The sequence below is a fragment of the Macaca fascicularis genome, chromosome 12 (assembly GCF_037993035.2).
Source record: "Macaca fascicularis isolate 582-1 chromosome 12, T2T-MFA8v1.1".
NCBI lineage: Eukaryota > Metazoa > Chordata > Mammalia > Primates > Cercopithecidae > Macaca > Macaca fascicularis.
This window is the reverse complement of record NC_088386.1, coordinates 100,135,203-100,207,291: the sequence shown is the minus strand read 5'-3', so window position 1 is coordinate 100,207,291 and position 72,089 is coordinate 100,135,203. Positions and strand designations below refer to the sequence as shown.

Genomic DNA, 72,089 nt, shown 5'->3' with positions numbered 1-72,089 from the left:
CAATATTATTTCAATTTTTAGATTACAATGATTTTATGTTAAGTTGGCAGCTTCCTGATGACATGTGTGGAAAGCTGTGTTCTCATAAACAAGTTAGGCTTGAACCCCATGGTAGGAAAAGTTGCTTCTGGGCAGTTTTCTTGTAGGCAGCTATCTGCAGAGGTGTGCGTTCTTAAGGGGTTTCTCATTGAGAAAGGAACTTCCTGACAATGTCCCTGGATCATTTAACTTTGAATCTGAAATACTTCCTCTCATGCCCTCAAGTCACCACACTTTGAGGAAGGTAATTTCTGGGACAGTGGACAGAGCAAGAGTTGTCAGCAACTCAGACATGATGCAACATTTATGTCTGAACGTTTAAAGAGCATTCTGTAAATATTTGAAAAGTGCATTATCAAAAGCAAAAGCCAATGGTTTTGTTTTTGTTTGTCTGTTATGTTTCACAAGTGGAATTGGGAGAATTCCTTTGTAAAGATGGATAATTTCTTGTAGCAAATTCATCTCAGTTAGGGGTGCAAAGCTCTTTTGTGGTGTCTCTGTTAGGTGTGAAATCTCTATATCACACACAGACCTGAGTCCTCTAGGAAGGATGCTTATTTCACCAATCCGCTGCTCTGCTTTGAAATCCCATACTGAGTGTGTTTGTTTTTCATGATTGTCATAACAAATATCACAAATTTGGTCACTTAAAAAACACCAATATATGATCTCATAGTTTCCACAGGACAGTTTCTCTGGTTTCTCTGCCGTTGGTCTCACAGGACCAAAATCAATGTCTTGGTTAACTTGGTCCTTATCTTGGTCCTTGGTTAACTTATCTGGAGGCTTTGGGGGAAAATTCACTTTCAAGTCCATTCAAGTTGTTGGCAGAATTAAGATACATACAACTGTAGGACTTTGGTCCCTCTGTCCTTGCTGGCTGTTGGCCAGGAGGTTGTTCTAGAAGCTGCCTGCATTCCCTGTCTCATGGCCCGCTTCTTCATCTCCAAAGGCAGCAATGGAGTTGAGTCTTTAACTCAGAATTTCTCTTGTGTTCCTTTCTGCCACTTCCCTCAGTTTTCTTCTTAGGTCCTATGATAACTATTTTTTGTTGTAAAGCTTATGTGTTTATTTTTATGTGTGATGTTACAAATGGTATAGTTTAAGAATATGCTAAGGATGGATTTCCCTGAAAGTCACAGCTAAGGGAGTTCACTTGGAAAGGTATCCCAGGAAGGAGAAGTGATGGTCTTGGACATTAAAATAGGACTGTTTCCCTCAGCCTTCTTCTTCTGCTTGAGGGTGAGTGTGATTACACCAGGCCCACGCTGGTAGCTCTGGGATCATTGCCCTATCTTGAGGTCAGCTGATTAGTAACCTACTTCCATCTGCAAAGTCCCCTCACAGTTCCTAAATTAGTGTTTGATTATGCAACCCAGTCATGGGAAACCTGGGGGGACATCTTTAGATTTTCATCTACCACACTGAGCTCATGGGCCACAGTTTCAGCTACCTGAGAGAATCCTTCCAAAAAACAACAGCTGTAACCAGATTATTGTAAAAGGCCAAACCACAATGTGTCCAGATTATACAAAGCCAAATAGAACAAAATGCTTACAGAGAAGCCCCTTGTCACTGCACGTGTACAAAACACACAAAAGCAAAGTAAACCCAGGAGCCCTGGGTTCCATTAGTTATTTCTGGTCTCACTGAACACTTTAACTCAATGGTGTAACTGATTTTATTTTAAATATGGCCACTGAAAAAGACAGTAGTGTCAGAACAAAATTACTTCAACAGCTTTTGTTACAGTATTGCCTAAAATGAGGTATAAACGCCAGATGATATGTAAGTTGATTTTAGGTCTTATGATAAGTAAATTTTTTTTTTTTTTGGAGACAGAGTCTCACTCTGTCACCAGGCTGGAGTGCAGTGGCGCGATCTTGGCTCACTGTCACTGCCTCCCGGGTTCAAGTGATTCTCCTGCCTCAGCCTCCCGAGTAGCTGGGACTACAGGTGCATGCCCCCAGGCTCACCTAATTTTTGTATTTTTAGCAGAGACAGGGTTTCACCATGTTGACCAGATGGTCTTGATCCTCCTGCCTCGGCCTCCCAAATTGCTGGGATTACAGGAGTGAGCCACTGTGCCCTGCCACTATTTTTTGTTTTAATGCTGGTGTATTTATTTTTAAGTGTGACTTTACAAATATTGTTTAAGAAGATGCTAAGTATGGGTTTCCCCGAAAGTCACAGCAAAGAGGGTTCATTTGGAAAGGTATCCCAGGCAGCAGAAGTGAGGGTCTGGGAGATTAAAACAGGGATCAAGGGAAAGAAATACATGGATGCATGATTGAGTTGACCATTGCTACAGTCAAGCAGCATTTGATCCACAGGACCTTCTAAGGCACCTTGTGACATGGGTCTCAGGGCTGTCTCAGGAGATGGAAGGGGAAAGGATTTATCCAGCAACTCCTAGCCTCCACTAATCAAAGATGGCCCCACTCTTCTGGGTTCCATGAGCATGAGTGGCCAGCAGTCCTGGCAAGTGGTCTGAGGTGCTAAACAAGTAACTGTGCAAAGCTGGCTGGCTGAGACCTACATGCAACTGGTTACTGCAGCAGTGACTAGAGTAAGAGGTGAGCCCTCGATTAGCTAAATAATGAACTGGAGGTGTCCAATATGCCACTGTAAGTTTACTTTAAGTGTATGTGTTATATACGTAATTGTATGTGATTATATATAAATATATAGTCGTGTATAATTATATACATAATGCAGATACTAGTACATATGTTAATCTAGGTTATCCAAGTAGCAGAGGAAAAGATGGGATTAAATGTACAAGAAACGTGTTAAGAGTCACATCTATAAGACAGGAGTGTCGAATCTTGTGGCTTCTCTGGGCCACATTGGAAGAAGAATTGTCTTGGGCCATACATAAAATATACTAACACTGATGAGAGCTGATAAGTAAACAAACAAACAACAACAAAAAAAACCCTCATGTTTTAAGAAAGTTCACAAATTTGTGCTGGGCCACATTCAAAGCCCTCCTGGGCTGCATGTGGCCCACGGGCCATGGGTTGGACAAGCTTGCTATCAGAGATAATAGGGAGGGAGCCAGGAGAGACTGAGAGAGCCATCAGGCTATGCAGCAGGTCTGACCCTGAGTGAAGGAGAGAGGGAAGGAAGGAAGATTATTCCTCATGCCCAAGTCTCAGAGTCTAGCGCAGGGCTCGAGAGAGTCTGACAAGGCTGCCTTTGAGAGCCCTCAAGCCCAGTCGCAGCAGTTGTCAACTCAATCATGCATCCACCTATTGGTTTCCCTCCCTTCCTGTTTTACATTCCCAGGCCCCCACTTCTGCTTCCTGCAACACCTTTCCAAGTGAACTTCCTGCCAAAGCCTTTGCCTGAGCTTTCTGCAAAACCCATATTTAGCCTCTTCCTAAACAACATCATCTTTGAAATCACACATATTAAAAAATGCACAAGTAGCAAGACAGAACATATTCAGCACAGTGCCCAAAATCAACTCCCATAACAATGGTATTGGTGCCCACTGGAGGCACAGCGCCTGGGGATGGGTCCCCCTGCAGTGTCCCTGCTGCATGCAGCAGTTGGCTGGGAGCAGCCGGGGGGAAGCAAGGTTCATTGCAAATGGAACTATGGATTTCCCTAGGCAGAGCTAGACCCCTGCGCCAGCAAACTCCCTGAAATCGGAGGTCTGACAGGCACATTCTCAAGGCTACCACTTCACATATATAATAGAAATTATGAAGATTAGATAAACATGTGACTGCAGTTTTAAAAACCTGACCCATGGCCAGGTGCAGTGGCTCACACCTTTAATCCCAGCCCTTCGGGAGGCTGAGGTGGGTAGATCACCTGAGGTAGGGAGTTCAAGAGCAGCCTGACCAACATGGTGAAATCTTATCTCTACTAAAAATACAAAAATGATCTGGGCATGGTGGTACACATCTGTAATCCCAGCTGTTTGGGAGGCTGAAGCAGGAGAATTGTCTGAACCCAGGAGACAGAGGTTATAATGAGCTGAGACCGCGCCATTGCACTCCATTCTGGGTGACAGAGCAAGACTCTGCCAAAAAAAAAAAAAAAACAAAAAAACCCTGGCCCTTTCATAATTGCTGAGAATCAGATTCACTGTTTACTTGGCTCAAAGACTAGTACTAGTCCTTAAAATTCTAGCTACAAACAAGGGAGCTCCTCTTGTTCCTAAGGTAGAGGAACGAACGAGTTTGGGGCAGATTTCTGTACAAGGCTGTCGTAGATTTAGTGAGTGGATGTTTCTTTTCCTTTTACTGCCTAACTTCTAACCTTCTAACATTTCCCCGATCTCAAATCCTTAAGTGTTTCTGTCTTTGGCTTTTTTGTTTTGTTCTTCCATAGTCGGCAGAGGAGCTCTTTTGAAGCAAGCATGCATGAATTAAAAAATAAAGCCTGTGGTCTGAATTGCAAGAGCCTCCTTCAGGAGATAAGTGTTCTGAAGTCCCTGTTTGCCTGGGGTGGGGCTGAGGTAGTTGTAGCAGGCTTACTGAATAGCTGTTTAGTTATTTCTCTGTTGAGACAGGTAAGTCGGTATTCATTCAGCATGGATAAATCTACTTTCCTCATTCTCTTTCCTTTTACAGTTAGTAAAGTAGCTTCTCATATCTGCCCTTAGAATCCTTAATCCCAGTTAAAATAAAAACTATTAATGCGAAATAAGTCACAGGAATTGTTCTAAAGCGAAGGCATCTGGGTGCTTTCGCGTTTTCCTTCCAGCAGATGTTGAATTAGGAAAAATTTAAAGTGATCTAGGAATTCCCTGAATGCTTTTGGTGATATGAACATATTGTGAAAAACAAGCCTCTATTAACACATCAGCTGGACAAATATTGAGGACAGAAAATGGGTTTCAGCAGCCCGAAACTTTGAATAAGAGTAAAGGAGAGTTCAATTTAACTTGTTTTTGGATACTGTCCCAGAGCTCACGCTCTTCCTCCTTCTCGTGTGTCGTGTGGACATGCAGAAGACAAGGATATGATTTTTGTAACATGGAGCATTTTTAATCCCTTTCCTGTCACACTAAGTAAATAACTCACTGTGAAATACTCAGGAGATGACTCTAAACTGCAGTAGGATATGGAGCAATGTACAAAATGTTAGATGTGGACATTAATAAACCTAGCCAGCGAGTATGGTTTAGTAGGTTGTCATGGTACCAGAAACATGGGCGCCATTTAATGGAAGTTTTATCCTCATGCTTGGTTGTCTCTTAAATTGTGAACCTGTGAATCCTCTGGAAGCAGCTGCCTGGGAGCTACACTACAATAAAACTCACCTTTCCTCAGCCTCAAAGGACTGCTGCCTTTCAGCAAAGCCCAGGCTAGGGAGGTGGGTCTCTTCCAGCCCATATCTCTTTGTGATAACAGGACTCTGTTTTGTATTTTAGAGCAGCGGAATGTGAGTCTTAGGAAGGTAAAGATGTCTGTCCAAGGTTACCCTGCAGGGCTAGTCAAGAATTACAGACCAGGAGTAGGACTAAAGCCTCCTGCCATTTATTTCAATATTTCAGTGTTTCGACCTCCTCCTTGGACATTACTTATGTATGGAACTCACATACACAGAGAGATTTCTCAAAGACCTATATTTAAGGGTGCTTAGCACAGCCCGGCTGTTCACAGGTCCCCGCTAGAGCTATGGCAGCAAGGAATGAAAACAAAGGGAGAATTTAATGCCTATTGAAAGCTGACTCAGAGCATGTAAAGGTGAAAGTGTGAGGTCGGAAGGCTTAGCTGCCTGTTGAGTTCTGTTATTCAATAACTCAAGGAGCCTGTTGTGAGCTGCTTTGGCTCTATTAACACATCTGGAGCTAGTGGCCATACGTTGGGGACTTTTTAGAATGTAAAAGTAGCTTTGTAGGCAAACTTGTGTTAGAATGAAATACTTCTGAAGAACAAAGGCTAACTTTATAGAGTGCACCTCTCTCTCCCTGACTCAGTTCTGGGGGGCTTTTGATGGAGCGTATGCTAAACCTATATACTTCTTTGGAGGAGTAAAAATTGTCCTCCTGTCCTGGGTTGTGTTTACTTTCAACATAACCCTTTGGATCTGTGAACACATCCAAAAATCAAACTAACAAAACAGTCAACAGAGTGGAGACTCTCCTGATATTCTCCATCTGCACCTAGTCCTATTCCCCCACTTGCTCCAGGCCCCATGAGGCTGACCTGTGGAGACTGCATTTGTGGGCTCCCTTTACCGCTGGGTGTTTGGTTGGGTTTGGCCAGTGGAGGTCACTGTCAGGAGTTGAGAGAGTAAGAAGAGAGGGAAAATAGTTATTTATTCTCTATGTCATGACCAGTTTCATCATTATCATCTCCTTTCATCCTTTCCCTCTCCAGATTTCTGGAAATAAATTCCAGAATAAGAGTTCATCCTGCCACTCCGGAGCCACAGTTTGGAGATGCTGCATTCCTAGATTGAAGGCCTGGCTCCTGGTGGACAGCCCTCTCTCTAAAGCTACTCTCTCCAGGTTCTGGCAACCGCAGCCAAAGGGCCAAAGGTAACTCATGAAGGAAGCCTAAGGCGAAAGTAAGGCAGCATAGAAATGAACCAGAAGTAATTAAGTGAAATAATAAAGTGACAAGTGTCTTCACTTGCCTTATCGTTTGTCCAAACATGGTACCTTCGTGGACCATTCTGAGATAAAGTTGGGATACAGTGTCTTGGAATCACAATCCACCATTTCTTCCCTTCCATCTGGCCTCTTCTTCCTCATTCCCCTCCAGGAATGCATGGGCATCAAGGGTAAGGCTATTTACTAACCAAAATGCCAGTGCATGCCATTTTCCCCAACAGGAACAAAAGGGATTACAAGTCAGTCCAGAAAGGATAGACTCTTACCCTGGAACTTATTTCCAGAAACCTGCAGAGGTAACAGATGAAAGGAGATGATGAAGCCAGCCTTGTAGAAGGTCTCAGGACATGGAGGTGCAGTGAACTTACCATGAGAGGGTAAGTTCTGGGGAAACTGGCCAATGCTTCCCATGGCTGGGGCAGATGCTCACTTTTGCTCTTTCTTCTCAGTGATGGTCTTGTTTTCCCCCAGATTACCTTTGCACTGACATCCCAGTGTTTGGACATGGAGGCCAAGACATACACATCGTTTGCTGCTAGATCTGCCTCTAGCCAAGCAGAAGGGGATCAACAGTCACTCAGGTTCCCTGCTGAGGTTAGGGCAAAAGCCACAGCTGTCTGTAGTAAAGGATTCTTTTTCTGAAGAGGAGGTAGCTCTGGTAGGTGGACACGGCAGTAATAATATCATAATAGCATAACCAGTTAATGAGATCTGCAATTGCCACAGTCAGTCTCAGCATGTTTCTGTCACCATCCAAGTGATCAAAACCTGCCATAGAGCTCTAAGCCCTCCTATTTTCAACCATTTCCTCCGCCAGGAGTGCGGATTTGTTTGCCAAAGGCAATATCCTAAATACTGAATCTTGATGATCATTTCTACCCTCCCAACATCTGAGAAGGCTGGAATTTCTCTCAGTTGACTACAGGTTGTGTATGACTTTGTGAAGGAAGCTTTGTCTCCAGGGATTTCTTAATTGGGGTAAGAGAAACTGAAACACCTTCATTTATGTCATACCAACCTTTCCGAGAGCTCAAAGCATGTTAGGATTGTCGCCTTATTAATGTGCCTTACCGCAAAGCCCACAGAGCAGCACACACTTGCCTGGAAGGTGTAAGGCTTCAACTGAATGGTACATGCCACCAATACAGAGTCATTCACTGACACCCCCAGCCTGACCCCGCTTAGTTGCTGAGATCTGATGGGATCAGAGCAGAAGGTGACAAGGCTGTGAGCTTAATTAAGGGAATGGTTTTGTTCAATTCATGCTCATCCTTTCCCCCTTCACCCAGTAATTCTCACACATGCCAAGAAAATCACAATGAGGAGGAGATTATGACCTAGTGATCTCATTCAGGATGTGACATTATCTCATTTCAACAGCCTGGGAAGAGCAATGCCATTTTCAACTCTGGGAGAAATTTGACCAGTGACAGAACAAAATTTAGCCCAGACTTTTCACTTTCCTGTTTATCTCCAAGGTAAGGGGTCCCCAGCCAGCTGTGTCAGGGAATACAAACACCCTCCCAATCTCTAATAAACAGCTTGCTGACAATGAAGCCTCCCCAAGCCCTTCTCTCCACAGGTAAGTGGAATCCACGTGTCCTAGAAGTGCGACACATACACTCAAGGAAGGAGTAAAATATATAAAGTCTTCTCACTCCAGCATCTTTGCTTTTAAATTTCTTTCCAAAGAAGGAAAGGATTTCTGCCATCTTCACAAAACGGTAGAGATTTCAACCTCTTAAACATATTACTCAATATTAAAAGGACTTGGTGACTGAATAGCCTCAAGAGTACTTTGCTCTCAGCTTTCTGTCCTGACCTGCTTTTGGTCACTTTCATTCATTTGCTCATAGCTGGCTGCCTGGATTAATTTTCTGGACTGAATACATTTCCTTGCACTACCCACATATGTGACAAATAACTAATCTGACTCATCAAAATGCATTAGAATGCAATGTTCCAGTTACCGAAGGACATTTGAAATTCAGCAACTTGTCTTCTTACTCTTACCACCAGAGATAGTAAAAAATTACAAAGAGGTAGAGACAGCGATAGAGCCCATTTCGTGCCTAGAATTTGTACCAGCATCCTTGTTATTGCTGCTCCAGCAATCTAAGAAAAGTTGGACCCGCCTCTGTTTGTTTTGTACTTCTTAAAATATTTTTCAAATTAAACTTTGAAATATAACTGAAATAATTTCTGAGAAACATAGCATAGCCCAGAGTATAAATCATCCAAAACAGCATTAAGTGGATATACTAAATATACCTAACACTGTTGAAAGTACCCTAAATATATCATTCCTCTTCTAGGATTTCCATATTCTACATTTCAACACAGGCCTTCTAAATCAGACGATAGTCGGGTTGTACGAGTAATAAGTCTAAATGAGATGCAAAAGAATATGTTGCGAAGAATGTGGTATAAGTACCAGTGTCTAACTTGGTGTAATGGACAATATATTTCAAAAATCTCCCAATATATGCAAGAAGTCACTAGAAAACAGATTTACAACGTGTCTCTTTGAAAGAGAAAAAAAGGTGATTTTTACAACTTTATTTATTTATTAAGAGACAGGGTTTCGTTATGTTGCTGGCTTCAAACTCCTGGACTCAGGCAATCCTCTTGCCTCAGCCTCCCAACCATTAACGGCTGGGATTATAGACACATATCACTGTGCCCAGCTCCACAACTCTATTTTGAATTATCTATTAGAAACTAAATTAACACAAGGAGTGATCATGGAATCAGCACCCCAAGAATAGTAAACATAATTGCTATACATAGATAAATGCATTAAAACATTTTTACTGATATACTAGTGAATGACTCATAATTTCCTCAACATAGCTTTATCTTGTTATATTTTTTTCTCATGGCATTATCTTGCTCCTTTAGGGAGGGTCTCATACACCTATGTTTTCACCATTACATGCCTGGAGGTCTTTTTTGAGGGTGGAGGGGAAGTCTGAATTGAGACTGCTGAGAACCCAAGAGCTGAGGAGTCAAACCTTGGTTTCCCATTGACTTCCTTCCTGAACTTTGGTGACCTACTCTTTTTTCTATGCCCTTTCTTTATCTATAAAAGGAATATTATGAGTGATTTGCCTTCTTGAATGATTGTGAAGGACAAAAGTAAATCTCATAAAGATACTGTAGAGCCTTTTCCCAATAGAACATGTGGAGCTGATTTAGGCAGACATTCGGTGGCTTGCACAGAGAGGTTGCAGATGTTGATTATAACATCATAGAAGCTCATTGCTGATGTCTCTCAAATGTTCCTGGGGAGAAGTGTTCAGACACAAGCATCATACACCTGTGGCATTTGACTAGCTTAGTTGAGAGAGCAGCAAAGGAGTGTAGGCAGCATGGTGTTTCAACATGTGGGTACTGGGTTCTGGGCTCTGACTTCCTAGGTTCAAAACCTCCAACTGCCACTTCTTAGCTTTGTGCTTTGATACAACTTATATAACCTTTCTAAGCCTCAGTTTCCATATCTTCAAAGGTGTTTGGTAGGAATAAAAGCAGTAATGCCTGTAAACCGCTCAGCACAGTGCCTAGCAAATATTAAATTTAACATGCATTAAATACTCATGCATGTTATTATTACTAAGAAATATATGCTAAGAGTTTGGGAATGTTCAGGAAGATGGGAGCAAACAAAGGAATATAAAGATGTAATTCTCCTTTTCAAATACCTGCAATCTAATTGGAGAAAAACCATATACATTCAATATGTAGTGATATAGTTTGGCTGTGTCCCCATCCCAATCTCATCTTGAATTGTAGCTCTCATAATTCCCATATGTTTTGGGAGGGACCCAGTAGGAGAGAACTGAATCATGGGTGCAGTTTCCCCCATACTGTTCTCGTGGTAGTGAATAAGTCTCACAAGAGCTGATGGTTTTATAAGGGGTTTCCCCTATTTCTTGTGTCTCATTCTCTCTTGCCTGCCGCCATGTAAGACATGCCTTTTGCCTTCTGCCATGACTGTGAGGCCTCCTCAGTCACGTGGGACTGTGAGTCCATTAAACTTCTTTTTCTTTATAAATTGCCCAGTCTCAGGTATGCCTTTATCAGCAACATGAAAACAGACTAATACATGTAGAAATCACTACAGACTTTGTGGGGACTGAGACCAATTTTTGCTTATTAAACTTCTAGAGTTTGTCTTATTCAAGAAGTTAAGAGGATGGAAGATTTGGCTGCAACTTGGATAGACCAAAATTGGTTTCGGATTATCTAGGACTAATGATTGGTTATGTCAAAATTCCTATTGTACGGGGTCAGGTTTCAGAGTTTCTTAAAAGAAGAAAGTCCCTTTAGAGAAAATTCATAAGACTGCCAATTTGTGTGCTTTTCATAAGCAAACTATCTTTAATACATACTGTGTTAGAATCTTGAAAAAAAATTCTTCACAATTCAACATATGGCTTTTAGAAGAGGAAGGAAAATCTCCCACTGGGAATAGCTTTCAATTCACTTGCAAATCCCTTGAGGGCTGAGTCATGTCTTACTTTCCCTGAATGTCTAATTGGGCCTAGGACAGTTTGAGTTGGAACTCAACAAATTTTAATACAATTTAATCCAATTGAATTTTATAATGTGAAGATTTTTATTGTTGTTTTGAAAGTGCCTTGACAAAGGCAAAATGGGCTTGGAAGATGGCTGTGAGCTCTTTAGTCTCTCTTTGTCATCTTTGTACTGGGGATAGGGTCTCTTGAGCAAACAAAGTGACTAATTGGATACTAAAACACGCTCTGGTAACCCAGAGCTGCCCAAGCAAACCTTAGCTTTCCACAGACTTAATCCTTGGTATTTCATTCATCTATAAAGGGTTTTCCACATAAGAAGGGGTATATGGGAATTGAGGTGTATTTAAATCTTTGAGGGCCATGGAGAGTTTGCAAAAGCTTTCCCAGGTGATTCTTCACCAGCTTTCCACCCACAGCTCCCAGTGCACATGCCAGTTGGAAACAACCACTGCAAAATAACATCTTTATCATGGAAGTCCAAGAGTTGACTTGTCATAAACCCTGCCCTGTGTGACTAGGAACGGTAAGATCATCTTTACTTTTATCAAGGAAACACATCACTATCCAAAATCTTTATTGTGCCCAAAACACAGGGGGAAAAAAAATGTAAACTATGTTCTGACCCATGGGGGTGAAATACAAAATATGTAGATTACAGCTAATATGTCCCTTTGCCTGTTAAACTGAGGCATGTTCCAGAAATGGTTTGGGATTATGAAATACAAAAATACACAGGTATATACCATAGAGAACTCCACATGCAGGATTTTATCAGTGAGATCGTGAGAATGCTCTTAGCAACCGATTACTTCTCTCACAATTCTCCTCTTTGCATTCTAGATATAGGGACACTCTATGTTTTAACAAGAACATAGTTGAAACACACCAATCCTCTCTGGCCCAGTGTCCTGGAGAAAGGGACTCTTGAGAAACAAATAAAAAGTCTCAACTACCTTTCCCTCCTCCCCTGGCAGAGTTTTTACCCCTATGACATAAGTTGACTTAGGTAAGATTTAGGCTGGGCATGCTTTCTTCTAAGAAGGCTCTCAGCTTGAAAGGGTAAAGCAGGTCCTTTGAAAGAAAACATGGTGGCTGCTCATGGTTAAGGAACAAGGTCAATAGAGGCCAAAAAACTTTGCTTTCCAAGTAAAAGAACAGACAGGAAGTTAGGCAGAAGCCAATGCAGGAGCAACCAGGGAGCCTGAGGTTGGTATCCATGTGCCCTGCAGAGCCACTGAGCATGGCTGAGCCATGTCCAACCTATATAACCATACATAGCAAGTGGCCCTGCTCACATCCCCAAGAAGCTTAAGCCAAAGCAGTAGATGGCGGCTTCAGCAGAAGTGAGGGAACCCCAAAGCCTGTTTGATAAAGGCAGGCACCCTCCATTGGAGTCAGAGAATCCAGATTGACAGAGTAGTTTTTATCTGAAGAGAAAGGATAAAACTGAAACCTACAGCAAGAAGAATGTTCAACAATGGGGGAGGAGAGAGAAAAGAAAAAGTTAAATTTGGGACAAGGGATGTGTGATATTGTGATACAATAAAGGTATATTTGGTATCTGTCCCTGGGTGTTGGCACACAGCTCCTAAAACCCATGAAATCTCTTATGTAATGTGTCTTTTTGTATTTCTGATCAGCTTCTGAGTTGGGGGTAAGTAGTCTTGTGGGACTGAGTCCTTAACCTGTGGGATCTGATACTATCACCAGGTAGATAGTACCAGAAATGAATTAAACTATAGGACACCCAGTTGGTGTTTGCTGCAGAATTGCTGGGTGTGTGTGAAAAAATTCATGCACACACGATTTGGTGACCAGAGGTGAAATATTCAGTATTATATTGAGTGTATTGAGGATGAGGGTAGGAAAAACACTTTGATTTTTCCTGTTTCAAAAGGATGAAATTAGGGAAACAGAGAATAAAGGACAAAGACTCAGGATGCAAGAGGAGGCTGATAATAGTAGTATTAGCAGTTAATATAGAGCATTTACCACGTGCCATCTCTGCTCAGTCCTCACAACAAGGGGCAGCAAAGTTTTCCAGTAAAGGGTCAGCCTTGCAGACCACATAGTCTCTAGCACAGCTGCATGGCTCTGACTCTGTAGTACAAAGCAGCCATGGACGACATGTAAATAAGCTGGCATGGCTGGATTTGTCCCATGGTGGACAAGATTTGGCCCAAGGGCTGTAGTTTGCCAACCTTTCCTCTTTAAGAGATGGGTAGTATGATTATCTCCATTGTAGACATGAAGAATGAGGCTTCGTGTGTGGAGAGGGAGTGCTTTGGTTTTCTCTTGGCAGAAACACCAATAAAAGGAAAGCATGAGTATCATCCAGAAGAGACTTGCCCAGCAAACTGGGCAATGTAACATCGTGTACAAGTAACCAACATGTACCTGGAACCCTTCAGATATCCCTCACATTATGGCTGAAAAGATCCTCAAAGCCAAAAAATCAAAACTGTCATTAAACAGACCTTATAAGTGCTGGCTTTTAGGAGCATGCCGGGGCTGAGGATGTTAGGAAAAAAAAAAGGAATGAAGGCTGTTAAATTCCCTATGTTGCATTCTCGAGAGGAACATTCTATTGATTTTTTGCCCCTCCCAATGCTGGCAGTACAAAGTCATGCAGGAGAAGACATGACAGGCAGGAAGCAGGCTGTCTTCAGAGCCAGACAGCCTTACCTTCAGGCTCCTGCTGGACCTACTGACCAGGGTACCATCTTTTGCAGTGAACAGATGGATCCTTGTCTTTTAAGAGCCTGAAATCTAGAACAGAAGGCACATAACAGATTTCACATTATCATGGATCTTCTTGAAGTGGCTTTGCTCTGGCATCTTTGAGACTAACATATTGGATCATATAGTTACTGTTGAAGTCTTGTGTCCGACAGTCCTTGCAGGCTAAGGTCTTCTGCTGCATCACTTAGGGTACTTACAACCCTGACACTGATGAAATAAATATCACAGTGACAGTAATAGAGTCTGTATTTTAATTGCCAAAAGACTGGAAACCTTTACTAACAGAAAAAGAAACTGTGGAAAAAAGCAGAGTCATGGACATTACACTTACATATTTCTGTTTCAGCAAAAATTCTAAGATCACAACTTACTATTATTAGCTATTTTTTTTCAGCTGTGGGAATTCATAGACATAGTCTATGATCCAGACAGGCTCCATCTTACCTTCCTTGGGTAAGGAATAAAACAGGAAATAACTTGCAAATCAAGATAGTGCTTAAAAGCCCGCTGATTTTTCTAAGAATTCTGCCCTGTATCAGAGAAAGGCAAGCACTTATGACTGGCATAAGGTACACAGGGAGACCAATACTTTGGCCTGCACCAGAATAAAGGGTTTTGCTTGAGGACGAGAAGGGGCCTCAGCTAAAGCTTATTCAAGTGTCTTTTAATTGGACTTATTTGACCTAATCCTCCCATAATGCTTCTCTTATCCCTAGAAGGGTCTGGTTGATGTGTATTCATCTTTTAGCTGTGACTTCTGCTCATGTAATTTGTTGTATAGATCCTGCATGGTACAATATGACAGCCATTCGCCCCATGTGTCTACTTAAGTTAAAATTAATTTAAATAAAATTAAAAATTTATTTCTTGAGTGGCGCTAGCCACTTTTTAAGTGCTTAATAGCCACACGTGGCTTGTGGCTATCATATTGGAAGCAAAAGCATCGAACATTTCCATCATTGCAGAAAGTTCTCTTGGATGGTACTGTCACTGTAGAATGACAGCTGTGGAGAGTCTAAGCACGCATTGCAAAGATGCCCTCCTGGGCACCTTCCTGCAAGGACAGTGAGTGATATGTCAGTACACTGGTTACTTATTGTGATGAAACTGATGAAAATGTACTCATGTCTTCATCGGCCCTTCTAGGGTGCAATACCGGGCTTGATTTAAAATTTACATTTGAACAAGGTAAAAAGTTCATAAAAGAGAGACTGAGAGAAAATACACCAAAACATCAAGTCTGATTGTTTTGAGTAATAGGAATATTGGCCATCATTTTGTTTCTGGCTATTCGTAGTGAGGTGTAGACATTTTTTGTCTGCCCCTCCCACAATGTATGACTCAGGAGTGTTACTTGAATTCCTGGAACCAGCTATGCCTGAAGTCAATCCATTCCAGTTGGACTTTCTTCATTCTGTGAGCCACTTAAGCTGATTTGAGTTGGGTTTTTATTACTACCAAGTGAATACTAATTTTGCTATTTTTTGAATTTCTGTATCTTCTATAATGTTCATTTATTTCTCCTAAAAGTAGAAAAAAAAAACTTTGGAAATTGCATGTGATAAACAGTGTGTTCTATTATATTTTGTACATCATCCATGTGCTGATATTCACGAGCTCTAACAAAGCAGTTTTTCTAAATAAGCTAGAAGTGATTTCCAAAAATCCACAAGGAACACAGCGTAACATGCCAAAATAACTTTGTTTATTAAAAGGAAATTTGAGGCAACTGTTATTGCTGAATTGTTTGGAGTCCTGGCAGAAATTCTCCCCAAAAATATGATTTGAACTTCTTCAGTAACTCTTGTTGTCAGACTTGGGTTGTAAAATACAGAGTAACATCTCACTTGATCAACAAAACCCATATTAGCATAATTTATCATTAGAAAGCATTCTCATTTGCTAATCTGGCGAGGTCCAGGGATACTAAATCACAATTTTCCATTTTAACAAATGAGCCTATTTGCAATTCTTCTAACACCCATAGTTTTGGCTGATCAAATGCATCTACCAGACTTGGCTTCAAGCACAGGCTAGAGGGAGTTTGCCCTGGGATATTTTGGTTGGCGATGCTACTGAAAAGATTTCAAATTACCCCATTTTACAAATCCTTCTTCCCTCTTAATTGACTAGCCAGCAATAGAGTCACATAGATATTTATATTTCTCACCTTGTTTACAACTCTGTTAAGCATCAAATATCAGTGTCCCCTTGTCTATAATTGTTGAGACACCTAGTGAAAAGCAGAAAGAAAATAGCACATTGCCAAGGCCGCCCATAGTGGATCCTCCTTGAGTTATTCCTCAGGGATTTCTAGGCTCTTTCACAGATCTTTTGGCAGTGGGCTTGACTGGGCCTTTAAACACATTAATCCTTCCCTTGAAGTCACACATTCCACAGCTTGTTTAGAGGTGGCTCCAATGGCAGGATAATGTTGGTTGGAATGTGCTGCCTGCTGGCCCCTCAGACTCCCCCCTAGAGATTTGTCACTTGTTTGCTACAGCAACTACCACTGTGATATTGTGCTCCCTCTTCAAGGGGGAGACTGACTTGCCCTACAGGGTCATCTAAGGGCAGGACCATTTGCAGCTGTGCAGAAGGAAGTGCATGACATGAACTCATGAGATGCTCTTAGTACCTGTAGCCTGTCTTCCTGCTATTGTTACTCCATGGATTTTCCCTTTGGGTCTCCAAAAAACATGACTTCTCATCTTTCCTCCCCCAAACTGGTTCCTTTTTTCTCAGAAGCCTCTCACTTGGTGTCCAAGACCCTACCGAGAGTGTGGGTTGTATAAACCTGGTATTTCTCTGGACCATCATCTCATGTGAACAATACTGTTGTCATAAGGGTGTATATTTGTCAAAGGGTCTTTATATTTGCTATCTCATTTGAGCTTCACACCCTCTCTGAGAACTAGAGAAGGTGGAATTACAGTCCCTATTTTAGAGATGAAGAGGCTATTACATTTTTTTCTACTTAAAACCTAATAGGACTTCCTTATTCTTTTTCACTTGACTTTTTGACTCTGAGACTCACCATGAACAAACACTCCAAAGGAAAGAAATGGTTGTGAGGCTTCATAACCCTAAGAAGAGTCACAGATAATAGAGCTAGTTTATCAATATTTCCCACCATCAAAAAAACAAAAAAGGTTTTATTAACTATCTGTAACTGGGTACTCTTGTATAACTGCTTTAAGGAAAATAAAAATGTGTTCTTCTCATTCTGTTTCCCACTGGGAAAAATAGTTGTACAGTCTGAATATTTTTACAATTAATAATAATTGTCACTCATATTTATTGTGATATTTTCCTGCATGCTAGGCACTGTGCTAAATTTCTCACATAGATTATATCATGTAATCCTCATGACAATCTTTTGAAGCATTTATTAAGGAAAATAAAGACTAAAATGACATTATTAAAGACTGTATGAGAGGAAATTTCACATCTGATTAAAAACTTGGAATTTGGAACTAGACTGGCTAGGTTCAATCCCTGTCCTCTCATTTGTTAACTTGCTGTGCTACAGTTTTCTCATGTTAAAGTGGGATAGTAATAGTACCTACCTTGAGGATTATTTTGAGAATGAATGGGTTAACATGTTTACACACATTAAGTATTACACTGTAAAGCTCTTAGAACAGTGGCTGGCCCAAAGAAAATGGTACATAAATTTTGCTGTGGTTATTACACAACTGTGTGACACTTAGCAAGTTAGATAATCTCTCTGTGCCTTCCTTTCTCAGTTTTCTTTCATTTGCAAAATAGAGATAATAACATTGCCTGTCTAATAGGGCAGTTACGAGTTTGAGGGAGGTAATTCTAAACTACTACTGTCTGGCACATTGTAAATGCTCAATTAATGTTAGCTATTACTGTCAGGCCTCTGAGCCCAAGCTAAGCCATCATATCCCCTGTGACGTGCACGTATACATCCAGACGGCCTGAAGCAACTGAAGAACCACAAAAGAAGTGAAAATAGTCAATTCCTGCCTTAACTGATGACATTCTGCCATTGTGATTTGTTCCTGCCCCACCCTAACTGATCAGTTGAACTTGTGACATTCCTTCTCCTGGACAAGGAATCTCAGGAGCTCTTCACCAAGCACCTTGTGATCCCTGCCCCAGCCCACAAGATAACAACCCCCTTTAACTGTAATTTTCCACTACCTACCCAAATCCTATAAAACTGCCCCACCCCTATCTCCCTTTGCTGACTCCTATTTTGGACTCAGCCCAACTGCACCCAGGTGATTAAAAAGCTTTATTGCTCACACAAAGCCTGTTTAGTGGTCTCTTCACACGGAGTCACTTAACGATTACTGCCTTAGGTCCTAACTTGATATATTTAGGAACTTAAGTCGGCACAAAGAATCCATACCCTACAAGTAAAGCTCTGAACGCCAGACCACTGTTAACCATATTTAAGTTGCTGGATTCATCAGATTTTTGAGATAGTTGCACACAAACTCAATTTTAGAAAAGGTAAACAAAACTACTTACAAAATTACTTACGAATGAAAATAACACAGAATCTGACCACTGTCAGTGAAGTCAGTCCTATTGCTTCTCCTTCACCAGGCAGCTTGACCAGTTTAGCTTATCTTCTTGGTTAAAAACTACTTCTTGTAAGGAAGGTGGTCCTCAAAGTTGCTGCCACCTAATTGAAGCATTTGGTTTTTTAAAAGGTCACGGCCTTTGGCAGAAGGGATTGAGCAGCATAGTGAGCCTCTCAGGGATTTTGAAAACTTAGGTACCAAACAAAAGCACAGACAGACTTGCCCAATTCAACCTCCTATCGGAAGAACATATGGAATATGGGCGTTGAGAGCGAAGGGGAATCAGAACACATGCAGAGCTCGAAACTGCTCCTGGGTTTGGAGGATCAATGTGTATCAAGAAAGGGCTGTGTATGGGCTACCAACCAGCAGAAGCACGTCTCAGAGCCCAGGGAGCAGGTGTCTGGCACCTCTCGGATCTGGAGCCAGTTTCCACCTCAGCTGACATTTAGAAGGCATAATGGCAGTGAGTGTCTCTGCCAAGGATTGCGAGTATGGGATTTATACCGCCTGTGCCCACCTACTTGCTCCATGTGGAAATTTGCTTTCCCGCCCACCCAATTAAGAAAATGAGATGTAGAAGACCAGAGGGAGGGATGGTTATTCTATCATGGTTAGTTTCAGTCACAAAGTTTGTTTTCTAGCAGAATTCTGGGTTGCCACCTTCCTGGGAAACAGAACGAAAACACAAATGACCTCAATGTGAATTGTCACCCCTTTTCCTCTCCAAAACTTCACAAAATTAAGAATCTTCACGAATCACCACCTGCAAGTCCCCAGAGTGACCTCTGGCTGGTCAGAAATCCAATACGGTGACAGCATCAACAAAGGAGATTAGTCTGTACTGGTTTTGTGAGATCTGGTGTTGAATGAATAAAAGTCAGGGGCAGAAGCTTGCTCTTCTTTGTTTAAAGCCATGTCAGAGCATGCTTTGAAAGTGCTTGACTTCATGCTTGATGGGGTTTGCTCTGAGCCAGGCGCTAGAATGGATTGGTACTCACAGGCCTTTCGAGTCTCCTGCATGGAATTTCATTACTGAAATTCTTCAGGTCATTTCCCATGAAAGTCATTACCCTCATGACGCGCACTCTGGAGGGCTGACTCAGAGAGCTGCCATTGTCCCCTCCCGGGGTTGTGAGCAGCACCTTCCAAACTCCAGGGGTGACAGATCTGTTGCAAGAGAAGAGGTGCTATTTTTCTTGGAACAGAATTTGTCCCCCTGGAGATATGAGTGCCAGCAGCCTGGGAGGGGCTGATGACTGGAACAAAATTCCTATTAACAAAGACTCTGTGGGTCATGATGGAGAGACCCAAGTGTGCCCCCTAAGCCAAGGTGTAGATGAGTCCTCAGTGCTTTTGCTTAACAAGTTCTATGGGCCTTTTACTGCTGTGAGGAAAATACATAGAAAACACACTAGCAGAACCACTTCTGTAACAGATCATTGAATCACAGTGTGACAACATATCTAAATATGTGGCAAAATTCTTCCAAAGTTTAGACTTAACACAGACGCAGAAGTCACCTTTGTCCAAAAGCTTTTCAACTTCAAGCACCATGGCGCCACACTGCTTCCTAGTGGTCATGACCCAGGCTGTGGTTTTTGGTACTCGCCTGCCAGAGATATAATTTGTTTAACATCAGTTTTTATTGATACAGTGAAATCTATAGCTTTTGCGTTAGCAGAACCATTAGTAAGTTGGGCTCTGTAGGTCTGAGCAAATGAAGCCAAGGCTTCTGTCCAAGACGTGCTGAGTGAGCTGGGCTTCTGACCCTCCCACCTGGCAGGGCCTCTCCCATTTGTTTTCTCACCCACTTGGAAAGAGGGACTTGGGATCTGGTGCTGGTGGTTGAATTTTTCAAACCCATTTAACATTCAGGAGTAACTGTGGCTTTTTAGAGGCAGAAATGCATCCTGCCAGAGCTGGCATTTGGACTTGAGCTGTAACTTCAAAGTTTCTTTGATCCAAGCCCTCACCAGTACCTGCCATCCCCGATTGGAGTGCTGAGTGATCAGTGTGGCCCTGCTTGTCCACTGAAGACACTGAGTCATTGAAAAGGCGCCGGGATGGGTTCCCACTGTGATTTTAAAAAATGCTCCATGCTCTACGAGTTTGTATTAGTTAATGTGGTTGCAATTAAGAAATCACTTTGTGATTTTGTGATTTTTGCCAGTCTTAATGGAGAAAAATTAAAAGAATCAAAGGAAGCTTCAAATGCATCTAAAACTGAAGTATGTTTTAAAGCCCCCAGTAAGTAATTTTTGTGACACTTATTATAAAATTATTCAGGAGACTGCGAGTTCCTTGAGAATAAGAGTGATAGCACCATTCTCTCTGGTCTTGATGGCATGATCATGCCAGCTGCCTCATCTGTGTTCATGACATGTTGGCTATATGAGGAATTCATGCTTTAAAAATATAATACTTTGAAATCCTAAGCACTGGGATCTTTAACACACAATATTTAGGACCTCTGGATGTCTTGTCTTGTTGACAACCTGTTCAACTTACTGAATAAAGCTGAACATACTAAAACAGCATTTTGTTAATGTAGACCCCTGACCTCTTTTCTGAGCCCCTTGAGGCCATGTGGGTTGAAATTCAGGATTTCTTAGATTTTAGAAAAAAGAATGATTCTGGCAAATATGTCATTTATTTCCTAACACACCAAGGGATATCTGGAGCTCTCTACAATCAAACATTCATACATTTGCAGAGGTGCATATGAATAGCTGCCCTTGGTGAAGCTGAGCCTCCATGTGAAGGTGACAAATATATATAAATATAAACAAAGGCTCTAAATAGTCTTGTGTCAGTTCCAGTCAGGTTTCCTGCCAAATGAGTTAAGAAAAACTTTTGTTTATCAGAGCTTTTTAGATTCTGGAATTATGAAGAAGGAATTGTGGGCCCATATTCCATGTGGAATCTGTCCCCCACAAGATTGTCAAAATTAGGAACACTTTACTGTGCCATTTTTGCTAATTTCTCCCTGTTGATATATCTTAAAGTACAAGTTGAATCAAAGTCTCCTATATAATGAGTTCCTCTAAGGAGTTAGCCGGCACCTTAGGAAGTTATGTTTTAAGATTCTTTCTTTCATCTGCAAATAGGTTAAACCAAACTACTATTTTCCAATGTAGAACATTCTTTCAATTCATTCATTCATTCATTCATTCATTCATATCAAACATTTATTTAACACTTGATAAGTGCAAGAAATCATGCTAGGTTCTGACATAATCCATAAATGCTGTGCAAGTAGTAGGAGTAAAAACACCAGAATGCAGGAATTTAAACCATTCAGCATAACATTCATGAAAAAGTCAAACTTAGGAGATAGCCACTTTGAATCAAGGCAGTCAATATTATTGAAACAAGAGACCTGGCCTCTTGAGTTTCCCCAGACATGACACGACAGAAGATGCTTTTACCCCCAGCCACGGTCAGGAGGCAGTCATATTACTGAGGGGTAACCTTTGCATTCTAAAGAAGCAAGCAGGAAAGAAGGAGACACTTAGACAGGTGTCACCTTCACATGGAGGCTCAGAGCTGAAGAAGGTCACGCCAGAACACTCCAGAAGCTGTTATTTGGGAACAGAAAGGGATAAAACACAGCAGACAATATTGCTAATCTCTAATGCCTGGGAAGCTTTATGAGGGACAATCAGATTAGTCGGGGACCTTGGGTTACTGTTTTCAGGAGGATAAAATCCTCACAGTCCCCCATTCTTACCTAATCTTTGCCTATGGTATGTTGTAATTAATATCCATGAGTTCTTCAGAATTCATTGATAGAGAGAGAAGGGAAAATTACTTCTCTGAGGTTTAAAAAATCAAGGAATGAAATAAAGATTTCAGAGATATTATGTGGGGCAAAAAGGGCACTAGAATGTATGGGGGCATGGTGGGGGCGGGGGCGGAAACAAGAAGAGGTTACTGGGTAAGAAGAAATAAGACATTGACCTGAAGTGGACACGTGCACCAAACTATAAATTAAACACATCCTTCTCTGTGTTGCAGAAATCTTCCTGGTTCGTTCAGGGATGCCTGGGTTGTGAACGGTGCTACAGGATGGGTAATGACAAAGTGACTTATTCCCAGGCCCTGGATGTCGCATGGGAGTGAGCAGATGAGGCCAGCGGCAGCCTCCCTCGGCTGCCATGTGGTGGGCTGGGCTCATGAAGAAACCCTTTGTTCTTCCTCTCAGTTGCCACTACAGTTGCTCTGTGTTTTATTTTCAATTAAATTTCTACTAATCCCAAACTACAGAAAAACATAGCTGTTGGCATTCCTCTTTCCCTTCTGAAAGCAATACAGTCTGCAGAGAAACTTTTCATTGTACAAGCCCCGCCTTGTACACACCATAAAAGACGCATATGCCACCAGTTTGCCGACAAGTGCTTTCAAAAAGGTGCTTAATGGGCCCCTGGACCCTGGGCTTCCAAGGCAGCCTGTGAATAGTGCCTCTTGTTAGGGCAGTTGCTATAGCAAGCCCTTGTTTTTAATTCAATTGCACAGTAAATAATACTTTATACATGGTGGGAAACAAATGGTCACTTTAAATTGCCCGCTCTTCATGTGGTCAAAAAGGGGCATTTATGCTTTGAGTAATGGAGCAGAGCACCTGCTTTTTCAACACATTTGGGTTTCAACTTTTTCCCACCTTACAAGGTATTGAGGCATAATGTGTTCTAAACACTTGTATCAATGTGAAATGGAATTTTATTAACATTTTTAAAAATCAAGTTTTACAGGAACACTTCCTAGTTTGTTTGGACTGAGGTCTAGATGGGAAGTCGTATTTCTTTCTCCTCCACAGACGCTCTAAGCTCTACATTCCTTGACATTGAAGAGATGTTTGTTCCCATTTAAGGGACTTCAGGGAGAAAACTGTAGCACCAAGAAACAGAAAATGTGGTTTGGTAAGCATCTGTATCACATGATAAATAGTCGACAGCTTTGGGAATATCTGATTGTTCTGGAAACCTAGAAAAATGGGAAAGGGCTGAAAGAAATCAGAAGGAGACAGAAAGGGGGCACCCCTCCTGGTAACTCACAGCTGGGATGGGGGTCAGGAATTATACACTTCTGGGGAATAAAAATAAAAGGAACATAGAGGTTAATAAAATGGGGACATACTCCTCTCTCTAGACACAGTGAGGTGAAAATTACTTATCACCTGCTAGAGTGGATGTGAGAACAGGCCCGTGACCAAGTGTGTGGCAGGGACTATTTCGTAACGGGTAAGCAATCTGAAAGAAGGCCTGCAACAGGCTTCCCCGGGCTTCCTCGCAGAGCAGCATCTTGTGGCTGCTGACTCCTCATTAGAGGACAACAGCTGTTTCTCACTATAATTAGCTCACAGTTCAATAGTTAGCTCCAGTCTCTTACACCTGTACCACACGCAACATGGAAATCACGGAAGCACATGTTGTTTTTTTCTTAAATCACCTCCACTTACACACATTGTTAAGCATCTAATAGAAAACAACCATCCCTTCCCTAGTTCTTTTCCTCTTTGGATTGCTTTTTAAGAGCAAGTTGGGAAAGTCTTTGTTTTTATGGGCCCCAGTTCCCATTTCCAATCTCACCTCCATGCTCCACAGACCCCCTGAATTAAAGAAGGTCTCCAGCGTTGTCAACCAACCCACCATGCACCAGGCCATAAAATCTGATTTTCAGCCACCTGCAGGATGATGGAGGGAAGAGGAAACTGAACTGAGGAAGGGGCGGGAGCAGATCCGCAGCCGGCCGCTGAAGATGGTTTCAACAGAATTCTTTGGCGGGTGGAAGGGTGCAGAGTCTCGGGTCATTTCCTATGAGGTCTGCGCTGTATAGGGGGAATCTGTAATCACACTGCCTCACAGTTCCCTTAGTGTCAGAACTCATTAGGAGCCCAATCCACTCGACAGCGGTGGGCACACAAAAGAAAGAACCAGCCAAAGTCTGCAGACTGCGGAGTAGTTGTTAGAATTGGGGGGCAGGCGGGAAGGAGGGATTGTAAAATTCCCCACTGGGTAATTAGAGTCAGCAGGGGAGCAGATAGGCGATAGCAGGCCTTTCATTTCTCTCCTGGCTGTTTTAAAGGATTGGCAGGGGTTGCTTTCTTCCAGGGGTGAGGCGATGTGTCATAATTCACAAAGAAAAATGATTGTCAATTTGTGCCCTGTTCCTGGGTTAATGCGAGGAGGCGGACTGTGGTAACTATTGTTATTAGTATCCGGTTAGGGCAAGGAGTAGAAGGTGACATGAGGCAGCTGCCTTGGGTGTGGTTAACCAAAGAAACTTACAGAGTTGATTAGCTGACATCTAATCAGTTAATATCACAGGTTCACGTTCCTCACGCATTGGGTAAGAAAACGTGTGAAGGCTGTGGAGGCGTGACAAAATATGGCAGCACTATTATCTATACCAACTTGCTTTGGCATTACAGTATGATTTTCTTCAAATTCAACTGCAGCAGCAAAGTTAATAGGTGATATAGCTGAAACAGACACTAAATGGTTCACTCTGGCTCTTGTGTTTGCATTTGATGACAGTTTCATAAAATATAAAAACTCATCCACCCAAAAAGGATTTTAAAATTTTTTTGTAACTGAGGCATAATCTAGGTGCAATAAAATTCATCTATGGTGGTGGGTGCCTGTAATCCCAGCTACACAGGAGGATGAGGTAGGGAGGTAGGGAGGTAGGTAGGGAGATTGCTTGAGCCCAGGAGTTCAAGTCTAGCCTGGGTCACATAGTGAGACCCTGTGTCTACAAAAAAAAAAAAAAACCATCTGTTTGAAGTGTGCAATTTCATGAGTTTTGACAAACATGCGCCTTTGTGTAATTATCACTACAGCCACATTCAGAACATTTCCGCCTACCCCAAAAGAGTTTTCTCCTGCCCTTTGCAGCTAATTCTCTTCCCCAACCCCAAGTCCCAGCCCCAGACAACCACTGATTTGATTTCAGTCATTATGATTTTGCCTTCTCTAGAATTCTATATAAATGGAATTACACAGGATGCAGCCTTTTGACTCTGGCCCCTTTCAGTTGGTGCTTTCAATATTCTTCTGTGTTGTTGCATTTTCAGTGATCGGTTCCTATTGCCTGCTGCGTTGTGTTCCCTTGTATGAATGTACCACAGATTGTTTACCTGCTTGCCAGCTGAGGACATTTGGGCTGCTTCCAGTTTGGGGTTATCGTGAATAAAGCTGGTATGAACATTTAGGTACAAGTCTTTATAGGGACATGTTTTCATTTCCCTTGTCAATCTTCCCTTCTGTTATCAAATAGGAAAATAAATAAAATCAGTCTCCTTGACTGATCATCCCGCTGGTGACAGAGTGTCTGTTGACCTAGCTGAGTTTTGGGAACCAGTATAATGCTATACGTTTCTGAATGTGGCAATGGGGAAAGACAAGTGGTGAAGGAATGAGAGTTGTAGGTGCCATCTCTCAAGGAGGCATTCAACAGAGACCCTGGAGTTCCAGGTAGACTTCCTGTGTTCGTACTGTGTATGATGTGGTCAAATTTGAAATCAGTGTGTAAAGCTTATGTAATTTCCCAAACAATAGAACTCCATTAAGCACAAAACTCAAAACTTTATTTGAATAGCTTATAATCTAAAAGTCTAGTGATTATAAAGCTACGCACATATCAAATGGAAGTACAAAAAGTAAGAAGATGGCCGGGCGCAGTGGCTCAAGCCCATAATCCGAGCAGTTTGGGAGGCAGAGACTGGCGGACACCTGAGGTCAGGAGTTCGAGATCAGCCAGGCCAACCTGGTGAAACCCCGTCTCTACTAAAAATACAAAAATTAGTTGAGCATGGTAGTGGGTGCCAGTATTCCCAGCTACTCAGGAGGCTGAGGTAGGAGAATCACTTGATCCCGGGAAGCAGAGGCTGCAGTGAGCTGAGATCACACCACTGCACTCCAGCCTGGGTGACAGAGTGAGACTCCGTCTCAAAAAAAAAAAACAAAAAAAAAGTGAGAAGAAATAAAGCTGAAGCACTTCGTTGGAGCTTCATTAAAATAACATTTCTGAAGACCTTGGGGAATGGACTACTAGACACTGACTGGAAAGTAATGAGATGCTTTCCAAAAAAAAAAAAAAAGCCTATAGAAGTTAAAGGACAGAATGGTCCATTTTTGTATTCTGAAGCTACCATTCAAATAACAAATTGGCTCCGTTTGTGTGTCAAAACACATGGCAAACTGCCTTGCTTTGCTGAATTGACTCTTAAAAAGCCAAGCCATGTTCTTTCGGCTTCATACAGCAGCAACGTGAAAAGCTGTGAAGCTGCGGCAGCGCCTGGGTGGATGCCCTGTGGAGGAGACCGGGAGGCAGCTGATTCTCCTATTGCTCTTTGTGGCCCACTAGCTGGCCTTCATAAAAATGACCTTTTTGCCAACAGCAATCATGTCTTTCAGTCCTCCCAAAACTAGAAAGGCACAGAAACAAGAAACCTTTCTAAGCATCCATTTTTAAGCCAAAGCTTCATTTTCAGGAACACCTGAAACCCAAATGATTCTGCTTGCATTCTGTCTCCTTAGCTCGTTTGTCAGGGTCCTGACCTTAACTTTGCTATTATACATTTTGGAATTTCTGGAGCCCAGGTTTACCCTGAGGGAAAATAAGAAAACAAATAAGCTTTAAAAAAATTGTTTTGACCTTATCCTACATCCTAAGGTCACCACTGAAATACATCAGATTCAAAATCTGCAAGGTCTTAAGGTCAAGCTCACAGGAAAGTCAAGAAAACTAGAAGCTGTGAAGGACATAGATCTGCTGAATATATTAAGCTCGCATATGTGTGTGTGTGTCTGTGTTTTCCAATCCTCTAAGGTAAATTTATACCAAACCATACAGATGTACTCTTTTCTGTTTATTATTCCCAGGTGTGTAATGGAGGTTAATGTCGTACAAAGGGAAAAAAAAAAATCTGGAGTTTGACAGCACTTCCCTTATTTTGTTTTAAGGCAAAACAAAGAAAATGAAAGCTTGTTCTTTGAGCCAGGCTTTCTCACTCCCTAATTCTACCCAGACTGGATCGTCTTAAATCTGATTTGGGATTTGAGCATTATTTGGATTAGCTCATTAGTGGGGCACCGTTCTGACAAGTCACTAATCTGGGGCACTGGTGCACAGCACCATGACAGTATTATGCTGAAAATGAGAAATCTAATGAGATTAGACAGATCCTAGTGCAAATGCTCTAAAGGTACTTTGCATGGAGATCCATGAGCTGGGGAATGCAGGAGACGGGCAGATGGAGGCATCAGACTCAGCTGAGCTAGAACACAGCAGCTGCAACACCCAGAGTGATTTTCTTCTGAAAGGCAGCAATGTCACACCTTTTCTAAGCAGGTTCTGTGGAATATCAAGCAATCGTTGAGATTAAAAAATAATAATAATAATAATTAATTAGTTGGTGGACAGGGGGCACAGTGGGAGGAGCTATGAACAGAGAGGAAATTTTATTGTAAGACTCGGATGCAGTTTCGTGTCCCTGTGATGGGAGCAGAAACAAGTTACAGGGTAAGAACTAACTGGCAGCTGGGACCAGCAACCTGTTATGTTCTAAAGTTACTTGCCCAGTACTGGTTGTAGAGAAAAGCTCCACTGTTGCTTTTTCCTCTGGTACAGTTATTTTCTTTCCTCTCGTTAACTTGTGATTTTAGTTGTTTTTAAGCTAAACCAAACATGCTGGTTCCCTTTTGCTTAGAATGGAGCTGTTGCTAAGATCAGAAAATGCTGAACTCCGACAATGCGTGATTTATAATGTCCAGATGTGGCTATGGGGCAGCAGACAACACACAGTGGAAGGGGACTTTGTGTCTCCCCCATCCCTTTCCCTCCTCGTTCACTCAAAGAGGAAACAAAAGTTTCCATGGTATTTTCTTGCTTGTAAGTGGAAAATCAAGCCATTAGCAGAGCCCAGGAGTTGGCCCCCTGGGATGTAATTCCTTCTTCATATTGTGCTTGTCTGCCACCTTGTGGTGACTTTTAGGGCTCCATGAAAGACCCACTTGTTAATATAGCTCCCCCCATTGAGTGCCCTTCCTTAAGCCTAGAAAATTCAGTCTCAATCCATTGTGCAAATCATCTTTAAAATGAGCATGTGCAAGACAAAAGCAAATGCATTTCAGTACATGTTAATTACATACAAAATCAAGCACATGGCTTCTTTTGTATTCTTCCTTGCCAGGCAATGAATGAGCATTTTGACTTAAAAGTCAAGAATTATCATCTAAGTATTTAGAACTGAATTCAAGACAGAATTCTACTTTCTTATTTTATCTTTTCACATGTGTTTAGGGATTTAGAGGAGAAATTCAGCCAGAAACCAATGGATGATACATTTTAATGGAGTGCCTCTGTTTGTTTTAAATATCTTAATCAAGTGTGGATGAAGACCTTAAGGGGTATTGGAATAATTCAAGAACACTTGTCCCAACATAAGAGGGTAAAGCAAAGTCATCACAGACATATTCCTAGTGTCACAGAATCATTAGAACTGTCTAAAGCTGAGAAAAGGATTCCAACGAAGAGAGAGTAAAAAAAAAAAATTCCCCGAGAAATGTATCTTCCTAAACACATGTTAACCCTCCCTGCCAGAAACGAAAGGCAAGTCCAAAATAGTTGTCAGAGTCCAGAGTCTGAAAAAACAGAGTTCTAAGAATCGCTGGGAGATGATTTTGGATACTATGCTACATGTTACTCCTGTAAACCAAGCATGAATTATCTGTAAGGTTTCATGTATCCTAAGCCAAAAAGAAAGCTGAAAAAGGTGGACTACCCCACATTTTCGGTGATATAGAGGGGAATGTTCATGCTTCAAAAGATTATTCTCAACATAATTGCTTACAAGAACTTAGGCAGCAAGGGAAAGAGAGGCTTTTAAGCTTTCCATTTGGACAAAATCCATTGTAGATTTTTGCTTTCTGCTTTTTCTTCTTGAGATTCATGAAAACCCTTCGTCATTCAACTGTAGCTGAGCAGTAATCTATTGTTTCACTTAAAAACACACCAAAAGAGATGACGTTGATTAATCAAAGTAGAAGAAGTGGACATGCTTTGGAAACAAAAACTCTGTTAGTGCTTCCAAAGGAGTGTCCATTGGCCATCAGGAACTCTGTTGCTAGGGAGATGGTTCCTAGGCATAGGTGCTTTTTTGGCTGCTGCATTTAACTGAAGGCATAGTCCCCTGACAGCTTGTTCGATAACCTTTGGACTGAAGTCATGAATGAAAGGTTTTCAAATATTTAAGTTTTCCTGTGTGTCTTGGCACTAGGGGATTGTGCTGCTGTGACTACTTTTCAAAGGCAAAATTAGGAAAGGAGAAAAGAAAAAGTGGGGATACAGGAGAACATGATCAGATAGCCATGTTGAAAATGGGAAATGGGTGGTGTCAGGGAGGCATGGACAATAATGTGAGCTCGGAGACAACCCACCCTGCTGGTCATTGAACCAAGCCTTGAGTTGGGAGCAAGGCTGTCCCACGGGAACAGAGAAGTCAACACGATGTGACTTGTATTAATCGTATTTTATTAAGGAATCATCACGTGCCAGCCACTCTGCCAACTTCTTATGCACTTCATCTCATTCATCTCCACTCTCTCCCAACCCAGTGTGAGGCCTTATTGTCAACATTTAACATGCAAGAACACCAAAGCTGAGCATCAGAATATTGAAGGGTCTTGCCAAATGCTAATGTATTGATTATTATTATTATTATTATCATTATTGTTTTGGTCTGATCTCAAACTCTTATCTAACTCCAATTATCTTCTTCCAGGGGCTTTCATAGGACTTGAGATTTCTGGGATTTAGTAGCAAGCATTTACCAACCAATACCACCCCTGTGCAATGAAATATTTCTGGATGAAATGTGTATGGGTGTGTATGCACACTCAATATAACTGCAGACACGTCTTACTGTTAGTGGAACTCAGAACCTGATGATGCAAAAATAGTAAAACTTTTTTTGTCTGAAAAGTTGAAGAGTAAAGAATATTGAGGGCAGGTGCTGAGGAGGAAACTTTCTAAAACTAGAACACTGGACATAGAATCTGGATGAATTTCAGATAGTTGAGATAGAATCTTTTCTGGTCTGAAAGTTGGAAAGCAACTATAACCAGAGATGATCGAGTTCACTTTTGACAGATGCAAGGAATCAAGTAAGATCTCGTTACACGTGTTGTCCTAGGAAGGCAAACAGACCTCAGTGAGGCAATTAAAAAGGGATCGTTTTAGGAAAATGGCAGTCAATTGGAGGAGAACTGGGTGTTTTCAAGAGGGAAGTGTGTTTGTGTATGCACGCAGTGGGGAGCATGGGCCCGGGGTAAGAATGGAAGGTGACGAAAACAGAGGGGGAAAGCAGCTGAGAGTCAATGAAGCTTTCTTTACTACTTTGTGGGAATCCATTCACGCTAATATGTACTACACATATTCTCTCACGGACATCCTGGCCCTTAACTGAGAAAGAAAAACAAAGTTGTAGCATATTTGCATTTTGTGATTACTTTGTGAGAAAAAAGTGCCACGTAAGTATGTCGGGGCAGCACAAATGGGAAGAAATATATGTATTTTTCAAAGTCAGTAGAAGGCAAATGCCATTCAGAGGAGCTCAAGCCCTTTATTCCAGCCTAAATGCAGGAGAGGAGCGGACATTCCCACCAGGCCTGGGGCTCTGTGGGACTTTGTAGAGGCTGGGGGCTGCAGCTGCAGCAGGCAGGGCAGGCACGAATATACCAGGCCGTGAGGCTCATTAGGAAAAGGTGAGGCCTTGAATTATGGTTATAGCCTGGGAATGACACATCTCATTTGTTCAGTGAGTTACTTACCCTCTGGATTCAGTTCATGCGCCTATGAGTCATACGAACACGTGTTTCTTGATCTTGGAGGACAGGAGGAGGGTAGAAGGTTGTGCCACATGAAGAGAGAGAGGGGAAGGGTGGGGACAGGCTGCCTAATGTTTCCAGGCCTCGTTACACAGATCTGCTTCACGGGAGGGCTTTCTCCTCCTCCAGGGAGTCTTATCCCCACACGAGGAAGTCAGGTCTGCTTTGTCTGGTATAAAAACCTGTCAATTGCCAAAATCTCTGGATGAGGCTGGCAGGGGTGAGGTACATACCAGAAGGGAAAACAACTTCCTCTTCAGCAATTTGACCATTCTTCCATTTGGGGAAGATATGTGTGTGTGTGTGTGTGTGTGTGTGTGTGTGTGTGTGTGTGTGTGTGTGTGACAGAGAGAGAGAGAGAGGAAAAAGGAAGTAGGGGTGTGGGGGTGGGCAGAGGCTATTTGCTGGCAATGAAATTACTTTTGTACTTTTATCCAAATCACACCAAAATTGGACAAGTAATGTACTGACCATCATGTGATGCCTGCTTCCCTAATAATGATCTACTAGGGCATCTTGCTTTATAGGGGGAAAAGGTAACAGCTTATAGGCAGATGCTTCCCTGCTGTTTTGGTATCTCAGTAAAAAATCAAACCTCTCTGCCTTCAGCCCCATTTAAAGAAAAACATCACTTGCCTCCAACAAGTAGAATACATTTTCCCAGCTGATTGATGCTTTTCCATTTATTTTATAATGTATTTTTTTCCTCAGCACGGGATTGTTCTCCAGAATGTCAAAGAGGAAATATTTCCCAAATCACGTTCTGTAATTGGCTGATTTGGACCTAATCAGCTAGCACAGACAGTGAGGTGGGGAGATGGGGAGGTGGGAACAGAGGGAAGCAGTGATTTGTCACACTGGTACTCCAGTTCTGGGTAAGGAGGTGCTTTGCTATGCCAGCCTGCCAAATCTCTAGGCCACAATCAGTGCCCTCCCCTCGCCACTCCACAACCCTCCCACTATCCCTGTCTCTATCTCTGTCTCACTCCCTCCTACCTACTTTCCTCCATCTCTCTCTCTCTCTCTCTCTCTCTCTCTCACACACACACACACACACACACACACACACACACACACACACCCCAAATATGCCCTACCTCTTCAGATCTATCACTGACAGAAAGTTATTAAACAAAATCTCAGCCCAGGGAATTAATAATCTCAAAGATTCATTTATTTATCAAATGTTGTGGCCTGAAGGAAGAGTACTTTGTGCTTGCAGAAAGACCAAAGTACATTAATCACCTGCAGCGAGGGGATGGGTTTGTGATTTTGTAATACTTGTCAAACGAGTAGCACAAGAGCCTGTGTATGGGAGAGAGAGATCTCAGGAAGTGTTTGCAAACACAGAGAGGTTACAAACCTGCTTTCTGAAGGCTTCATCGTCCTATGGGGGCTAAAGAGGTTTTCTGGGCAGGAGGGGCTGTGAGGTGGGGAGTGAGGGTGGGGGTGGCCCTGGCTGGTGGTGGCCAGACATAGATTGAAAAGGAAGGACCTTGGAAGTGTCATCAGGAGATCTTTAAATCTGAGAGTTTGATAGTTCTGCTGCCTTTGCAATCAGCCAGAGAAGTGGGCAGTGAGCTGTGGGGAGATTAAGAGAGTCAGGGAAGAAAAGAGCTCCAGATGTGAGCTATAGGATGTTTAACTACATTATAAGTTGTGTAATTCTTGAAGTTCAGCTCTGGGCTTGCAGTCATTTTGGCAGTAGCTGTCATCCAAGAGCATGCAATCACACATAAAGTATATGAAGTTTAGGCAGGAAATAGCCTCTCTTTGTTCCTCTTGACCTTATTCACTGGGACACTTGTGACTTGTCACTCTTGTGATACAGGAGGAAAGAGAAGTCAGGGGCTTGTGGGAGAACTCAAATCAGTGCATCTTGGTAAGAAACGCAGGGTGGCCTGCTCCCTAGTTATCAGGATCACAAACTTAAATTGTCAATTTGAGCAAAGCCATGATCATCATCACCAAGAGTGTCTTCCTTTAGTGTCTGCATTTCCTATTCCAGATTTCTGATTATTGTGTGAAATATGCTTGCCCTAGAAGTTTTCATCCTGGTAGCTGGGTTACAATTACAAATCAGAGCCACTTGTTCGCTGTGACTATTACTATCTCGCTGCATGTCTGTGGGTGGCACTCAGGTTGATGTCTGAGAAGTTGAGCAGTCTGCAAGTTCAGGATGACGACCCAGGGGTAGCCCTTTACCAAGGGGGGATGGGAGCTTGTGACACAAGCTCCAGCCTCTACCTTTTGAAAGGTATTTCTGGGAAGAGTTCCTTATACTCCCCAGAAGTCCCAGCGAAAGGAGCTCCCATTGCCTACAGCAGCAACCTTGATAATGTGCCTTCCTGTTGGCTTTTCCTTTCCTGTCTCAGGGTCCCCCAACTCCTTTCTCCTCCTTTTGTGATCATCTCCCAAATAAACTAGCTCCACCCAAGTCCATGTTTTGGGCTTCATTTTTGGGGAAAACAAACTCAGACAGCCACTGCTGAACAAGCAAAAGGGCACCCATACAGATGACTGAAGCCGTCACTAATGCTTCCTTGCTCAAACTGAAGACCCACGCCAAAACTGGTCATCTAGCCACCTCAACCCGCGTCATCGGGACTAGGAAGAAGCCAGCATTGGAGGTGACACAGAAGCCTGCCAACATCCAGGATCATAGGAGGGTCTGCAAATGCTGCCTTACGTGTCTTGGGAGGTAAGCTAAGTTAGGAATGTTTTCTTAACCTTCCCAGGTCCAGGAGAGTGTCATAAAATAAGGTTAATAATTCCAATTATTAATTCATTGAGAATGTGTTGAAAATATTGTCTGGTTCATCTCTATCCTGTCCTTTAAACATTTTTTTTAATTTGTTCTATAATGTACATATAATTTAAAAAATAAACATATACATATATGGATGCTCGCTCAATTTTTTTTTTTATTCTTGGGATCCATGAGTAAAAAGCATAGAGATCAGTGTAACAGTAGTTAACAGCATGATTTCTGACACTGCTTTGCTTGTGTTCACATCTCAGCAACATCATACAAGCTGGGTAATTTTGGCAACTTAATCTTGCTGTATCTCTGTATGCTCACCTCTTAAGCAGTAAGGATAACAGTACTTACTTCAAAGGGTTACTGTGAGTTTTAGATTACATGAAACCTGTAAAGCATGTGGAATAGCACCCGCACATCATAGGCACTCAATACAGTTTAGTGATTACCACTGATATTGTTAGTATTTTGTTGAGCTTGTATCCAACTACCTTACTGACCATTCTTTTTGGTTCTAAGAATGTGCAAATTGATTCTGGACTTTCTTAGTAGACAATAATTTCCTGGAAAATCATGACAATTTCTATATTTAGTCCTTATGTCTTTATCTTCTTGTTTGGCCCCAGTGTCACCTTTCACACTGTGAAACAACAGTGACAGCAACTTTGTTTCTGCCTTTAATAGAGACACTTCTACTGTTTCACTATTAAGTGTGATACTTGTTACAGATCTAGTCAATTTATTTTGTCAAGCTAAAGAAGATTCCTTCTATTCGTAGCTTGTGTAAAAGGTTTTATTGTGTATTGCAAAGGGAAGGTATCAGCACTCAATAACTGAAAGAAAAAGCTGAATTCATTACTCAAGTAAGAAAGAGAATACCACTAGCCATAATCTCTCTGAGCAAAGCAGCCTGCTCATGCTAGACAGGATTTGAGGTGAGGGGTTGCTTTGAGATTATGTTAGTTACAGAAGCGGTAGTTGGTTGACATCAAACATAAAAGCGTGGTTTTGGGGGACGGGGGGCAGGAGGCAAGACTTATTGATTGGTTAGGTCTCAGAACTGTCACTGGCGTGACTCCACCACTGATTGGTTGACTCTCAAAACTATGGGACTGTCACTGAATCACTGAGTTGGCACTCAGATGTAGCTGAAACAAGTGGTCATCAATTAGTGTGTCTAAGTTGCCATTGATTAAGCAGCAGGTAGGACATGGCATCTTGAAAATATGAAAAATATTAAAACCAGGTGGTCATCCTGGCAAGCAGTTGTCTTTAGAGAAGCAAAAATAAATGTTAACAAGATGGCATATATGGGGAGATTCCTGGTCCTAGGAAGTGGATTTGAAGGTAGAAGTCCAGTGAAACAGATAGAACATGTTCTCTGGAGAATACAACAAAAACAAAAGGTGGTTATTCCAATTGACCTAGCAAGTCAGTATTTCTGTGGACAAGCAAATCAATAGCAATATCAAAGCAGAAACAAGAGGCAGGTACTATCTAGATATCCGACTAGATGCACATTCTAAGAATCAAGGAGCTGAGCCTTGGCTGGAATTCAGGTACCAGGATTTGGGGCAGGGGGAGTTATCAAGAGGAAGTGGCCTTCAATCTCTAGAAGGTCTGGGATGTTAGGTTGCCCAGGCTGGGAACCAGGCCTAAGGTCATAAGACACACCCCTACTTAGCAGAATGGAGCCAGCTGCATGATCTCAGAAGAATGCACAAACCATGTATTAGGAGTAAGGCACAAGAATAGACCACACCGGGAGCAAGAGTGACCAGATGCAGAGTTATTTGAGTATTAAAATGAGAATCCCTGAAGCAGGGATGGGGACTTTTGACAGCACCAAGTGGTCCTACCTGCATCAGCAAGAAACAGGATTCATGTGGTTCAGATGAAGAGCCCTTAATGAAGGGACTTTTTGTTTAGGTGTATGCAGAATTAAAGGACATTCAGTGGATGATGGCGCCCCCAGAGACTGGAAGTGAGGCACACTTAGGACTAACGTGGCAAGGGGAGGAAATGGTGGCACAGGAACCCAGAGCTGGAGCCTAGGAGGAGGAACTTCCCGGTGTGTATTTTTAGTCTTGGAGGGAAACAGCTCCTCCAAGAGACTGGCTGGCAAGTTGACGGGGAGTGAGGGGAGAACTACCTGACCTGTCTGCCCCAACTCTGATCTGCTGCGGGGGCTTCCCTTAGCACTCTGGCAAGCAAGCCGGGGTGATGCAACCTGCAAGGGGGTCAGTCTACCAGACACCAAAGAGGACAAAGAACAGTGAAGAAGGAACGGGGTGGGTGGGAGGGGGGTCGGGGAAAGAATGAAAGAAAACTAACCACCGCACTCCCCAAGTGGTGAGTAGTAGTCCAGCGATAGCAAACCAGTGATGCTTTTGAAACACTGCAGGGATTTACATGCATGGTGTAGATTCTCAGTGAGGAATGTGTTAGCTCCTAGTTCACTGTGCACTTGTGCTGGGCTGTGAGCTGAGCCTTCCTGAAGCTTCTATCACAAGGAGAAGTGACGGGGGGAGTCAAAGTCACAATGGAGTCTTCGTGTTTTTGTCACTATGTCAAATTATGATATTCAGCAGAGGCAAGGAAGTGAGTGAACCAGGATGTTTTTGCAGTGTAGATACTGAGGCAGAGAACCACAGCTTGTGCGAATCAAATAGTGCCTCATCCAGAGACACAGCAAATGCGGGCGTGTGCCCCTTTCTGCATAGCCAGCTCGAGCCTCTGCCTCGGCAATGGCCAGGGTTTTGTGAGTTAATGGTGTGTGACGCAGAAAAGGAGCTGTGAAGGGAGCAAATCTCTCTTTAAAGTGAACATTTTATAGAAATCCCATTTTCTCTGGGGCTCAAAGCCAGACCGACTTAGTGGATTAAGCTCTAAGGTTTCATTCCTGGGCTGGATTTCAGGTCAACGCCAGTCTGCAAATCTGTGCAGGGGATGGGGAGAGACCCCAAATGAAAGGAAGTGGTGATTTCTGGAATATTATCTTGGGACACGGGGGTGGCCTCCCACAACTGTGTTGAATGAGACTGGGAGTGGGAAAGAGCTGAAAAGCCACTGTGCTGCCCAGATGATGCTGGCGCTCACTTTCCTATCTGTGGCATCTTTTACCTGGGGCAATTGCCGGGTGCCAACTTGGAGGACAGCCTCATTTGCTTTGTGACAGTCAAATGCATTTTTTTTTGTCAGTTCCAGACAAACTTACATAATTATTTCTGTCACCTCAAGGCAATTTTTCCCTTCAAGTCACTTCAAATGAGGCAAGAAGCAGGTGTTTCTTGCCCCGGTTGCACCAGTTTCAAGTACCCACAGCCTCCAACCCAACCAGCTGCCACAGCCCACAGACACACGCGTTTTCACTTTCTACGTGAGAGTATGTTATGGATACTGCCCTGGGTGTCTTGAAATCAGTGGGAATCATGTGAAGACTGCGCAATAGACCTGGCATGATTTTATAAAATGACATCCTGGCACATGGGATTACACAGGCCCTTGTTCCACTCTCTCACCTCTCAGCCAAAGGCTGTTTCTGGGTCTGATGATGGGGAAATGGTATTGGAAACTATAATCATCTTATTACTAGTTCAAAGGTGTGATGAGTATTAGAAAGCTTTTGAGCTGTCTCCTTAATTAACAGTGCACCTATTTTCTATCTATTTTTACAGCATCCCTAACCTCATGGCAGATACAGATATTAGAGAAAGGTCTCCAGATGAGTCTTCTCTGATTGGTCAGAAATGGGTTGTGGAGGTCTTTGAAAGTTATTACTATTTTTGTGGATGTTTGTGGTTAAGATCGTAGGCATTTTTCTTTTTCCTACACCTCCTCCTTTAGAGCCCAGCAGCTCTGTGGATACCACTGGAATAGTAGCTTGTAGAAAATTGAATACTCTCTGTTCTCCATGTGGCATTTCAACTGTGCTGTGCCTGAGATGGATAAAATGCCTCCTATTTTATCACTTGAGTGTGAAAGCTGGTGAGCATTTGATGTTCTTTCAGTGCTTGGGAAAAGCTAAGTGATTTTCCTACGGGGTATGGATTCCCATCTCTTTTAGGTATTATTGTTCCTAACGTGATAGGCTTATTTATTCTATCAACAAGTACTAACTGAGTTCTGGACCAGAGTTGAAGCAGAAGGACCAATCAGGGGCTACTGCATCAGCCCAAGGGAGAGAGAATGGTGGCTTAGGCTAGGGTGGTGATAGTGGAGGCAAGGAAGAGAGCATGTTTTTAAGATGTATCTTGGAGGTGGAATTGACAAGACGAGCTGTATGCCAGGCACAGGGCTTGGCCCTGAGGCTACAGCAGTAAATCATGCAAATGAGAATTCTTCTTTTATGGAGGTTATATTGCAGTGAGGAAGAAAGACAATAAATATCTGCACACATTAAAATATATAGATTTTAATAATCTCTAGGAAAGAATAAAAAGAGTGATGCAGTAGAGACTAACTGGGGGGAAGTGGGTGGCTATTTAAGTTGAGTGGTCAGGGATGACTTCCCATAAGGATGAGATTTGAAGGTTGAGAAGGAACCTCATAGATAAAAAGCTGGGGAAGAACAGCCAGGCAGATGGAAGAGTTTCCATGCTGGCTGGAGGCAGGACAAGCTGGGCACATCTTAGGACCCACCAAGAGGCTGGTGTGCCTAGGGCTGTCAATGATGGGGAGAGGGAGTGATCTTAGCGGAGTGGCCAAGATCATGCAGAGCCTGAGTACAGTGTTTAGTCTTTATCCTAAATGAAGTCAGAAGCCAGCGAAGAATTGGACACCAAGGAAAGACAAGATAGGATTTTTGTGTAAAAAGATTACCCTGGCCAGTCTGTTAGGAATGCACTGTAGGTGGGCCGAAGCAGGGAGACCAACCAAGAAGCTTTGGCTGTCATCAAAGCCATAGCTAGTGGTTGACTGCGATGGTGATGGTGAAGTCAGGAAAGAGAGAAGGGATTCAAGATATATTTTGGAGGTAACTTAACTGAGCTGGGTGGTTTATGGGATGTTGTCGGTGGGGTGTGGGAGGAGAAAAAGGGATATGTTTCTGGCTTACATAACTGGGTGAAGAGTGGTACCATTTAATATAACGAAGACTGGGGCAGATCAGAAGTTAAAATATTTCTTTCTTTCCACTTTGCTTGCTCCGTCTTCTAAAGTCATATTACTTATTCAATGATGAGATTTGGGGAAGAGTACTGGACGGAGAGTTGGGAGATCATGTATTTTTGTCCAGCTGCTGGTATGACCTCAACGAATACATGATATCTCACTTGTCTCACTGCAGCTGTGGCCTTCCGAAGGCCCACCATACTCAGACTGGACTGGTTTGTTCTGTATGGGCCTGGGATTTCTCCCCACTTTCAGCACCACCTCCAGGGCACCAAATCCAGAGGAAGAGACATTGATCCCTGTGGCTCAATAAAGAGTAGTATGTAGTATTTCTGTAGTAACACTGCACTTGGAGAGGCAAATTCTTTGGCCTGAAAACTAACAGTAGCTGCCGCTCAGCTGCAGAAATGCTGAGAGAATCATGAAATGTACAGAACTAGGGAAATTGATAGATTTTATTGTTTTGTTAAGCACCTAAAACTAGCAATTTATTATGGAGCATTATTTAAATGTAGTCATCATACACTTTTTTATTAATTCATTTGCATAAAGTAAGGCTTATAAATTATTTGCACTTGTAGAGTATGTTTATACGTATCCTTCTGTCTCTGAAAGTCCTTTAGAATAACATTTTGCAAAGGCACTTTGAAAAGTTTAAAGTGCTATGCAAATGCAAGATGTTATTAATATTGACCTGTCAAGTGATTAGATGCTGAAGTAAAGAGAACTTTTTCCTGGTAGATACTATGTAAGATTCCTGGAACCATTTAGAGTTTGGATCCTTACACTTTGACACAGAAGGCTATACTGGGGACATAGTGCACTAGATGTGTTTGTTTTGGTGCTGACCTCACCCCAGCTTGTGCTGAAGGGACAGTCCTATGCTGGTGAGGGGTGCCATCCCCTGGTTATAGACCATTGGCTCCCAAGAGGCACCCGATCCGAAGGCTCCAATCTGTAGGTGCCTTTGGGCAACTTGTGATGCCTGCACACAACCAAGATGAACTTCCAGTACTACTGAATTTTTTCTTTTAGGAATTTGAGTTCAAAAATTCTGAGGAAATAAGAAAGCAGCTAGCAGAGAGAGCTGAAAAGTTGCATAGAGAGATGTTGTGAGGTCAAGTCAGGACCATTGCAAACTCAAATTATGAGGCAGCAGAGGTTTTGAGTAAACAGATCAATGAAGTAAGGAAAGCTTACTATCCTCTTCAAACAGCACTCATAACAGTTTCCAGTGGCTTGCTAATTGCCAGTTTCAACAAGGTCAGGGTCCTCATCTCCCTCATCCTCTTTGCAAGTTTAGATGCTTTTGTGTTTTCTTTTTGAAACTCTCTTCTCCACAGTGCTTTTGACTCTTCCCCCTTTCTATCTTTATCCTTATTTCTTTGAAAATCTTGTCCACTTTCTTGGGAGTTACTGGACGGAGATGATTCAAGCTACATTCTCTCTTAAGGTCAACTTAAGACCCTATTCTTCTCATTTCTTTTTCTTTTTTCCTTTTTTTCTTTCTTTTTTTTTTTTTTTTTTTTTTTTACTTTGAATTTCTTCTTGCTCTGCAGCCCAGTCTGGAGTGCAACGGTGCAATCATAGCTCACTGCAGACTTGACCTCCCAGGCTCAAGTGATCCTCCCACCTTAGCCTCCCAAGTAGCTGGGACTATAGGCACCCTCCACCACAACCAGTTTTTGTTTGTTTGTTTGTTTGTTTTTTGTTTGTTTTTTAAAGAGACAGAAGAGACAGAGTCTTGCTGTGTTGCCTAGGCTGGTCTCAGATTCCAAGGCTCAAGTGATCCTCCCACCACGGCCTCCCAAAATGTTGGGATTATAGGTGTGAGCTATTATCAGATTACTGATAATCAGTAATTTCTTGATTATCAGTATCTGCACCTACATTGATCTACCACCTTAAACTTTTCCCATTCAAAACAAAACTTTATCATTTCATTGCCACCCTTAACTCACCTTTCTGCTAATGACATTATCAGAAACTAACACAGGCTTTAAACATGATATTATCTTTGATTTATCTCTCTTTATCACCTTCTCTAGCCAGTTTAAGATAAAAATGTATTTTGCCTCATATATTTGAATATCTTGAATATCTGAATATCTTCTCTCTCCATCCTTACTGAGAGTCACCCTACTTTTCATGCAGATGATGTTTCTCCCTCTTCTTAATCTATCTTAACTAACTTCTTTGTGTTGCATTATAGTTTATTGGCCAATATCTCCAATTATGTGGTCATTTCCTTGAGAAAAGAAATTGTCTTATTTATCTTCGTGTTCCCCTCCCCACCCCACTCCCGTAACTGAGCCTGGCACAGTGTTTTTCACATTGGAGGTTCTGCATAAATATTTGTTAATTTGTATGAAGGAATTTTACTGAACGCCTTTCTCAAATAATGACATTTGATTCTAACTGCATTGGCTGCTTATCTGCTATTTCAAGTTAGTGAATTGTTTTTCCTCTGCCAAATACCTTTGTATCTGGCTCATTTTGGAGGTCTGCCCTATTAACACTTACTTGCAATCCTCAATCCTCTATTAAAACTTTTAATGTGTGCAAGTTTATTCAAGCAGGGAACATCGCCAATTGTAGTGAAGTAAAAACAGGCCCCGGGAAAGTTGTGCTATCTTGGGTGTGTCAAATGGCCAAGAAATAAATAGACCTTAAGGAAAACACATACCCTCAGATTAGAGAAAAGATGTTTGGTAATTAACATATATACATGTATATCTTGAAGAGGTGGGATGGGGGTAGAGGCAAGGATTTTCTCCAGAAAGTAGCTTGATTGAAATGAGGCTATTAGTATAACTTGGCGCCTGGACTGACATACTTTCTTCAGAGGCCTTAATTGAGACTATGAGCACTCTCAAAAAATGGTAGGATGTCAACACAAATGAAATAGAAACATTTGTCCTGGAAACTTTTATATCAGATATTTTTAATGTTGTTCATGCCAAGGATCACAGAGAGAACAAATAAAGAAGTTCCATGTTCTTGTTGGAAGGAGCAACTGAACTCGAGTTAGCTATTGCTGAACATTCTCAGAATTGGTCAAAAAGGAGAGAGTCGGCCTAGATGTTATCTAAAGTCTCTCACCATGTAAATATTTGGTGATTCTGCTATTTAGTAGTAAAGTTAATTGATGAAGGCTCAGTCTGAGTCAGGCTCCTCACAGACGAGATGCTGAACTTTCCAGGACCAGAATTGCTGCTCCTGTCCTTGAAGCCTACTCCAACTGCTTCAAAATCATTTCTAGAAGTATTCAGGGGCTGCTCTCTGAGGGCCTGTCAGAAAAGACACCAGGGGCTGGGAAGGCAGGCTGCAGGAGCCATTCTTGGTTCCCCTCCCCCAACAACCATGGCACCTCCACTTTGATCTGTTTTGACATAAATTTTTGTCGGAGGAGAGAGCTCTGCTGCTTTTAAGAAAAATAAAAAGATAGAAAAGGATAAAGGCGGAAATGAACTTTAAAAATCCCAGATCTAGTGGCTTGTGAAGTAACCCATGCTTTTTCACTTTGACAGCAAGCCTTCTCCAATGAGGTGGGACTACTGAGTGTTGCCCTGGAAATGTGACCTGGAGGCTTGCTTTGTGAGCTCTCCCTGGTCCTACCAATAGATGAAAATTTTCTAACACATTTTTTAGAAACTTGTGATACAGACGTACACTCTCTGGCATCAGGGTACTGGAGAGCTGGTATTTTTTTTCAGAGTATTTATCAATGACTCTTTTACTTGGGTCCTGTGGTCACCGCAGGCATCATCATGAAAAAAAAAAAAAAAGTTTGGATTTACTGGCATAGAGATTTTGTTTAAAATTTTATTCATTAAGGATTTAGGAGAGGATAGGAAGGAGTGTTGAGTTGGACAGTAAGAATATCTCTGGGATAGAAGAATATGGTGGCCAGGTGTGAGGGCTCACGCCTGTAATCCCAACCCTTTGGGAGGCCGACGCAGGTGGATTACCTGAGGTCAGGAGTTCGGGACCAGCCTAGCCAACACAGTGAAACCCTGTTTCTACTAAAAAATACAAAAATTAGCCAGCTGTGGTGGTGGGTGCCTGTAATCCCAGCTACTCGGGAGGCTGAGACAGGAGAATTGCTTGAACCCAGGAGGTGGAAGTTGCAGTAAGCTGAGATCGCACCATTGCACTCCAGCCTGGGCGATAAGAGTGAGACTTCATCTCCAAAAAAAAAAAAAAAAAGAATAAGGTACAGGGAGGAGTGAGGGATACAAGTAAAAATTATACCTCCTTATTCCGTTAAATGCTTTACAGTTTACAAGGTGATTTAACATGTATTATTTCACTCCAATAAACAGACATCTTATGTTCTGCAGCTGGAAGTAGGAAAGGGCAAAGCTTTCATCTCCCTAACCCTCTGTGAAGCCCACCTATAAACACCTTGTTCTGGGTTACCCCACTGTCTGCTCCTGCTTCTAGGCTGCCAAAAGCCACTGGGGAATCATGCAGTCTTGGCCTAAGAGAAAGTCACGTGTCCAACTCCAACTTGGCCTTTGTCTCTTTTCAGCCATCATATTTATTCATTCTTCTATGCATGCGCCAAGATGACATTTCTGTATGTGTTCATCCACCTTTTTTCCCCTTGCAGTGGGTTGAATGGGTTTTGGGGTGGTCCCCAAAAAGAAATGTACATGCTCTAATCCATGGAGTCAGTGAACATTACCTTATTTAGGGAAAAGGTATAATTAAATTAAGAGTGGAGATTAGATCACCCTGTGTTATCCAGGTGGACCCTAAATCCAATGCCATGTAAGACAGAGGACATTCTGACACACATACAGAGGAAAGGCCATGTGAAAACATTGCAATTGGATTAATGTGGCCTCAAGCAAGAAATGCCAACGGCCACCAGAAGCTGGAAGAGGCAGGGATTCTCCCCTAGGGCCTTCAGAGGTAATGAGGCCCTGACAATACTTTGACTTCAGACTTCTGGGATCCAGAACTGTGAGAAACTACATTTATGTTGTCCACCCAGTTTGTAGTAATTTGTTGTGGCCACCTAGGAAACTGATAAACTCCTTAAGCTCCTACACTGGCCATCCTTTCTAGCAGTAGATGGCTTTGACTTAGACTATTCTGAAAGACTGAAGCCATCCTCCCCCAAATCCCTCATTCATCTTTCCTTTAACCTTAACTTTTACCCATCTCCTTCACTCCTCAAATCTGTCTTTTTGCAGAAATTTACCCTTTTGTTTCTTCCTTCTGGTTTATCTAAGGGAAAGATGCCCACCCTCCCTTCTTTGCCATAGCTGAATTCTTCATCTGTGCCACTGATCCCATCCCTTCTTGGGTCTGTAAAGGCCTGGTTGTCCCTGCCCAGCCTTCTTACTCCTAAACTGGGGTGGAGAAAGAGTCTGAGGCTCTAGGCATTTCCCAGAAATGCAAAGCCAGGGGGAGCCATTATAAAAAGATACGTCTGAATGAAGGACCAGTCAAAGGGGAAGAAGATAAACTCTGGACTAGGGAGTGAAGCAGGAGAGTTAGTCAAGGATATGACCAAACCGGAAGAGTGGAAGAGTGCAGAAATCAGGAAAGGACTCAAACTACATAGAAAAATAATACTCCAAGCCACTTGTGAGTGTAAGGCTCCATTCTGGTTAATTTGGCACTAAGTGGGAATTCCTCCATATGTCTTTTCTTCCTTTTTATTTATTCTCCACAATTTCATCTTCTCCTTTCTGTCTTTAAACATGTTCTTTTCTCATGTCTTAAAAAGCATTTCCATTTCCTAACTGCTTACACTGTTTATTTTTGGTTTTTGGAAATCAGTCATCTCCTTTCTTTTGGAGAATGTCTTGTTCAGTTGTGTCTTCTTCCATGGTCCTATGTTGTTGGTGATAGCTATTGGCCAGTCAGTCCTGCCCTGGGATTTTAACATTGAAACTAAGAATCCTTGGCCGGGTGCGGTGGCTCATGCCTGTAATCCCAGCATTTTGGGAGGCCAAGGTGGGTGGATTATGAGGTCAGGAGATCGAGACCATCCTGGCTAACACAGTGAAACCCTGTCTCTACTAAAAATCCAAAACAATTAGCCAGGCGTGGTGTTGGGTACCTGTGGTCCCAGCTACTTGGGAGGCTGAGGCAAGAGAATGGCATGAACCTGGGAGGCAGAGCTTGCAGTGAGCCGCGATTGCACCACTGCACTCCAGCCTGGGCGACAGAGCGAGACCCCGTCTCAAAAAAAAAAAGTATCCTTTAGTGACAAAGCTGACGTGAAAGATCTACCAGCCACATTTCCTCTGCCAAATGAAAGAAGCTAGTCTACAGTAGGAGGAAATGAAGCCAGTACTGAGAGAGAAGCAGAGATAAGAGAAGAAAATAGAGTCCTGGAAGTTATTCATTCCCTGGTGATAATCATCCCTAAAGTTCTCAAACCCATGCCTTACCTGGTTTGAACAGGTGAGTCAATAAGTTTACCCTATTGCCTATGCTTGCTCAAGTTCAGTTATTGTCAGCAGGAAACAAAATATCTCTAACCAAAAGCCCTCTCCTTCAAGTTCCTACTATTCTCTTGTCCTCAGTGACCACCTCCTCCTATGGTTTCCCAAGACAATTGCCTCCATGTCAAAATTAGACTTCTAGTCAAATTCAGGAGACTTCTTTTTGTTGTTGACAATATTTCCCAATAGTATTTGACTGACTGCTTTCACATATGCTCAGGTCTCAGGGCCCTCTCATGTTGCACTATCTTATTATCTTATTTCTTTGCTCATTCTTTGCTTCTTTTTCCAGGGGTTTGTCATCTTCATAACCCCTAAATGTTGGCAGCTCCTAAAGGTTAGCCCAGGATGTACTGTTACTCACTGTTTCCATTCCCATCCTCAGTAACATGTACTTTCTCTGACTTGAGTCTAAATTGTAGCTCAGACTCTCATTGAACATGTCCAAAACCCAGAAACACTGAGTGACCTGCCCAAGGTCAGCCATCTGGATAGTGCTACCCTGCTTTCCTGGGAGCCTCCCCTGATAATTCCAGAATGATACATTTTTATTCTTAGTACAGTGTACACTGGTCTATTTTATGGTTGTTTATGCTTCCCAAATTAGTGCTTTATTATTTATTTAGCTCCATAGCTGTATATTCAGCTAGATTATAGGAAATTGCTATCCTACCATTTTCCCATAAGAATATATGGATTCCATATTTGAAAGCACAATCATTTAAATTATAATTTTATTACCATTGCCAAGAAAGCATTTTTAAATCAAAATCCATTAAGCCAATTCCATTATTTGATCGAATTTTCTGTATAAACCATTTAAACAATTTCCTTTTTATTCATTTACATGTAACCAAAATTATTTTACTCAACATCAATTCTTATGAATTGTATGATGAATATTTGATTTACCCATCACTTTTTCCCCAAACATATCAAATGTTACCTATTATATCTTTTTCTATTATGAGTTTTCTTTTATGACCACCAAGTATAATTGTCCAGGGTCAAAATTTATGATATAGTTTTGTTTAGAAGATTTAGTTCTCCTGTCATTTTTCAGCCAAGGACAAATGTGCCATCTGCAATTTTAGCCATTGTCTGTCTTGTGTTGATTATTTCTGCCAACTCTATTTTTTCTCAGATCCATTTTTACTTTTGTTTCTGAGACAGGTCTTCCCTCTGTCACTGAGGCTGGAGTGCAGTGATGCAAACATGGCTCACGGCAGCCTCTACCTCTTGGGCTCAAGCAATCTTCGCACCTCAGGTCTCCAAGTAGCTGGAACTACAGGCATGTGCACCATGGTTGGCATATTTTTTGTGCCAATACTTTTACTGTTTTTTGTAGAGATGGAGGCCCACTTTGTTGCCCAAGCTGGTCTCAAACTTGCCTGGGCTCAAGCAATCCTCCTGTCTCAGCCTCTCAAAGTGCTGAGATCACAGGCATCAGCCACCACAGGCATCAGCCACCAAAAATGGATCCAGCCTCAGATCCATTTTTAAATTCCAATATTACCGATGAGCTTGATTCTTTTGCCAGTTTTTCATTTATAATAGTTTTTACTGTTTGCAAGTTTTAGCCAGTCAGTTTTATTTTGTTTTTCACTATGAGTAAGGTTCGTTATGAATTAGACCAAAAAGTGATACTTTGTATTTCATCAATTGAATCACAAGTAGCAAGGGAGGTCCTATCACATACTGGGTGCTAATCGAGGCACTTAGGATATATCTGTGAAAGAAGATAACGTTTCTGCTCTTACGCAGTTTCCTTTCTTATGTTGGCTAGAAAAGAAGAGACAGACAAACAAATAAAGGGGCAGAAGAATTTCATATTGAAATAAGGACTGTGAAGAAAATTAGACAACATAATGCGACCGTGACAGTTTAGAAAGCTACATTAGATCAGGTTGTCAAGAAAGTTCTCCCTGAAGAGGTAATATTTGAGCTGAGACCTGAATGACAAGGTGACAAGCATAGAATAAGTTTCTTAATGGTTATACTGCTAAAATTATAAAAATGTTCAAATAATTTCAAATATACTGTGTCTCCCTTTCCCACACCATGTGGGAAGGAAAGAACAAACTGTGGGGTCGTAATGGTGGAATCAAAACATACTGTTTTTCCTTATACTGCTTTCTTGTTCATGGCCACATATGGCTAGACAGAAATATGCAAATGAACATGGTTGTGCTAGGGTAGTAGGAGAATAAGCGTTTTTTTTGTTCCCCCAATTTTTAAATATTTATTATGGCTTTTCAATAAAAGTATATGATACGTGTACCTTGTATGCTAGTTTTTTGTTCTGCACTGGTAGGGGTGACACCCTATCTCCTCAATGAGACTGGAAGTTCAACTGTGGGCCGGGCACGGTGGCTCACGCCTGTAATCCCAACACTTTGGGAGGCCGAGATGGGTAGATCACGAGGTCAGGAGTTCGAGACTAGTCTTGCCAACATGGTGAAATCCCATCTCTACTAAAAATAACAAAAATTAGCCGGGCATAGTGGTACGGCCCTGTAATCCCAGCTACTTGGGAGGCTGAGGCATGAGAATTAGTTGAACCCAGGAAGTGGAGGTTGCAGCAAGCTGAGATCGTGCCACCGCACTCCAGACTGGGTGACAGGGCAAGACTCCATCTCGAAAAAAAAGAAAGTTCAATTGTGGAAACACACTGCATTTTATTTTTTTGTTTCACCATTGATTACTAGCATTAAAAAAATACTTGTGGATAGATGCTTCCTAAAGATTTTCTATCTTCAAATACAAACAGAGTTTTAAATATGGTTTTTCTAATGAAAATCAGAATTCGAAGCTCTAAAGTAGTAAGCTCTTTGAACAATTATAGCAGGGTCTAACCATTTGAATTCAAATGTATCCCTGTAAAGGACATGTGTAGACTTTTCTTTTTCTGTGAAACTTGCTTTAAAATACTCAAACTCTTCTTACAAAGCGACATCAAGCCAACTCCTCTCCTTTTCAAATAGGTACTCCTTTTGGATGAAGGAACTCGCCAAACAACGGAACAAACTCTCCTAGAAGACTGAGAGGACAGCAAGCAGCTGTCCACACACAGATTGAGACAACTGTGACCATCTGCAGTTTAAATGGCAGTCACGTTTTCACATCCCTCCAAGGACTAGTGCTCAAAAATGTGCTCTTCTTCCTGTCCTGGCCTGCATGGAGCACCCTAATGAGGAGTCAGTGTGATTTCAGCTGGACCTTCACTCTGGAAGGCCTTTGGGAGGGGAAGGGATAGGAATTGGTCTTTTCTGCCTTCCCCCACCCCCTGCCGCCCCACCCCACCTCCACCTCCACAAGCCTCTTTCCATTCTGCCATATGTAAATACATACATTCACACCCACTAGCATGGGTAACTTTGAGCGAAGTATAGGTTTTGTTTTGTTTAGAGAGCCCATTTTAAACAAACAGATGAAGTGCACATAATATTTTTGTTACTCAAAATCTGGACAACTTAGCATTAACATTGAATCACTGAAAAAGCTCCAAGTAAAACTGTATAATGTAATACACTCTGCCAATGCTTACATGTTTTTTTCTTATAAAATCACAAAAGTTATGCTTAAAATAAATAAATAAAAACCAGTCTCTACCCAAGTGTCTAGATTTAGGTAGCGTGGTTTCATATGAAGCAAAGGGGACAATGGTACTTAAACAACAGTATTTAAACCATTGTTGGTATTGCAGTGTCTGTGAAAAAATGAGTCAAAATAAATACTACATCCCAGAGAAAGTACAGCATTTGGGCAACATTCCCATCATTGTGAAGCCTTGGGCAAGTCATTTATTCCCTACATTTTTCCATTATCTTTGTAAAACTAGTTGTATTTATTTATTCATTCATTCAACAAATATATTTTGACTATCTCCTATATGCCAAGGACCCTCTAATAACTGAAGATATTTTAAGTGTGCTCTTTGCACTCAAAAAGTTCATTGGCTAGCAAGGGGGCAGTCATACAAAGAGTGCTAATATGGTAGTATTAAATATCATAGTCTCTATTGGTTTTCAACTGCTACTGTAACAAATCACTGCAAATCGACTGGCTTTAAGCAACACAGACTTACTCTTCTACATTCCTAGAGGTCAGAAGTCTAAAATTAGGGTGTTGACAGAGCTGGAAGCTTCAGGGGAGAATTTGTTTCCTTGTCTTTCCCAGTTTCTAGAGGCCGCCTACATTCCTTGATTCATGGCCTCCTCCTCCATCTTCAAACCACATCACTTTGGTTCCATTATCACATCTTCTTTTTCAGATTTTGACCCTCTTTCCTCTCTCTTACAAAAACCTTTGTGACTGCATTGGGCCGACCAGAATAATCCAAGATAATCTTCCCATCTCCAGCTCCTTAACCGAATCACATCTACAGTGTCCCGTTTGCCCTGTAAGGTACCATATTCACAGGTTCTGGGGATTTGAACATTGAAATCTTTGGAGAGCCATTATTTTGTCTACCACAGTATTCGTTATAACATAAAGAATAACCTCTGCACAAAGTAAGACGTAAGCTTAGAAGAAGGCATCCTAAATCTCGTGAGAATCAAAGAGGCACCGTTGAGCTGGGATTTGAAGGCTGAATAGAACTTTACCTGATAGAGACATCAGAAAAAGCTTTGCAGGAAGTGGGGACAATGATATCCTATCAGCTCACAGAAAGGGAATCACTCTAGAGGACCAGAAGTTACAAAATCTCAGGATAGGAAGAGACCTTACGGAAACTCTTTTGTTGACACAGTGTGTGACAACTGAGGTAACAGGAAGCCCAAAGAGGGGCCATGACTTGCCCAAAGGACAATGGCTAGAGCGGCAGGCCACCAGGGACTAGGCTCCTGAAGACTAGGTCTCCTTCCCCGATTCAAGCCCTGGAGAAACTTTCCAATGCTAACATATCTGCTTAGGTCCAGATGGCTGGCGCCTCTGCCCACATTCCAATTGCAATAAAATTAATGAGAACCTAATGCAGAAATCAACCCATTGTTAACTAACCAAGTACAGTGTTTGATTTTAAATAAGAAACATAGTATTTTTTCCAAAATAAAAAACTTCAGAGGCCTTCTGGATTGATAGTTTAGAGCAGTAAGAAGGATATAAGTAAAGATAATGAGCCACATTCATTTTTAAAATGACAACTCTATAAGCTCAGTGATTTCTTCTTAAAATATGAATTGGCAGGTGTCAGCAGCAAAAGTTGTCTGACTGCGAAATGGATATTTGTTGAATAAAAGTCATTAATGCTTATAGAATTCACTGTCTCAGGGAGGAGTTCATGACAATGTGATGTTCTCAGAGATGTACTAAATGAGCTTTTTATTCATTATTTTAGTCACTAGTGGGGAAAAGGCCAGATCTGGCTCCTAATCTTCAGCCTGAACGCTTCATAAATACTGATTTAAGTGATAGCCCATAAAGAGTCCTAATTGTGTCACAGCACAATGACATTACTTAAGTGTGATGTGACTGCATGAACGCCCTGACTGCTTGCAAATACTTTCATGGCAATTCAGAGACTTAATCCCAGTCTCTTCCCCACATTTCCATTTGGGGAAGTTATATTTTTATCTACAGGGCTTTGTTTTGGTTTTAACTATGGCAATGAATCAGTGGATAGTTTTGCCTGGTTCCATATTATTGTAAACCCCAGACTCCCCCTCAAACAATCAAGCATACTCTCATGCTTGGTGTCTAGTTTAGGGGATTCCACAATGACCAGCTTCCCCTTAATTTCATACTTGGCATTTTGGAGAGCAATGCACATTATATTTGGCATAAATTGCATGGGATTTGGAGTGAGAGACTCTTACTAACTTAAAGATAAGTTAGAAGTCTGGAGAAATAATGTCCTTCACCAAATGACTGTAAATTTGAAATTTCAGTCCTATTTTTGGATTGAAATTTAATCCTATCTAGTTTTACTAGAAACTCAGAAGGTGATCACTTGGAAGCATTTGTTGAGAATGCTAATGTTGCAAAGAGATAAGAATGATGGGGCAGTCTTTCACAAATTCAGAAAAAATGATTGGGTCCAGATTGGAGAATTGTAGGTTAGTCTGCAGGGAGCACACTGGCTGACAAATTAGTTAGAAGTGGGGACCAACAGGAGTTCAAGACATTTGTCAAGGCAAGGAGAAATAGCCTAGATAATATGAGAAACAGGGAGAAAGGGATGATGGAATCTGAATTGGCTGTGTGCCCAACAGCAAAACTGATCAAGCTAGGAAGGAAAATGTCCCAGATGAGGTATTGAAGAGAGAGACTGGTACATTCCAACAGTCACCAGGCAAGGCATGTAAGAATCCAGGGACAAGGGACTAGTGGTGTCAGGAGACTGGGCAGCAGGTACTTCACTCCTAAAGCCCTAGTGTGTAACTGAACTCAAGAACTCAGACCAGGCTAGGCGTGGTGGCTCACGCCTGTAATCCCAGCACTTTGGGAGGCTAAGGCAGGCAGATCATGAGGTCAGGAGTTTGAGACCAGCCTGACCAAACATGGTGAAACCCCGTCTCTACTAGAAATACAAAAATTAGCCGGGCATGGTGGTGCACATCTGTAATCCCAGGTACTCAGGAGGCTGAGACAGGAGAATTGCTCAGACCCAGGAGGCAGAGGTTGCCGTGAGCCAAGATCAAACCACTGCACTCCAGCCTGGGCAACAGGGTGCGACTCCATCTCAAAAAAAAAAAAAAAAAGAACTTGGACCAGACATGGCTGGATCTTGCTTTCTCTATCTCTATCTCTGTCATAGAGAGCAGGTGGCAGAGACTGGCATTTTGAATGTATCTGAAAAGTATTATCTCTAAGTAATATTTATACTACTATTAATAGTAATAATGGAACTAATTTGGGCTAGATTGTGCAGCTGAAAAGATAGGGTTCCAAGCTGGCCCTTTCTAGTCAGGAATCTGTGACTTGACTTAATCTCTTTGGAATTTAGTTTAATTGACAATAATGTCATCTAATGGTCTGTTGGTAAGGATGGAATGAAATAATGTAGGTGAAGTATTTGACTCACAGTTGGACTCTGAACGTTGGTTTCCTTTGAGGCTGAGATCTTTACCACTGTCTTTAGGCACAGTACTAAAGAGGGCTTCTGTCCTCATTGTCTCCCTATTCTTTGTTCTTTTATGTCTTCTTTGATACCTCCTACCTCTACTTCTTATGGTAGGAAGAAGCAACACAAAAGACTCATGGATCTCAGCCACAGACTCAGGAGAGCAAATTGATGATAGAGATAGAGATAGATCTTAATTTTTCCATAGCTGAGCTTCATTTCTATCACAAGTCCCGATATGCCTGGGTAACAGACTAGTCCTGAAATCTTCACAGTTTAAAAGAGCAAAGGATAGCAGAAAGCTGTGTTCTATATAGTTTGAGTAGCCCAGACTGATGCTGGCTCTGCCATCATTTAGCCATACTATCTGGTAAACATGAACTCTAAATGTCAGCAAAAGAGAAAGAGAGGGCTGAAGGAGGAGCACCATCTCTTAAATGCCTCAGCTTTTGATTACTTCTGCTCATAGTCTATTGGCAAGAACTAGTCACATGGCCCCCACCTAGGCTACAAGGAAGCCTGGTAAATATGGGAGAACATAGTTTGCCTCTACATGAACTTCGAGTGTTTTAGGATGTTTTTTGATGACCAGTGATAGAAGAAATCCAATTCAAACTACATTAAGCAAAGAGGGAAATTTATTAGTTCACAAAACCAAGAAAGGTGTCTAGTACTGAAAGCAGGCATGACTGGATACAGAAACTCAAATTGGGTAATATGTTTGGTTTATTTCCATTTCTGAGCTTATCCTGTCTTGGCTTGGCTTCAGTCTTTAGAATGTTTCTCCCTATGTGGTTAGTAAAAATGGCTGCCAGCAGCCCTCAGCCCATATCCCCTGCTTAGTAACATTGTTGGAATGAGCCAGGTCTTCCCTTCAAGTGCTCATGGAGAACTCTGGGGGAGGACACTGATTGGTCCAGCTTGGGTCACAAGCATATCCTTCTACCAATGACTTTCACCAGGATGGGATTCTCTGATTGGCTCAGCTTGTGTCACATGTCATCTTGTAGTAAGGAGTGAAGAGTGACTAGCTTCATCTCCACTCGACTGACATGATGCAGGTTTTCTACTGCAATGCCGAGTTCTCTCAGGACAAGGGGGAAGAGCTGCAGGCCAGTCAACAACACCAGCTGCCCATCACAGCAGGATCACTCTAAGGCATCCCCTTTACCATGCATCACTTGGGGCTGGTAAGTGGCTTTTATAGTGCCTGCCCAAAGGAGTTATATTGGAAGTGATGGGTGCCGATGGGCAAATGGCCACTCAATCTTCCAATAGTTTGTGGAAATAATGGTTATATCTTTTGTAAATTTGACACAGAACACAGCTGGGAGGTATCTGCAATAGAAAAGAACTGTGATCAATGATCTGTGCCAAATCATAAAATCAGTCTTCTTTTAAAGTACAAAAATAAGGACGCATCACATGGGTAGGAGGAATTTCTCACAGTGGCTTTATGGCATGCTTTATGGCCAGTCTGGATTACTGTGTTGCTGTATCTCAATCTTTTCCAGGAAGTCATCACTTCATCTCCCATGCCCATCAGCCTGAATTCAATCCCGTGCCTGCCGGGCCTCCATCTGAGTGGCCATCTAGCAAAATAACCAATCACATTAGTGACTGTGGCCTCCTGATGACTTCCTCAGTTCTGTTTCTAAAGCCCATTTAAAATACATTTCTCGTTTTACTACACATTCAAATTTTATTCTTCTGGTTATAGAACCATAAATGTCTGCATTTCATATAGACTCAAAATGAAGGGTATATAAGCATGTATAAATCTCACAGCAAAAGTTGCATTTCCTTCACTGAATTGTGCACGATATTTGGGTGGATGAAAATTATATTATCTGGCGACTGCTCACATTCTTCCATATCTAAATATGCAAAAGAGGCCCACACACAATGTGATCTTTTTTTTTTTTCTTTTTCTTTTTTTTTTTTTTTTTTTTTTTTACAATTGGGCTGCTATAGACCATATTTTAATGTGAATAAAATTTCTTTCTGAAATCTAACAATGCCCTGATGGGCATGCATATTTTTATGCCCATACAATTGGAGTTAAGTTCCATCGTATAAAAATTTGGGAAGTTCAGTTGTTGGGAATTGAAACTTTATCTACTGTGCAAAATGTGCAAAATGGGAATAATAATATTGACCTTGCATCAGGAAGGTGACTTACAAAACAAGGACGCAGCCTCTGATGACATACTGGGGTAGGGTGGGGGGCGCTCTTCAAACTTGGGACTGGATAGCTGCATATAGGGAGAAGGCTTTTGGGGCTTTATGAAAATAGGAAGGGAAGGTAGGAGTGCCTTTCCCTACCGCCTGGGAGGACTGAGGCTTTTTGTTCGCTTAAACAAATAATAAACAAATAATAACCAGGTGCCAGTTATATCAGTGAATAGAGTGATGACATGAAGAATGCAGGGCTTCATCCTCTACAGCTGTGAGTATTACAGAGCAGTGATGTCTTAATGATCTGTTTCTTCTGCAGCAAAGAAAACAAGTCTTCTGCGAATATGTTTAAGAAGTAGGCTTTAGGATCCCTAAATTTAGCCTTATGCTCACCCAACCACTATGTCTATTTGAGAAATCCTTAAATCACTCCTATATTCATGGTTTCCTGAAACTATCTGTCAATACACCAAGGTTTCTGCATAAACTAGCCAAACTAGGAAGATCATCATAGAGTTATGTGAGCATCCACAGTGGGTACTTTAAAGGAAAGGAAATCATTTTTAAAATGATGCTTCTTTCCCCCTAAAACTTTTCCATGCACTTCAACTTCCAGAAAAAAAAATGGAATTTTCTACCCCACAGGTGTACAGTTTCTGGCAGAGACTAGAAGGCCAGACCTGGAATCTATAACTCCCCATTTCCTGAATAAATGACATTTTTAAGGATCCTATTTTTATGTTTTATTCAATACAATTACTGCATTTGAACACTCATGAAATATGAACACACATGGAGAAACAAATTAAGAGGTGATTGAAATATCTCTTCAGTGTTGTCTAGCAGTTGGCAAGTAATGTATGGGTGTAATTGTACTTGCTTCCTTTCCTTAAACCTTGGCATGCCAAATAGGAGACTCTCAGCAAATTACAGAGCTTTAATTGTTTAAAGAGGGGTTTTATGTTTCCAGGAAAAGAGATATGTAGTCATTGCTAACTTCACTGAATTTAATCACTTCCAAAATCTACACTGAAAGTCTCATAAGCAATGTGTAGACATAGAACCTGCACTTGGCAATTCAACACCACTGGTCTTGGGGATGGGTAAGATCACACTTTTTTGAAATGAATTTAACCGTACAGCCCTAAAATGATATTAGCTCTGTACATATAATAGTAGCAGTCCCCACCAGCTCCCTGGCCTTTCTTCCCCTATTTCTCCATTCTCTTTTTTTCCATGCCTCCATTTCTTTTCTGACTCTATAGTAAAACTAGCCTATTCATGCATTTGCTGCTCTAAGATGTGCATTTGCATTTTTACTTCCCCTACTCTGCTTCTTTTCTCTCCAACTACAGAAGTCCTAACCTTAAGATGTAGCTCCAGTCTCATGTCTAGGTAAACACCTTCCTGACTGCCCATTTCCATCACTTATTGCTTCTCAGAGGTACCATGAGTACCTATTATCAGAACCATTATTTTGGCACAAATTGCCTACTCAATCTATATTGTCATAATTTTTGGTACGTGTTCCCTCTTCCCAACTAGATGGTGAACATGAGGATAAGAGATTTTAAATTTATACATTTTGGTATTCCTAGCACTCAGAATTGGCCCCTTTTATGCATGCCTAAGTGCCTGTTATCTCCTATCCAAAGGAGAAGGCCATCTGCAGATGCATTTCTCCCTTCTTCTCCCAGGACAGACTGTCCGTGGACACGATCTGAGATGGAGCATCAGTTATGCTTGGCACCAAGTAGAGGCCAACTCTATAATACATCTTTTTATTGGTTATCCTTGCTTTCTGTCTCACCACTCACAATTTTCTGCCTCCTTACACCCCAATAAAAGAGTATATATAAGATTTTGTCTTGATTTCTGCTTTCTAAAGAGCTCAAGTTAAGATGGGCTGCATAGTGACCATTTCAAAGAAGGAGTTGCTGCCCAGCTGCAGGGAGCAAGGTCAGCAGACAGCCTCCAGCTGTCAGCTCGCTCAGGGTCTGCCTGAGCTTCAGAGAGCTACCTCACTCAAGGACACACCCTTCCTGGGGCAGCCCCATCTGGAGACTGAGCAAGTCAGGCTATACAAGTAGGGCCACTCCGGCCCAACACAGGATACTTCAGACAGCCAATAGTCAGTCCAGAGCACCTACCAGGTTGGCTGAGGCTTTGCAAGGTCAGCAAAAGGAAGAAGCTTGCCCTCTGCTGTGCAGTCACGCTACCTCCCCCTTCCCTCCACGGATGCAGGTCCTTCATAAACATCTTGCACCCTAAACCCTGGCTCTGTCTGCTCTGGAGAACCCAGCCTGCCACAGTATTCATTCAAGCTTCTTGAGTGGCACAAACACTCAGCCCAAATTGACTTAGGCAAAAAATAAACTAATAAAAACTGTATTCCGCCCAAGGTCTCAGATGGTTTAATCAAGACACTATCTTTTCTTTATTCTTTTAGCTCTGCTTTTCTCAATTTTCATTCTCAGGCAGATTCAGCACATGGTGGCCCCCAGAACTTCCAGGCTTACCACTCCAACAGAAAGAACTCTACTTTCTCAAAAGTCCAGAAGAGTCCTGGAATTGAGTGTCATTGATGTAGATTGTTGCTTCATTTGTCCAGCCCTAAACCAACCACCAGAACCAGATGATTTGTAGAGCCTGGTCTAAAATGAAAATGCAAGGCATCTTTTCTCAAAAATTGTTAAGAATTTCAATATGGTGCCAGCTGAGCATTAAGTCAAACATGGGACCCTTGTGAGTGTGGGGTCCAATCCAATACACTGGTCACTGACCCCTGGCCCTGGCCCTGCCAATCACTGTGACTGGGGGATGATATGCTCTACCTCGTAATACTTGGTCATGTGCCCATTCCTAAAGTTGAGATTAACATTTCCCAGTGAGAAGTTGGAGGAATTGATGCTGAGTATGGCAAAACCACTGATGCGGCATCATGCATTCACCATAGTCACATACTATCTGAAAAGGTACCATAGGGTAATGGGAGAAAAAAACAACAAAACTCCAGCTTCACAAAGTCTTGGGTTGAAATCCTGAGTTTAACAGTTCTGGAGGTGTGGCTTTAGCTGAGTTATTTAACCTCACTGAAACTAAGTTTTCTCTCATGTGCAGTGGGCATAAAAACACCTACCTACATTGCAGAGTTGTGATGCTGACGTGAAACAAAGCATTTAAGTGCTTAGCCCGCTGCCCGGCAGACAGTAGAGCCTCTACAAGCAGCGGTCATGGTGGTAGTGATGATAAAGATGGTAATGATAATGTTGGGAAGCCACACAGAACAGTGTGTAGAATGGAGTAAGACACAACCACATGAATTAAGTCACAGTCTTGGGGCAAGGTACTTTATCTTTCTGAGCCTCAGGTGCCTCCACCATAAAATGAGGATTTCATTCTTACCCATCACCTAGGGTTGCCCTGTGGATAGTGGGCGTGGGTATAGAGAGCCTGGTATCAGCATTTGCTACCCTCTGTTACCCAGCAGAGGCCTCTGGAGGAAAGGTATGGAAGGCTCCTCTCCTTGCAGAACTGGAGGACAACTCATTCTCATTCCCAGGGCTGAAGAGGTGATTCCAGCTCCCTTGAATAAGTACAAGCTAAGAACAAGTGACAGCACTGAACAGAAAGTAAGCCAAAAAGGGTCTTTAGCTGCTTTGCTCAGAACTGGGTAAACTTCGTATTAATTAATATGGAAATCCTTAATGTCCGTCTTCATGTAATATTCTCCACTTTTCTCCTTTCCTTCCCTAGTTCCCATATACAGATCAGAATTACCAGCATCTCATTCCCTTTTGGGCTTCACATTCAAAGACAAATTGTCATATTTAGTTAGCATTCCAAGTTGTCACATTTACATTAAAACATGGACCTTTTGCAGAAAATACCATAACCCAACGAGTAGATGAACATTTAGGCCAGAGGTTATTTGCCATTGCTGGGCCATCAGATGGATTTTCTAGTATCAGAATTGATTTATGTTGATGTATGTGTGTGTGTTCATCATTATATATTAATAAAATGTTCAAAATTCAGTGATCATTTCAATAGAACAGATAGAAGGCAAAATAATGATAGCATTCTCTAAAGGTACTTATTTAGGACCATAGGTTTGGAATTAAATTAGAAAAGTATTGTTCTACTAGTCTAAGGATGGGATAAGCATGCCATATTTGCTATTTCTATTTTAAAATGATAAGTAAGAGTTAGTTGGAAATATTTCCAGATGATTGAGAAACATAGTACTTGATAATATGTAGTACTTTTGTTGGAAATATTTCTGAGGCCAATAAAGAGAAAATTCTCAGTGCTTTTTCAAAAAATTGATATTTTTTTCAAAGCATTGTACCCTTCTCATGTATTCCCTTGATAAATATCACACCTCTCCCTGGTGTAACAAGCATGAGACTAATGTCAGGTTCCCAGGGATTCTCACGAAAACCCTGAATTCACTTGTCAGTTGTGGTCATGTCACCAGCACTGATAGATTTCCACAATCATTTTGTTAGAAATTAAAACCAAACCAAAAAAAAAAAACAAAAAACAAACAAACAAACAAAAACCAGTATCTGTCAGTTCAACTTTGCAAAGGAATACGACTGGAAACCAGGAATGACCCTCTGGCCAGTCATGACTCCTAAAATCCTAAATATAGGTTCTCTCTCTGTCTTGAGAAACTGAAGTGAAGCTTACACCGTGAGAACAAGTAGAAAGGTATACACTTGCAGAGAAATATCTAAACTCAACAAAAATCATTAAAAGTAAGCAAAACAGTGTGAGGCGCCAAAGAAGAAATCTCAAATTTGAATTCTGTTTGGATTAGGATGTATTGTCAAGATACCGAGTTAATGACAAAATCCTGGTTATTTCCCTTCATTGTAAAATAGGAGCACTGTGGTCTTGGTCTGCTGTCTCTCTTCAGCCCCATACCCTGTTTTGAAAGAGCCAGCTCCACTTCCACTGAGAATTCCCCAATCTAGGTATCCTCAGCAGTGCTCTAATCCCGTGTAATTGTATTAGTCTCAATGGCAGATCAGCTCTAAGTGCCCCCACAGAAAGGGAGCTGTCAGCCCTGCTATTGTTTCCCACTTAATGTGATTCCGGGCAGCCAAGAAGAAAGGCAGCCAGAGTCCTCCGTCTCACATTACAGACCCCAGTTTCTAAACCAATTAAGGAAAGGGGATTTACAGTCCTCAGGATTAGAGACTCTGTTTATATTATCCTATATTTCTTCTCTTAATACCCTCCATTTTATGTCTCCTACCGGCCCTCCCTCGTCTCTGGAAGGCTCCCGTTCGCTTACCCATACATCTCCCTATTTGCTTCTCTGGGTTTGCTGTTTGAGTGCAGTAACTGAGCTGGCTAATTCTCACTGATTGTTTTAATTATGTTTCAGAATCCTCTTGCATTTGTGTCTGGAGAACTGAGTAACGAAAATGCTGGGGCTCGGCCCAAGCCTGATATTCAAGCAGACCTTGATAAAGCGGTATATTTCTGTGTAAGCAATCATTCCAATTAATTGAATAAAAACATCCTGCAGAATGTTTATCAGGGAAAGAAAGCTTGGCTCTCACAAGGCAGATTGGTCAGTATCCTGATATTGCAGCAAAAGGTGCCAATTTTTTTTTTCTTTTTAGAATCACATTTGATGTGGAAGGTGAAATAAGGTTTCACAGAAGCAAGAGAACAAATGGGGAAGATAATCTTTAAGAAAAAGCTCCAGACCATTTTAAATAAACTGTGGCCCAATGTGAGTGTTGGTCCAAAGCTTTTCTCCTCCTTGTCTAAGGGAAGCTCATACCACCAAGAAGTCCAGCTGATTTTCTCCTACCCAAATGTATGTATGATTTTTCCCTTGGCTGGTGCTGCGACAATGAAAACCTCACTCGATGGGTTTCTATTAGAACCAAATGGATTTGGAGAAGCATTTTTACTCTTAATGGAACCTTTCTATTGAATTCCATTTTTCAGAATTTTATTTTAGTTTCAGTTGAATATTTAAACAGGTTTAAATTTTAAATATCTGTGCTGAACAAGCCCCAATATATATATTTTAAATTGCTGTAATACTTCACTGGGTTTCATTTTTAACCCAATACAATATGCATAATCCATTATGTTAGCATTACATAAGTTGGGTGTGCTCAGACACCAGGCTAAGACACCTTTTTACACAGTTAAGTTACACCATTGCAATGGACTGTCTTATCAAATTATTTTTATAACAGCTTTGTTACTAACAAAGCATAAAGAGGGTTCTGAAATTCAACTAAGGACTCATTATTGCAGAAATACCCATTCTGATTAATGAAACTTATATTTAAAGTTGTCTTTCAGCTAAATTATCATATTCCAGTCTTTTCATGTCATTGGGAAGAAAAAGCTGTGTCTCCTTTGGGGAGAATCATATTTCTATGCCTACTGGTTTTGTAGGTTTTGGTGGTTGTCCTGGCTTTTTCTAGGATTGCTTTGGCCCTTTGAAATTAATAAATATTCGTGTGTCCTACGTACACTGGGGGAAGGGGGAACAAAGACATGTAAATAACATTCAGTTCTCAGGGAGCTCTGATTTAAAAGCCCAGATATAAACATGGAAGGTTAGAAAGTCACAAAGGACTTTGAAGAGAAACACAGTGCAGTGGATGCAAGTTCTAAGTGGATTTGGACTGCCTCAGTTGGGATCTCAGCTCTAGCACTTAGTTGTTCTGTGATTTGGGGCAAGTCATTTCACCAGGGGTTTAATTTTTTTCTCACGATAAAATGCTGATAATAATTGTACTGATCTCACAGAAATATACATATAAAATAAGACGGTCCTCATAAAGCACTTAACACAGTGCACACTGAGTGAAAAGAGCTCAATACCTATCGTGGGAGTCTAAAGATCTCATGGAACCAGAAAATATTTCCAAATACAGGGCACCACTCATAGATAAATGTGTAGCTAATAATAGTTTAAGCTGAAAGCTAGATAGAGGACTTGAAGATGGAGATAGGGTTTCAATAAGCAGAGAGATGAGGGAACCCTTTGCCTGGTGTTTGGGGGACAAGCTCTGGTGACCTCCCCCATCAGTATGAAGCTGAATCCAGGTGAGATACTGCAGGGCAGCCCCTGTACAAGACTAAAACTGGTGCATGTAAGAAGTTCAGTGTGTGAAACAGCTGTGGCTTTTCACCCCTCACAATATTTAAACTGAGGAATCAGTGTACATTAACAGAGCTTTATGAAAACAACCTCTGCTCCATCCATCCAGCACAAAACCCACACTCACAATTCATTCGCTAGGCTTATAAGGTTCTCAGGCTATAGCAAATTGGAGAAATTGATGTCTACCCTGAAAGCTTGTACCACACGCTATTTGTAGCTGCCGTTGCCTTGGTACATGTCTGCCAGCATGCCCGGACTTAAATCCCTGCATGATAACCTTTAACTCTTTGCTAGGAGGCAGAATCAATCCAAGGTAGAACTAAGTGGGAGGATAGAGGAGAGGGAAGGTACAGAGACTCAGGGACCCACACTACATCTGTCAATAGACCAACATATTCTGGGCACAGGTGGGAGCAACCAGTCATGTTAAATAGCAACAATTTCTAAAGTCTTTCCTGTGCTGATATTTCCAAAGAGTTCTTGGTCAGTGTAAGAGAAAAAGCATTTCTGGGAAATAGGCTGATCATTTTGGGAAGGGAGAAAAGACTGAACTAAGTGTATTTCTGACAAATGCGAAGTGTACTGTTCCTATGTGAACACACTATGCATAACTTGGTTACAGGAGGCCACCATCACAATTCTTTCTCAATCTCCCTCTTTCTCTCCCTCTCTCTCCTTCTCTCCCTCAAAGAGGTTCCACTGATTAATGCCTGAGAGAGCCTGGCAGCTTTCTGCTTTCTAATATGCTTCCTTGTATTTGCTGCAGGTGTTTAACTGGCTGTAAGGACAGTGTGAGGCATTTTGATGTATGTAAATTATGCCCATACTTTGAGCCTAATCATTATTATAAAATTTATAGAGGATAAAACACAGGCAGCCATAAAAACTGAATTTTTACTTTGATCATGCAAAGTTATGGGTTCCCTCGGTGATTAATCTTTTATGGGTCTTAAATATCACTGCCAATGTGAAGATTTAACAGTTTTCCTTCTGGCTAAATCTCAAACAATAGAAGGGTAAACAAAAGCCACCAAGGATAATAGCAATAGGAACAAACTTACTTGCTGAGTGGTTTCAAGCTCAACACTTAGGCAGGAAAAAAACAAATGTACTTTTCGAAAAGCAGTGATAGAATTAAAAATAGTAGATGATTTGGATAGTCCAGAACATTCAAGTCTTGCTCTGCCACAAGCTTGCTGGGTGATCTTACGCATGTCATTGAGCGTCCCTGAACTTCAGTTTCATCCACCATAAAATGTGGAGATTACCTTTTAAAAAGTTCCCAGGTTCTATTCCAGCTTCACCATTCTATAAAGAATTGTAATATATTTCTCGCTGTATTAGATGTATACATAAATAAAACTGACTATATTAGAAATTTGAGATTTGCACAGAATCATGCCGTAGGTATTCGTGGGGGTAAACAGCCCTCAAGTTGAGGAAAACCTAAAAAGAAAAAAAAAAAAATCCCAAATGAATAGTCATGTGACTGAGAAAGTCACCTGACTTCTTGAGATGATAATCTCATCTGTTCTGTGGGGCTAATAATGTCTAATGCATGCATCCCATCAAAGAGCAAATGAAATTCAAGCTATGAGTGTATTTTGAAAAAATACCAAAGCACTATAAGATTGTGCTATCACTGTTATTGTTTTTCTTTCTCTCAGCAATATTGTCAGAAAAACAGGCACCTTTGCAGTATTACCACATTATCTAGCACAATTCTTGAATCAAATGAGCATTAAACAGAAATTATGTTTTTATTGCGGAATTGAATCATAACTAAACCTTAAACATCAAGGATCAGAAACTACCAATCTTGACGGCAGAAGGGAGGTAGGCAACATGGGTAGAAGACTAAGAGCAAGGGCCAACGCTGATTCCCAGGAGGGCTCCAGGAACATAGGGTTCTGTGTTTAAGTGAGCTAGGCATGCTCCATGCTTTCTCTTCTTGGAAAGTCACAATTCTCATTAGCATAGCAAAAGCTCTGAGCAACCCTGCAAGAAAATAACAACATTCACTTCTACTTAACCCTGTGGTCTCCATATTTATTTGTGCCTTTAAATTCTTTCACTAACCTTTCTTAACATACTGAGTTGCTAATATGTTATACAGAACATAGTTGGGGAAGAGATGAGTGAAGAGGCTGGGCAGACAGCTTCTCTGTGTCACTTACTTTAGGACTCTAGAGCAGCCCTTTGATCCTTCCGCTGCTCAGCTGCCTCTTCAGTAAAGCTATTGTCTTCACAGAACCATTGTGAGTTAAATAAGATCATTCAGTGTTCTTCTTCTTCCGTCATTGCTGCAAATTGTCCCTGAAAACCTGAACACGTGTAACACCCTAAATATCTCTCCTCTCCTAACACGAATCAGTTATACACACATTCATTTCTCCACCACCTCCTTACAGCTCTGAGAAGTTGCCTTGCTTCAGGCTGAATCCCTGCCATGTGACGATGGACACAGCACTGAAGAACCAGCTATGAACAAGACAAAAGATTGCTGCCCTTGTGGAACTTTCTGTCCAGATGGTGAGACAGACAATTAAACAGGTAGTTATACTTTGACATTGAGAGATGACAATGTGCCAGCAGCTGCGGACAGTCCCCCCAGCACTACCGGCCCGCCTGCGCCGCACTGGAATTCTCGCTGGGCCTCAGCTGCCTCCTAGCAGAGCAGGGCTCAGGACCTGCAGCCCGCCATGCCCGAGCCTCCCCCGCTGCCCGTGGGCTCCCACACCGCCCGAGCCTCCCCGACGGGCGCCACTCCCTGCTCCGCGGCGCCTGGTCCCATCGAACACCCAAGGGCTGAGGAGTGTAGGCACCTGACACAGGACTGGCGGGCAGCTCTGCCTGCGACCCAGGCACCGGATCCACTAGGCAAAGCCAGCTGGGCTCCTGAGTCTGGTGGGGACTTGGAGAACTTTTATGTCTAGCTGGAGGATTGTATATGCACCAATCAGCACTCTGTGTCTAGCTCCGGGTTCGTGAATGCACCAATCAGCACTCTGTATCTAGCTAATCTTGTGGGGACTTGGAAAACTTTTATGTCTAGCTGGAGGATTGTAACTGCACCAATCAGCACTCTGTGTCTAGCTCAGGGATTGTAAACGCACCCATCAGCACTCTGTCAAAACGGACCAATCAGCAGGATGTGGGTGGGGGGGAGAGGGAAAGTCAGATAAGGGAATAAAAGCAGGCTGCCCTAGCCAGCAGCGGCACTGGCTCAGGTCTTTTTCCCTGGCTGTGGAAACCTTTTTTTTTTTTTGCGCTTCGCAATAAATCTTGTTGCTGCTCGCTCTTTGGGTCTGCACCACCTTTATGAGCTGTAATACAGCGAAGGTCTGCAGCTCTACTGAAGCCAACGAGACCACGAACCCAGTGGGCGGGATGAACAACTACAAATAGGAGGAACAAACAACTCCAGATGCACCGCCTTTAAGAGCTGTAACACTCACCACGAAGGTCTGCAGCTTTACTCCTGAAGCCTGCGAGACCATGAACCCACCAGGAGGAAGAAACTCCAGACATATCTGAACATTAGAAGGAACAAACTCCGGAAAACACCATCTTTAAGAACTGTAACCCTCACCTTGAAGGTCTGCAGTCTCATTCTTGAAGTCAGTGAAACCAAGAACCCGTAAATTCCAGACACAATATGATAAATACTGTAATAATAATAATAGCTAACATTTATTGAATGCTTGCTAGGTACTCTGCATATATTAATGATGGCGGTGGCTGCTGCAGATGGTCTGCGGCTGCCAAGATGCCAGCTGCAGCAAGGCGGCTTGGCCAGGGCCTCACACTCCACGGAGCAGACAGCCCTGCCCTCCCCAGGTGCCATTGGAGCTGCCCAGGCTGGGCTGTAGACTGGGGCGTCTCTGTGCTCTTGGGGGCCCAGGAAAATTACCTTACCCCGGACAGTCTTATAGGTGCCTCCTGCCGCTGCCTGGCCTTTTCCTGCTCTTGGAGCCTGCTTCGATCATGGAGCAAGGCTGGGGTCACACTTGGGTGCTGTTGCAGCCCAGTCCACGGGGCGCATACTTGAGGCAGCTTGACACGCCAGCCCTCTGCCAACTCGGACCCCTCTGGACTTTGGGCGCCAATGAGCATAGGAGGGAAGCCAAGTGGGGGCTGAGGGAAGCTCAGCGTTGGCCTGCAGGCACCTCTTGGCTTAAGCAGCGTGGGTGCCATGGACCACAGCAGGAGGCAGACAAGCTCCTGAGCAGAAGAGGGTGGGACCCTGGTGAGGCCCCATCTTTGGGCCAGGGATGGCCTGAAGCCTGGGGACTGGACTACCAGTCCTGCAGACCAGAGGAGGAACTCACGATGCTTTTTCCTGGGCCCACTCCTGGCTGCCCATGGACCAATCAGCATGCACTTCCCCTCTCTGAAGACCGTAACAGCCCCTGGACTCGCTAGAACAGAGCAGAGGACTGGACGACCAGCTGCAGAGAGTAGCTACCCTCTCTGCTGATTGCTGGAGAACACTGGATGACCAACAGCAGAGCGGAGCCTCCCACTCCAGGGATGACGTGCCTGCAGAGAGGAACAACCCACTCTAGGGCCTCCTGTCTGCTAAACTGTGGAGACATCAGGGTGCCCAACAGCAGAGAGGAGCCACCCACCCCAGAGCCGCCTCCTCTCTGCATGGAGCTGAACACTAGTCAAGACACCCTGGCTTCAGAAAGGAGCTGCCAACACTGGGTCTCTGGGCTGTTCTACTACTCAATCAAGCTCCTCTTTGTCTTGCTCACCCTCCACTTGTTTGCATGCCTCATTCTTCCTGGTCACAGGACAAGAACTCAGGACCTGCGACCTGAATGGAAAGGCTAGAAGAGCTGGAACACAAACAGGGTTGAAACATGCCCCTTGCTTGCCATGTTGCCAGTGAAGAGGGAGAGAAGAGCTGCGGCCCTTTGGGGATCCCAGACCTGGGAGCTCCCCACACTAGAGCTGTGACTGACTCTTTCAGGCCCTGTGCTTCCTAGCATCTCCAAGCTTCTGAGTGCTACCATATTCCCTGGTGCCAGCTGGGGAAGCTTCTTGCAGTGCGCTTAGTCCAGGCACAGCCTTGCAGAGAGCCGGTGCCTGTGCTGGCACCTGGAGCTGCCCACCCCACTGCAGTCACTGGCATTCCTGTGTGCAATGACCAGATCCGACACACACTCCTTGCCACTCCAAGCCTGGGTCACCCTTCCTTGGCAGACATGGGATCCAGACCAGTAGTGTAAGTTGAACACAGCCTGCCAGGCCGAGTGGGCTCAATGAGCCAAGTGGGCCCAAGAAAAAGTCGGGCAAAGGTGCCAACAGCCACAGACGTTTCTGGCCAGAATAGTGACACCCCAAAGATCCTGTAACATTAATTCATGTAATCCTTATAACTTTCATACAAGGTGAATATTATGTATTCCATTTATAGATGAGAAAATGGCGGTAGAGGGAGGTTAAAAGAAGTATGTGGTACTAAAAGAAGTATGTGGTTATAGCAGGTGCCTCAACGATGTGTTTTCTGAGACCTTAAGGTGGGGTGGGAGTAGTCATCTGAGGTCAAGGAGTGCAGGAGGAGTGTACTATGTTAAAAGGGCAGTAGTGCTATGGGGAAGGAAAGAGAGAAGTGCATTGCAGCCCTGAGAGAAACCCAGTAGTCAGAGTATGTTGTTCAAGGTAGGGGATGTGGTTGGTGGGGGGGCTTGGAGTGGGTGGTGGTGACAGATTATGAGGTAGAGAGATGAAGACAATAGCTAGATCAGGAAGGGCATGCCAGCCACTTTAAAGACTTAACTTTATACTTAAAGCAAGCAGAAGTCTAAGAAAAATAGTGTTAGGATGAGTTGCTCTTGTGGCATTTAGAGAATTCAACTTGTTGCAGTATGGAGAAAGGATTAGAGCCAGGCAACATCAGAGAATCAGTTTGGAGACTGATGCAGTATTCAAGGTAAAAGAAGATGAAATAGAGACAGTGGTAATGGAGAGATGTAGATGAGTCTCAAAAGCATTTGGAACATGAATGCTTGGCACTGGCAAGAGGAAAGAAGCAAGGCAATGCTTGGCTTCTGTCTTGGGCAACTGGGTAGAAGGCAGTGCCATTCATGCTACCAGTGGTAAGGAAGCAGGACTGGGGAAGGGATAATTTCCCTCATGATGATGTGATGGATTTGAGGAATCTAGGAGACATCCAACTGGACGTGTGCAGTAGATACTTGGAAATGTGAGTGTGGAGCATGGAAAGCAATCTAAGCGAAATATAGCCTCTCCCATGGGATAGAACCCCATGGACAGTCTTTAGGAAGTAGAAGATACAGGGGGAAACTGCCCACTTGGACACCAGGATTCAGATATAATTGGCGTTCAGAGTGATAGAGACCAAGGGCCAAGTAGGAAAGAAAGAAACAGAACCTTCCACTCAAGGAACCACCAACTTTAATTTCTCAGGATAATAGATGCTCCTGATGCCTTAACCCCATCTCTTTGTCTCATCTATAACCCTGGCACACTGACAGAGTTCTGCCACTCAGCCTAAGGGCTTGATATGGCATTCAAATGCTTGATCATCTACATCCAGAAGAGTCAGTGTTCCAGGGAAATTCTCAACAAAGGAGAAAATGTAGTTGATAAATATCTCAGCTTCCTATATTCTCAGGAGCCCCCCAGGAGTTGAGCCTCTGTGGCCCACAGTGGTAATGAGGTCATTAACCTACTTTTTAGACTTTCCTCCCTTTCTCATCTCTATTTCTCTATCTCCTCCCTCATGCTGGCTTCCTGGAATCATTTCCCAAGAAACCCACCTGTACCCAAGTCACTGTCTCAGAATTTGCTTCTGGGAAAACTCCAACTAAGAATAACAAATTATAATTATTAACCAGGAGTGACATGTAATCCCAGCTACTCTGGAGGTTGAGGCAGGAGCATTAGTTAAGCCAGGAGTTCGAGTCTGCAGTGAGCTATGATTGCACCACTGCACTCCAGCCTGGGCAACAGAGCAAGACCCTCTCTCTAAAAAGAATAAAATAAAATTAAATAAAATTAAAAATTATAATTACCTATTTGCTTCCTTATTTCACATTTATTTAGAGATGTATATGTATATGTATGTATATACATATATAGAGGCATATGTGTGTGTATATATATATGTAAAAATGTGTTGGAGGAATATTTAATAGAAACCTAACTGATATTCTGTTCCAAACTGATGTACTTATTTGCTTCCTTATTTCACATTTCTTGGGATATATATGTGTGTGTGTATATATATACACAAATATACATATATACATATATATGTAAAAAGGTGTTGGAGAAATACTTAATAGAAACCAAACTGATGTTAAACAGGGGAACTTAGAGCCTGTTTTGTGGGAAAGCAAGGAAACAGTCAAAACCCAATGATGTTATGTCAAAAGAACACAAAGATGACTTGAAAGAACTCTCACCGGCAATATTTAAGACAACTTGAGAATAAAAAGAGGAAGAAACTAATACTGAAATTTAAAAATGTGTATGTCTCTGATGATCCTTAAAACACAGGGAAAAATAATGGCATTTATCGCCATTGAAGATGACTCTTATATCAACTTCTTAATGTGAAAATTGTTGATAAAAAATGAATACAGCATGTGTTCAGATATTTTCATTAATGAATTAGTGAAGGAAGTTCTTATTTATACAGAATTGTCAGCTAATAAATACAGAAGGAACTCTAAAATTAAAAAAATCCATTTTGACCCCCACAATGAAATAAGTTGATCCAATCAAAGATCACCACCACAAGCTAACCCCATTAAGTAAAAAGTTGACAAGGAACTGAGCTTTCACATGTTTCCAAGTATTATGCCCTAGATTACCTGCTAATTGCAAAAAGATTTTAGATATATAAGAAATAAAGGCAATGACAGTGAATGGAGTGTCAACCTTCAAATTATTGATTAAAAAAATACTTAAACATAGATAAAGCAAATATGTTACCTATTCTTATAAACAATAGTTTGTAGACAAACAAAATGTTAACTATTGTTTATTTTATGTTGTGGGTTTATAAAAGTTTTTATTGTACTACTATTTCTATTTCTCTGTATATTTGAACACAGTAAAGTAATTCATTTGTTTTAAATTACTTTTCTGTTAAAAAGTAACTTAATTTTTGTAAAACTGAGCTTTCCGTTTTCACTTTCTCTTTTAATCTTATTTGCTTAATTTTATGTTCCTTTTAAGACTTTTTTCCCTACAACATTTGTTTGCATGTTTATTTTAATTTTTGCTGTTTAAATCTCAAATTCCTCTTCTGCTTTGACTTGATATAATCCTGGTGTTTTCTACACTTTTTAGTTGCAAAGCTTGATACTAGTAAATGGAATGCTATTAATATAAATCTTCTTGCTGATGTTGGGTAGGCCAACATATATTTTTTTCTGATTTGCCTTCTGGTATATTGCTTTTCAAGAGGACAACTTTGTATGTGTATTGGGGGAGGGAGTAGGTCAAGGTCCAGAGATGGTAGGGCATAACCAGGCTTCAGTGATGTCTAAAAAGCCTGTATTTCCTGCAATAAATTGAAAAAAAAAAAAAAAGTCTTATATGGCTAGTGGACATGTAAATTGGTATAACCTTTCTGGATGGCAATTTGGCAATATGTCTCAAAAGCTTTAATATTTCACATATTCTTTGATATTTCAATTTACATGAATTTATACTGAGGAAATAATAATGGAGAGTGTTCACTGAGGCATGAATATTTTTGTGGCAAGAACAGAAACCAACCTAAATGTCTTATAATAATTGAATGAGCATACATATCCTATTATGGGATGAATTGTGTTCCCCCAAAATTTATATGTTGATGCCTTAACCCCAATGTGACTGTACTTGGAGTTAGGGCCTTTAAGGAGTTAATTAAGGTGAAATGATATCATAAGGATGAGGCCCTAATCCAACAGGACTGGAGTCCTTATAAGAAGACAGAGAGACACCAGAGATATGAAGGTGCCTACCAGAGATATGAAGGTGCAAGAAAGTGGCCACCTGCAAGCCAAGGAGAGAGGCCTCACCAGAAGCCAACCCTGCTGGCACCTTGATCTCAAACTTCCAGTCTCCAGAACTGTGAGACAATAGATTTATGTTGTTTAAAAACAACATAATACCTCACCCTAAGGTATTCTGTTGTCACAGCCCTAGCAGACTAATATACCCCTAAATGGAATAATAACAATAATAATAATATAAGGAGATGACTATGCATCAAACCAAGTTCTAAGTGCCATGCAAATATTAATTTATTTAATCTACACAGGCTACACAGGAATTGTATGAGGAAGGTACTTGTATTATTTTCATTTGATAAATGTGGAAATTGAATTACATAGAGGTTAAGTGATTTTACCTATGATCATGCAGCTAGTAAGTAGTGGACCTAGGATTTGAACTAGGCAATCTGGTTCCAGAGGCCATGCTCTAAACCAGTAGTCCCCAACCTTTTTGGCACCAGGGGATGGTTTCACGGAAGACAATTCTTCCGTAGACTGGAGTGGGGGATGATTCAAGTGCATTACTTTATTGTGCACTTTATTTCTATTGTTATTACACTGTAATATATAATGAAATAATTATACAACTCACCATAATGTAGAGTCAGTGACAGCCTTGAGCTTGTTTTCCTGCAACTAGATGGTCCCATCTGGGGATGATGGGAGATGATGACAGATCATCAGGCATTAGATTCTCATAAGAAGTGCACAACCTAGATCCCTGTCATGTGCAGTTCACAATAGGGTTTGTGCTTCTATGAGAATTTAATGCTGTTCCTGATCTGATAGGAGGTGGAGCTCAGGCAGTAATGCAAGTGATGGGGAGTGGCTGTAAATACAGATGAAGCGTCTCTCACTTGGCTCCCCCACTCACCTCCTTCTGTGCAGCCCGGTTCTTAACAAGTTACAGACCTGTGCCAGTCCATGACCTGGGGGCTGGGGACCCCTGCTCTAAACCACAGATAGTATCTAAGA

At 42.0% G+C, this 72,089-nt stretch overlaps 1 long non-coding RNA gene across 1 annotated transcript; it reads left to right on the top strand.

Annotated features, from left to right (window-relative positions):
• The first annotated feature begins 53,811 nt into the window (after positions 1-53,811).
• Positions 53,812-69,118, top strand: LOC135966608 (uncharacterized). The gene is made up of 3 exons (XR_010580045.2): positions 53,812-53,950; positions 60,337-60,438; positions 64,500-69,118. It is a non-coding gene; the product is annotated as an uncharacterized lncRNA (long non-coding RNA).
• The last annotated feature ends 2,971 nt before the right edge of the window (positions 69,119-72,089 follow it).